Below are 60,948 nucleotides of genomic sequence, written 5' to 3'. Positions count from 1 at the left end.
TAGTGCAACTAATACATTTAGACCAGAGGTATTCAATTAAAGCTTCAAGAGGTCCGGTCACTATATTTCCTTCCCAGGTGAGGTTCGGACAAAACTTTTTTGCAACAGTTCCAAAAGAAAAACACTCAAAATAGCCATCAGAAATGAGAATCTTGAGCCCCAAAAGCCAAAACAGTGATGCCTAAGATTTTTTACCATTATATACCAAATAAAGTAAATATTTCTCCCAACTGGATATGAATATAAAAGGTTAGATCAGATGTTTTATCAGGCTATTTTTTAATATTATATATCTAATAATCAAAACTTTCATCGTGAGCACAGTAATTTCAAAGTTTTTTCCTAACCATCTCAAAATAATTTTCAAAATTATAACATTGTTTATTATGAAATGTTCTTAATACGCTTATTAATTATGCTAAATATATGGAAAAAAGCGAAACGTCTAAAGTTCTCTAACCATCATCTGTATGACTGATGAAAATAATTAATATTTATGGCATTCTCGTTTTCTGCAGTGTTTTAGCAAAAGTATCTATTTTTCTTCTCACGTGTTTCTGCTATTGTTAAAATAACCTCATCGTCTGCAGCTCTTAATGTGTCGCTTTATGTCTTTAGCGGAAGATAGAAGCAACGTGCATGAAGCAGAAATGACTTGAATAAAGCCTGTTTGGCTTTAGATTAAAATATTAGAGGATGTAGCACCGAAAGATCATTATCATAAGCAACACTGTGCAAATATATTTGCGGCATTCTATATATAACATGAATCCAAACAATCACTAATTACTTCTAAAGAATTCAGTAGTACTTGATTAATTACTAATAGGTTACTATGACCCACACTTTAGAATTAATTATACAGTATATAATGCATTATTCACATTTATTATGAATCTGTATATAGTAGTTCTTCGTAGTCCTCTGGCAGGTATGAAAAAATGACTGATTAGCTAATAGTGAACTACCTCTTTCAACAATAAGAGTTTCTTGTTAGTTAATAGTAGTTATTAGAATGTTAAAAGGTTGGTTCACACAGAAATGAAAATTATCTCATGATTTACTCACCCTTAAGTCATAGGTGTATACGGCATTTTTCTTTCAGACGAATAAAATCAGAGTTATATTAAAAATGTCCTGGCTCTTCCAAGCTGTATAATGGCAGTGACTGTTGGGTCTTCGTTTGTTGTCCATGAAAGTGCATATGACCGTAATAATTTACAGTTATGAATTTGGCAGACGCTTTTATCCAAAGCGACTTACATTGCATTCAAGGTACACATTTTTCCATTTTTATCAATTCTTGTTTTCCCTGGGAATCGAACCCATGACCTTCTGATGCTCTACTGTTTGAGCTATAGGAAAGCTATAGCTCAAGCTGTTCCACACGGCTCCGGGGGGTTAATAAATCCCTTGTGAAGCAAAGCGATCCATTTGTGTAAGAAAAATATCCATATTTAAAACTTTATAAAGTAAATGATCTAGCTTCTGGCGAATCACCTTCCGTATTCAACTTACGGAAAAAGTGTAGGGCCCGCGCCTACGTCTGATAAGCATAACTGAAAGAGCTAGATCATTTACTTTATAAAGTTTTGACAAATGCATGGCTTCGCTTCAGAAGGCGTTTATTAACCCCCGGGAGACGTGTGGAGCAGTTTTATGATGATAGATTGCCTTTGATGGACTTCAAAAATGACCCAACAGCCACTGCTATTATAAAGCTTGGAAGAGCCAGGACATTTCTAATATAACTCTGATTGTATTTGTCTGAGGAAGAACGTCACATACACCTAGGATGACTTGAGGGTGAGTAAATCATGGGATAATTTTCATTTTTTGGTGAACTAACCCTATAATACTGCATTACTCAGTTGTTTCTGTGTAGTTATTCATTAATTACATAAGAGTAATATAGTGTTAACAACATTTAACGTTATCAGTTAGGTCTAGTGGAGGTGGTATGTTATTTTCAAAAAGCATTAACCTTTTAAGGCCACTCACCAGACATTTAATTTCTGAACTGCAGCAGTGACAGCAGCAATATGTTGCCACTTTCACATTGTCTGTTTTGGAGAAAGGGTTTTGCAAACCAATATTACCTTTATTTTGGTTTAAGCATATTTTTACAAGACCCAAATAGTGATTAAGAAATGTATTTGTATAGTGTATTTCTGGTAGTAGAATTTCAGGTGCACTAATATGCAACAATTCATGCTTAATTAATGCAAAGACAATGCAAGTTGTCCTTATGTTGTGACTTTACTTGTTGGGGCACATGGCTATTAATGACCCAACAAGTAGTCATAACATAATGATACCTTTATAAATCATTAGCTAATGATAAATTAAAGCAGACAACTGGAAGTTGAAATGCATGGCTTTGACCCGTTGTGGTAATTAACACGTTAATTTAAATTATTAGTTAATATGCTATTAAAGAATTAATACATTATGACATTTAACTAATAACAATTTTATTTCTTAATCCATTAACCATGTCATTAGTTGCTGATTCAGTAATCATTAATAAATGGGTTAGTTCACCATTAGTTATACATTTACTCATGATTATCTGTGCATTAATTAAGCATGAACTAATGCATATTAGTGCACCCATATTGTAAAGTGTTACCTGTAATTTTTTCATATACGCAATGTAAACTTTACTTGAAATTATAATCTACGATTTGTGTTGTTTAAATTCTATCAAAATTATATCGTTAAGATATCAGTGCTAATTTAAATATACATTTTTGACACATGTGACACCAGGAACAAAAACTATACATACTGTACACCATGACAGCACGGCTGTAGCTTGTCTCATGAACTGGCACACTTACACCTGACCTTGGTGTTACAATCTCTAGTCTTTCCTACTGGACCCATTTTGATAAGGATCATCATGAGTTTACCATCATTTATCATCCTGTATATCGTCATTATAGGAATGTTCTTGATTCAATTTCATGACACGAGAAATAACTATTTATTAATAGTTCATTATAAGTAACCCTCAAGGAACATTAAAATAATAAAATAAATCCATGTCATGACCCCATTAAATAAATGAAAAATAAAAATGTATCTTTTCCCCTATATAAATACTTTTTAATGCATTTTTTAAGTGCAACTACTTTTCTTGGTGTATGAATTTATGGGTTTACTAATCCATGCAGTCATTACAGCGTAGTGAAAATAGGTTCATAAGTGACACCAGCCTTAAGTTAACACATATATTAAAGGAACAGAACTTTTTTTGAAAATAGCCTTATAGTCCCTTAGAGTTAAAGATTTGCGCTTTACTGTTTTTCGAATCCATTCAGCCGGTCTCTGTATCTGGAGGGCAGACGTATAGCATAGCTTAGTACATCATTAAATCAGAATAGAACATTAGCATCAGTGCTCAAAAATAACCAAAGACAAAGACTTTCAGTATTTTTCCTATTTAAAACATGACACTTCTATAGTTACACCGTGTTCTAAGATCAACGGAAAATGATACATTTTAATTTTCTAGAACGATATGGCTAGGAACTATACTTTCATTCCTGCGTAATAATCAAGGAACTTTGCTGCCGTACTGTGGGTGCAGCGGCATAAAAGGTATTACTAACTTCCGTCAAAATAACCAACATGACAACCTGTTTGCACAGAGCATGTCTTGTAACCATGGAGACATTTGTGAGAGACGATTCAGAAGATATTTACTTTGGTGCAGCTCCTGAACCATATCCCGATCAACAGTTGCACTGAAGATGCGCTTTTAAAACGTGAAAGGCAAGAACATGTGGCTGATCAGACGTACAATATACAGAATAACAATAGCACTGATAAAAGTTACTTTACTAAGATTAGCTTGCATTCATCTGGGAACCTGATAGCTGATGTTAGCTATGAAATGGTAAAAAAATAATGAAACCGTAAAACTATTATTCATTTTATATAGATGTCATAACCTACCTGTTAACTGAACAATTAAATAACTGCAAATTATAATAGTTTTTTAAAGTAACCTCATCACTTGAAGGAACACTCAGGACGAGGTTAAACTGGAAGCCATGTTAATCTTGGACTAAATCGGCCACCATAGCAGTTAAAACGAAATCGGAATTGAGAGTAACAGGAACTAATATTCAGTGGATGGTCATATACCTTTTCACAGCTAGATGGGGGGAAACATAACACAGTGTAGCTTTAAATAAGCATCTGCATCCGCTCCGAAACATCCAAAACAATAGAAACTGTAGATAAACAATACCGCCAATTCCACAAGTTTATTTTAATCAAACTATACCACCAGACTATACACCAGAACGCTACAACAAAACTACTTATATTTTATAACCTATTAACCAGATGGGTGATTGCACTTCACATGTAACATTGGCTAAAGACAGCAGCAGTGCTTTTTCAATCTGGTTGTTCAAGCTAATTAAAAATAATAATGTTATACTTACAGCCATGGGTGAAGATACACTTCGTCCTGTCTGGCCATATCTTTTAGATGCTGTACCGTGGTACGGGTAACACTGTCCATGTTTTCCAAATAGTCATCTGGTTCAAAATGCTTTGAGCAAAAACGCAATTTCTTGATTGAATCTACCTGTGTTTTTAGATCTATGTTCAGAGCAGCCAACCATTGATTGTTTCGTTCCTTGTTTTTCGTTTTTATTCTGTGAAACATGATGGTAGAGTACACCTTCGACTAATCGGCTAATCGCACAGGTAAATCCACTACCTAATTTGCCGGCTGCAACTCTGCATTGTCTGCAACGACACAAACTTAGTGCCGGTCACGTTGGAAGTTACCTGGGGACTACTTTCAGGTGCTGCGTAATATAATTTCACGGCTGATTCTGCTGTATGGCAGTGAAGTTATGAGATTATTACACAAAAATGAGATAATAGATCCTAGTCATAAAAATTCACAAAAATCACAACTTTTCATTGTACATTGATCTTAGTACACAATGTAACTACAGAAGCATCACGTTTTAAATAGGACAAATATTGAAAGTCTTTAGTCATTTTTTAGCACGATGCTAATGGTCTAATCCGATTCAATGATTTATGCAAAGCTATGCTAAAAGGGCTACCGACAGATACAGAGATCGACTGAATGCATTAAAAAATGGTAAAACGCAACTGTTTAACTCTAAGGGACTTGGAAAATAAGCATATTTTCAAAAAAAGGGGAGTGTTCCTTTAAAGTATAGTGGCTGTTTTTTTTTTTTTTTTTTTTTTTTTTTTTACTGAATTATGTTTACTGCATGGCCCTGTTGTAGCCCTACTGTTGTTGTTTTTATGCTACACAAATGTTATTAACTCTTTCCCCACCATTGACGTACATTTATGGCGTGTTTTCACTGTTATATAGTAAGGGGCGCTTTTACACATCTGAAAGAGTACAGAATCTCCTGATCAAAACACAGCGAAAAAGAAGCAGAAACTAGCAATATCATATGCAAGCAGATGCATATGTAAAATAACACAATCATCAATATTAAACAGCAAATAAATCAAACATGCCTAATGTTACTGAATTAAATGTCTGCCCTGGACGAGCTATAGGACTGTGAGGCTTGATGGACTTTGATGACTCCATCTGTGTTTTGATCATCATTCTGAATCTGATCTGGATGTAGTCTTTGATAAAAACATGATTTTCTCAGCTTTTTGCTCCAAATGTTGTTTTTTTATGAAACTTGCCAACATTCAAAGTGTTAATAAAAAAAAGAATGCATGTAGCTAGAATAAAGAGGATCTGTTCTTTCTTTTGATATATTGCATGCTCAGATATTCATACAACAATATATTTGGAGGGCAATGAAAACCATGGCTAAAACTAGAGGGGAAAGAGTTAACAGACTTGTTTTGAACCAGGAACATTCCTTATGTATAGGCACTTAAATACTCTTTTTTTCATACACTGTTTTCAGTGCGTGCTTGCTTGTCCTTGGATCATTTAGACTATCTGTGTGTGCTGGATGGATGGTCTGTCAGGGGTATGGTGGTCCTCTGGCGTGGGCACAGGATCTTGATGAAGGCCCTACGGAAGCTGCTGTGGCACAGTGGGTAAAGGAACGGGTTGATTGCCGAGTTCAGCCACAGCAGCCAGAACGTCACCTCATACCAGTGGTGTGACACACAGTCTCCTCTACACGCCGCTCGCACAATCATTAACAGAGTGTACGGCGCCCAGCACACAGCGAAAACACACACGATAATCGCCAAAGATTTAGCAATCTTCTTGTCCTGCCTTAGACGCGAGCGCTGAACACACCGCATCGACAGACCGGTGTTCTCCGAGCGCTTCTCGCTGTCTGCAGCGCTTGTCTTTTTGAGTGTCAGTGAGTTCCAGTAAATGCGCACGCTCATGCGCGTCTTTTCCCCGTACAGAGCATCCTGCCTCTTTGGAGAACAGGATTCTTTTTTATTGCCGAGTCTCCTCTGACGGATGCTGAGGTAGATGCTGATGTTGAAGAAAGCCACGGATAAAAAAGGCAAAAAAAACTCAACCACTGAAGCAGAAAGCAGGAAGTACCAGGTGTAGTAGAACTCAGCAAAGCACTCATCGTCCGGCACGCGACTCCAGCCTGTCAGCTGCTCCCAGAATAAGATGGCCGGTCCGTAGAGGAGGAAGGCCAGAATCCAAATCACTGCTATCTTGACCACAGCGAAGTGGGTCATTCCTTGGTTGGCACGATAAGATACCTGAGATCAGGAAAGAAAGCAATGGGAAAATTGCATTTAGTTAAAAAAAATACAGGTAAATGCAATACATTTTTCATTGTACAAATTAAAGTTTGTGCGTAGTTAGTATTTATTTAAGTCATTGTAATAAGGCCTTGAAACACATAATGAACATTTGTTCACAAGCCTCTGTCAGTCTGACTGTCAGTGCCAGTAGCACCACTTTACAATAGCCCCTTTCACACTGCGATTCCGGTAAATACACGGATAATGCAACCAGGCATTCGTTTCCGGGCCGCTAGATTTGGTCCATTCACACTGCCAGCGAAATACCGTAATGTGTGCGCTTTCACACACAACCCGTAACGGTCCCGGGTCGAGTTGACACGTGACATCCGGATGTGATGTATAATGGCGAGCGATCTCAGCTTCAGCGCGGATAGTATGGAGCTCCGTGGTCTCGACTTGTGTTCAGATTGCGCACATTTCTGCTTGTTTAATTTTAGTTTATTTTGTATACGAACACTCTCTGCGTTTAAAACACCGACTAGCTCTTCTGGCACTGCAGGGTTGTATTATTGAAAAAACAAGCTCTAGGAGTCGCACGATAACTACGTATACGTTGCGGCATTAGTTTTGGCTTTTGTTCATACAGCGCTCGTCTGGGGTCCAATGTTACTAGGTTCCAGACCCGGGTTCAATTCGGTAATCAATTCCGGGACGTGGTTGCTTTCACACAGAAGGCGCCCCGGCAATGTTCCGGGAATATTGCGGGTCCGACGTGCAGTGTGAAAGGGGCTAATGTGTTGTCAAGAATTTAAAAAAAAAATGAAATCCCCAAGATCTACACAAGAGTCAGCTTTGCTCAGGTGCAACTACTGTTATTTGGACCTGCGGTGGTGGTAGTAGACAGCCATACATTAGCTTTACAGTGCATTTCCTCACTCCAGATCAGGAATTTAAGTCCATCTGGATATTTTTTCTAAGAACCTTCTGGAAACATGCTACAGAAGTGGAGCATTACAAAGACGAGTTTGTCTAGCATCACAAAAGACAATGCAACCAACATGAAAAAAGCATTTCAAGGGTTATCCCGTGTTTGGCTTTACTGTTTTGGCCATAAAAAAAATGTAGCTCTAGCCAAAGTGCTCAAAATTCAAAGAGTTGACTCAGCTGTACAATCATGCAGGCATCTTGTACAGGGATTCTCTCACAGCTGGAAAAGAAAGAGAAAAGTGAAGAAGAATCAAGCAATCCTGAACATTCCTGAAAAATCACTTATTCATCACATAGTGATGAGATGGGAGGGGGGGGGGGTGTCCACTTTCAAAATGATTGTGAGATTTCTGGAACAGCAGTAGGCTTGTTGTACAGTGCTCGCAGTAGACAGATGCTCCTGGCATCGAATGCCAAAAGACAGTGATGAAGCCTGTTATCATCAAAGAAAAGTGTAATAGTAAGCATATCTCCAAAAACCTTATTGAGCTACAGGTTTAGGCTCACCTAAGTGACTGCATTTTTTATTTAGAGGGTTTGGTTTGGTTTGTTTTTGTTTTGTTTTGTTCTTTTACAAAAAAAATTTTTTAATTGATTTAATAATTTAACCTGACATGTGTTTACGACTGTTCCACATATTCTATATACAGTGTTGCTTAAAATAAAATATAAGTTTTAGTTCGTTCCTAGAAGTTAAAAATAGGAGCTGTAATTGCAATATCAGGGATACAGTGACAATGTGATATTTTTGCTTATGGTTTCATGCGGCCAAAATCTCATACTAGGCCATGCCTATAGTCCTAACTATTAACATGTTATTTTTTGACAGTAAACTGGAAATATATATATTTTAAAACACTGCAAATTTAAACTGCAAACAGCTCTGTGATGCTTAGTATTCAACATATTGCAAAGATTCGGTTTATATAGCGAGTACAGATCAAAAGTTTGGTTTTTGATCATGTTTCTGAAAAAGTCTTGTGCAACAATAATACATTTTGAAATTACAGTCGGGCAGTTCAAAACAGCATTTCATTGAGATAAAGGCAACAAAGGGCATAAATGTTTGGCACAGTTGTCTTTGAACAAAAGTCCTCTGATCCATTTGTTCATGACTGATAAGTGTTTCTCAAACCTGTCCTGGAGGCCCTGCACTTGGGATGTCTCCCTCATCAGCCCCACCATCTTCAGATTTTACAGTCAGTACTAATGAGCTGATGAGTTGAATCAGGTGTGTTTGATGAGGGAGACATGTAAAATGTGCAGTGGTGGGAGGGTCCGCACGCATCCGCTGACCTTTCAAAATCCAGTCCCACGCGGTTTCAAACTTAACACAGCACTTTTTCAAATGCATGACTGAAGTGATGTCTAGTGTACTGGCACCCTTGAGAGATAGACAATACTGCTTTTCGATTCGATACAGATATTTTCAAGGCCAGTATTGTCAATATCAGTAGCAATACTTCTAAACTAAAATGATCTTTTAAATAATTTCTAAAAATGGGCAATTACACCCACTTAACAGTCAGTTTAGTGTCGATTCAGTTCTGTTGCGAAGATCATCAATTATAAAATGAGTTCATTTAATCTATAAAGCAGTTCTGCAAAAATTGATGTCATCATCCAACTCAGTTCAGTTCTCATAAACAACCAATACAATTGTTGGATAATTAAGGGGTGGTTCTGTGTTTTTTTTTCTAGGCTTGGTTGTGTTTGGCGCAGTATAACATCTTAATACTTTTTCTTTTTTTTTACGCCGTATTTTTCTTATATTTTACCTTTATTCCACACCGCTGTCTCCACTGTCCTTTGAATGGCTCATTTGCTTTCTGCTTCTATGAAGCCCATCCCTCCGAAAAACGCAATGGTCTTAGATTGGTTAGATGGCCAAATGTAGTTTCATGTATTTTTATTGGCTGAAGAGCCAAGCACAGGTTGTCCAGAAATGCCACGCTCCTTTCCATTACAAGCAGAAGTCACATCTGCGGTGACTAGCAAGGGTTTATGATGTCACCAACCCGGAAAAGAAGCTTGTTGTGGTCCAAACTGGCCGTTTTTGTAGGCAATATACTGCAGTAACTTTAAGAGACAATATCTCTGTTTGCATTGAACTTTCAGCGCTGTAACTTTGTAGATACTGTTAATGCACAAGTCATCTTTGCTCAATAGTATTTATTTGTGCTGCTGCTTCTATTTAAGTTATCATTTCTTATTTTCTTTATTTTCATTTGACAGTAGTCCTTTTTCCCCTGAGCATAGCAAATACCGAACTGTACTGAAACGTGAACCTAAAACTAAGATACAAAGCGAACTGTGAGCAGTCTGTACTGTTACACCTCTAGCGTAACTTATGTGAGGGGGTGCCACAGAATTTTGAAAAATTTCAAAGGGTAAAAAAATAAGTCGTTAGATTAGTCGACTAATCGAACAAATAATCGGTAGATTAGTCGACAGAAAAAATAATCGTTAGTTGCAGCTCTACTTTAGATAACAAAATGCATGTGTAAAAGCTAGTACACCACATCCAGGAACTTTTTTTTAGAACTAAGTTAGCTTTAGCTACTACTAATCAACAATGCTTTCATCATGGAAACTCTTACATGCAAAACACAGTATATGTTATGAATCTTACACAAAATTCATCTTCATTACAGTATAACTGTCGTGAGAGGTCAACAGACACTCATTTTTTTATACTTTCTTTTTCAGAGTACTTACATTTTAATTATGTATTGATATATAAAGAAAGTTTAAACAAATTTGGAAAAAAAGTTTTTTAACCAATTCCTACCTATCCTACCTTTAACTTAAAAGTCAATTAATTAACCAAGGAATTTATTTTCAAGATGAGATAAAAATATTAAAGAGTTCAGAATGTATTACAAATCAGACATTGAAAGACATTTAAAAAAAAAAAAAAAACATTTTAACATTTAATTTCAAGACAACAAAGTGTGGCGTTGCTCTACTGAACCATGATCACCACACAGAAACAAAAATGTGCTAAAGCACCGTAGCGAATAAGGACAAACACTTTCTTTTGCTGGCATAGACCTACACATATCAGAGTATGTGTGCACCGTCATAGTGCTGCCAATGATAGAATGAATCTTTCTTCACTGGCTTTGATTGAAGCTGAAGCCACAGTCTGTGAGATCAAACATGGCTGTCTTGCAGATTAAAGGCACACGTTACGTTTTGTGATTTATGTTCGTATCATTGCTCTGATGTTAAGAGCTTGCGTGGGGAAACAAAACAAGACTTTTTCAAGGACGCTTTCTGACCCGAGTCTAACCAAACATCAGAGAAACCTTTGAAGTAAATATTCCACACTATCCACTGCTTTATATATCTGTGTTCACAGGCCATCTCAGGATGTTTCTTTAGTTAGTCTGATTTAAACCCACTGTAAAAGTAGTTTAGCTAGATTTGAGATCATCAAATGCCCTCTCCAATCAATAATGCATTCTGCTTAAATTTAAATGAAAATAAAATCCTCTGCAACTGGTTCAAACCTGTTGCTGCCTATTAAAATTAATTTACACCACTGATAATCTAATCACTGTAGGATATTTTTGGATATCAATAAAACAAATTTCACAACCTTTCAAGGACTTTGATAACATTCAAGTCCTACAAATAATATGACACAGAACTATATGCTCAAGCACAATTACCAGGGCTTGACATTCACTTTTTTTTTAAAACCACTGTGGCTTAACAGGCCACTCAGCATTTTCACTGGCCACAATTTTGACATCGACACCATGGGGGGAAACTTCCATACAGAAATGTTTAATATTATCTCATAATTTGGCAGCAGATATATTAGGCTGTCACTTTAATATTCTAGTTACACATGCATTTACCCTCTCGCCAAGACTGGAATTTTGTGTGTATTTGACTGTTTAAAGGGGTACTTCAGCGCTGGGAAGGTGAATCTGTATTTAAACTGGGTCATTAATGTAGTAGAAATGTGAAATTAATTTTGATTTTGGTGCCTTCTAGACTGAGAAAAGACAGCAAATTTATTTTTGTCTCATGGGGACGAAAGACAACAATTCCCAGAATGCTTCGCTGCTTGTGTGAGGCCATTCCCAAAGTCACCGCTACTGGATTACTGTGACTGATTTGGAGAAACGACACTACAAGTAAATACTGAATGTGTCTGTTCAATATAATGATTGAGTCGTCGCGCGAGTGTCACAGCACTAACGCTGCAGGAGTCAGATTACATTTACTGTCATGAATGAGCTCTCGTGATGAGAGCTGAGGTAATCGCAACCACTCTCCACTCTCACAATGCGTGTACAATCTGGCGCATTTTCAATTCATGCCTTTGGAAGCTTAACTATCATAGAAATTAATTTGAGAAGTTAAAACACTTACATTTCTCAGTTATATGAATGCCTGCAACAGCGAGCTAAGCTCTGAGTGTGATCTCCATCCCCCATGCGTGGGTTTAAAACATTCGGAAATGTCTCCCTCTGCTGGCTGTAGTCTTCAGCCTTTGGCCAAAAATTCATCTGATGACGCAATTATTGTTAATTTGCGTCATCTGAGGAATTTTTCCAGAAATAAAATGCATAAATCTCTTGTCTCAGGGGGATATGAGACGGGAAGGACAATCATTTGAATATACTCCAGGGTTTCTACCAGTGGCGATTTCTTTAAGACTGCAAGGGAAGCTCGGCTTCCCTTATAATGTCACAAAATCAATGGTCAAATATGTACTATTATATTAACATTGTATTGACTAAAAATGCGTTAGAAAACGTTCATCTCAAAGACGAGTTCGTTCAGAATCAGTTATAGCAGGTCGGCTGACTCGATTTCCTTCTCATACATTCCTGCAGCGTCACAGTGCATTTCCCTATTGAAGCCCAGCGTCCATTGACTTCAATGGGGCTGCTTTGAACGGTTTTTTTCAGTGCTTCGAAACTAGACGGTCATTGGATAAACGCTGCGATTATGTCCCGCCCACGGACGCTCAGCGTCTCTGGGAGTGAATGGGGAGTGGGCTGGCCCGGACTCCGAGCTTTTGCGTGATGATTGGAGGGTCTGCATCTCCTTTTGACTGACAGCGATTCTGTACCATAAGGAATCACTGAAGCTATTCGCTCTCAGTCCCATCGCGGATTTCTCAAGTTCAGTCGAAATAAAAACTGCTGCAACCTATTTCTTTGATATTTGCTTGGCGAAATTGCTTGATTTTCATCATACATTTCACACAATTATACACCACATTCCTTGTTTCAGTTTTACAGAGTTTAATATTTTTTTAGATCGTTCATTCATTCACAGGGTAAAAGACCATTTTCTTGAAAAGGAACGTAGGGCAGAATTTACTTTTAAATAAATAAGACAATTGGCCGAAAATGAGCATCCCCTCTCTGACAGACCAGTAGCCGCCACTGGTTTCTACTGATACAAAGCCATATGCTAATCACTGAAGTAAACCTTTAAGCACAGTAAGCTGTGAAAACGAACTCAAGATGAATGAGAATGAATAAAAATGATATGCAATATACAATCCCACGTCGAAATTCAAGCCCTGTAAACCACAACAATATTAATCTGGAACAAATCAAACGAGTGGGTGAGGGGAGGCAGGTTTGTGTGTAACTCGCTGTTGGAGAGATGAGAAAGAGAGGAAGCACAGCTGGTATCTTGCGTCTATTCTGTGGGAAATTATTGGAAGTGATTCAGTATCGATATGTATCTTTTTAACAATACTACATTCATGTATTTTTAAAAGATGTATACAGTGCATCCATACAGTATTCACAGCACTTAACTTTTTCCAAAACATTTTATGCCTTATTCCAAAATGGCTTAAATTCATTATTTTTCATTATTCAATTCTACAAACAATACACCCTAATGACAACGTGAAAAATCTTTGCAAATTTATAAAGAAATTATAAATCAAAATCACAAATCAAAATTGAGCTCAGGTGCATCCTGTTTCCACTGATCATCTTGAGATGTTTCTACAACTGGTTTGGAGTCCACCTGTGGTAAATTCAGTTGATTGGACATGATTTGGAAAGGCACACACCTGTCTATATAAGGACTCATAGTTAACAGTGTATTTCAGAGCACAAATCAAGCCATGAAGTCCAAGGAATTGTCTATAGACCTCCGAGACAGGATTATATGGAGGCACAGATCTGGGGAAGGGTACAGAAGTGGCATCTATCATCCGTAAATAGAAGTTGGAAAATGTGCTGCGAAAATGCTGCGAGGTTTCATTATAATGTATTTGCTGATAATTATGTGTGCACACAACATCCCCTGATATCTTACAATAGTGTTGATAATTAATGGAACATTATAATCTCTCCAACCAACCTGTTGTATCTGTTCTTATTTCCTGTTTTTAGTTACTGTTTTGTTTGTTGTCTAGGTTTCCAAATACATCCTCATTTGTTTCTATAGTTACTGATTAAGTTTGTCACATGTGTAGTTTGGTTTATCGTTATCCTTGTGTATTTACACTCCTCAGGTTATTGTCTTTGTGTGTATACACAGCTGTTACGGTTTTGGTTCTGTATGATTTTCTTTAATTATCTTTAATGAAAAATCCCTGGAAACTTCAACTCTCCTTGCATATCTGAATTTTAAAGCCCCACTTTATCTAATATCCAATCCCATAGAACGTCTGTTCATCTTCAAACATAAATGGCGATATAACATTTGAAAAATTAAAATGTTTAAGCTTCATAAAGACATCATACAATACTTGATTAAGTCACTCATTTGTTGCATGTAACCCATATTGATCAAGTATTTTAATCCAAGCCTGCTGAAGAGACACCATTTATTTATATAGAACAGATTTAGTTTAGTTTTTTTTTTTTTTTTTTTTACATAAAAACATTATAAACCACACGTCAAATATGAAAGCTCAACACTTTACTTGGTGAATGCACAAGAACCACTGAGGTTTTTTCTCGCATATCAAGGATAACCAAAGCAGCCAAAATTGCTTTACATCAAGTAGCCTCATATACAAAGAAATCACTGTTAAGAATATTTCATATGAAAGAACCATTTACTGCAGGGGTCCCCAAACTACGGCCAGCAGGCCGAATATGGCCAGCCTCCACATTTGGATCGGCCCTCTAAACAATTCCAGAGACATATTTTGGAAATGTAATTTTAAATATATGTTTTAATCATACCATATCTGTATTTGATAATAAAGGTTGGCTTTCAAACTACACTTTTTCCTTAGTTATTAACTATTACATTTCCCTTAGTTCTTAACTATAATAAGTACTAACATAGCATAATTGTTTGTTAGATTAACCCACCAACAGAATGGTGCATTCATCATAACTTTCCATCGTGATCGACCGGGTGCACCCGAGCAAAAAAAAAAAAAACACTCAGACACCACAAAACGTCCAAACGGTTGGGAAAGATACAAGTTGATTCAGATTGCAGGGTATTTAACCAAAAGTGGACCTTTTTTTTTGTAACCAAACCCAGTTGAACCAGTCATCCATTCAAGCTAGCTTTCAGGTAGCTAAACTGATTGCAACCAGCGATAGGCCATTAGTTAATGCTGAGTTTGTCAAGAAATCTATAAGTGCTGTTGTGCCCTGCTTTCCTGTAGACCTTTACAGGGAGCTTTCGTGTTCAACCAGTAGAGCGTGGCGCTAGCAATGCCAAGGTCATGGGTTCGATTCCCGGGGAAAGCAAGAATTGACAATAATGTAAAATGTATACCTTGAATGCAATGTAAGTCGCTTTGGATAAGAGCGTCTGCCAAATGCATACATGTAAATGTAAAAGAAAGACGTCTTAGATGCGGTGAGTCTGTCCGCATGTACAACCCCCAGACTAAGACATACAGATACACTTAAATACAGGCAGTTCCAAGCCTTTCTCTCCAAGCTAGAGTCTGCCCATGGAGATGTGCTTTACCACAAAGAAGCTTGATGGCTAAGCTGGGGCAGAGTTGAGGTGTTTTTACAAGCTGCAACTAAAACCAACGCCTTTTTGTCTGACAAAGTGTAAAACTGTCCCAGAGCTGATCGACATGGAATGTAATGGAAATGGGACCTCGCCTTTTAAACAGATGTGACAGAAATGTTGAACAGCCTCAACTTGCAGCTCCAAGGCACGGGGAAATGAATATGTGACGTGTATTCCCACATGTGAAACTTGCCCAGCTTGTGGGTGCAAAAGGAAGACTTCACCCATCTCCGTTTTATACAAAGCCTATCAGCTGAAAAGTCTGTGGAAGCGGTGGAAATGCAGAAGGCAGAGTTTGATGCGTGATTCTGTGAGCTGTGTCCACGCTAAAGAAATCCGCCTTTTCCAGAACCCTTTTGCTACTGACATTGATTAAGCCCAGCCTTCTTGTCAGTTTGATGTTCTGAAAGACACATTTAAGCAACAGTCTCATTGAGTAAAGCATCCTGAGACCATCCATGTGTGGGATTTTTGCTAATAAGTCCTTTAAAACTATAGAGACGTGATAAAATGAAAAATAATCTACAAATGCTTAAGGAGCAAACTTTGGGGAAAACACAAAACATCCTCAAGACACACTGTGCAATGCATGATTGTGCCAGCGCCCATTAAAGGCTATTGTTTGCTATATTTGCTTATTTATTCAGGCAATTAGCTGATGAAAAAGTGATTAAAATTAGGATACAATTTATACAAAACCAAATTCACTTTAAATAAATGCTTTCTACAAAACAAAACTTAATGAAGTGGTTAAAATCATGTCTGACCCACTCCATGTCTCCCGATATAAAGCACATCTTATGATGTGTCATTTCTTCCTCATGCTGTGCACTCTTCATAAATCAACATAGATTAAATAAAAATAACATTAGGCTATAATATTTAAACATCAGTATGAAGCAAAATATGTTTTTAATGGCTACACTAAGTATTGTACACAACATGTTTGACTGTTAGGCTACTGTATGCTATTTATAGCATCTAAGCAGAAATTTGCACAAAAAAAAAAGCTTTATTGATGTGATACTATGTGGGATAGCATTAGGTACAGTAAACACTTCATAATCTTTTATGAAGATTATTCCTCACCATTCGATTATTCCTCACCATGTCTCAAAATGATGTGAAGTAAAATGGTAAAAGGACTGCATTTATATAGTGCTTTCAACAGACCCATGGCTCCCAAAGCGCTTTACATATTGTATCACATTCACGCATTCATTTACTCATTCATACACCAATGGCGGTGTCAGCCATGCAAGGCGCCATCCAGCTCATCGGGAGCACCTGGGGTTAGGTGTCTTGTTCATGGACACCTCGACACTTGGTCAGGTGGAACCGGGTATGGAACCAACAACATTCCGGTTTGTAGTCAGCCTACATGAAGCACTGAGCCACTGCTGTCCCATGCTCTAAGTACATGCTCTTAATGTGATGTGTTTTTCAAGATGATGGGGCAGGGATCAATTTAATTTTCATGGATCAATTTTAATCAATTTTCATGGATCAGGCTCTTATAAACTCAGTGTTTGACTTTAAAAAGAACGAACACAATGATAAGAAAAAAACTGAGGTGAAGTTGCCAACGACTTTGCCGACCTCAGAACGTTAAAGACCCAGGAACATCTTTTCTCAAGCAGGTTTTCTCTCACCTGTTTGTTCGTTCTAACTCATTTTAATCTCCCTAGAGGCACCAACAAAATCCGTCCCACAGTCAGAGCGCAGCTGCTTGCCAGGACCTCTAATAGAAAAAAATCTTCTGAGAACATTAATGAGACTTGAGGAAGTCGTTGTTGTGGTTGACTTTTACTAACCCCTTGGGGGAATGTTTGTTGCAATTTGTTTTACTGTCATTCTATCTCTCTGGCCTGATGCTAATCTCTCAAATGCATTAAACAGAGGATGCCTACCATCTAATATAATTTTCATAGCTTTACGGAGACATCTTGTTTGATATATTTATTCTATACCTGTCAGAGGGATGCCAGCAGAGGTGTCAAGTAACGAAGTACAAATACTTTGTTACCTTACTTAAGTAGAAATTTTGGGTATCTATACTTTACTGGAGTAATAATTTTTCAGCCTACTTTTTACTTCTACTCCTTACATTTTCACGCAATCTGTATCTTATACAGATAATCTTATCTTTACTTTCTACTCCTTACATTTAAAAATAGCCTCGTTACTATTTTATTTTGGCTTGTTTTTGTTTGGGTTGTTATCGATCGTTCAAAAAAAAAAAAAAAACCTATCCAGATAAATCGCGTCCAAATAGAATGAAGTTGATTGTGGTTGGATGAGAAGTATAAACATACAACATTCCGACACCCTATTGGTTTGTACGCGATCTATCGCAGCTGCACATGACACATGACATCTCACTCCAGCAAAGACGTGTGTAGCCAAGTATGAAGATGTCTGTGGAAGAGACTCAAGAAGAGAATTTGAGCGAAATGTCCCAACGAAGCACCAGCGATGAGGGTGGTAGACAGGAAGACCAGCCAACCCTTATACATCCCTGGCCATACCTGGAAGAATTTTTCGAAATGGGTGGATGCAAAAACAACTCATTTCGAATGCGCTGCAAGCTCTGCGCACCCAAGTACCACGAGCTAATGGCTTTCAAAAACTTGCCGTCTAATTTGAAAAAGCATATTGAGGTAAGCTGAAAGTTTATTATCAGTCGATTATTGACAACATTATAATAACCTTAACCTATAGGAACATACTAATGTTACATTTTCAATGTTTTCTGGTGCTAGGGCTGCACGATTAATTTAAATTGAATCGCAATGGAGATTTGGGTTATGTGCGATTTTATTTAAATAAATATATGCCCAGCGTGTCAGTAAAGAGCTCGCTCTGTGATCAGTAAATGCTGCTTGGTCTGAAAGAGAGTCGTTCATAACGTGTTTTCAGGAAAAAAAAAAAACATACATTCCAAACGTCTTCACAAACTAGTAACGTTAGGCCTACTAATGTGAAGTGTTCATCAACCTGATGTCCAACAAAATACAACATTTAATAACATGTTTTAAACTCACTTCATATCGTCAGTCGAGTCACTACCTCTGGCTCCAGTAGGCCTATGAATGAAACTTTTGGTTGAAAAATAAGAACTAATATTTCTCTCTATCTAAATTAATAACAATTCATATGTTTTTCTTCAGTGTACATTAGTTTTTTCCTCCCTAAGAGGCTCATATTTTATATTAAAGACATAGACTTTAAGTAATTGACATCACGGATAAAAAGCACAGATATATATATATATATATATATATATATATATATATATATATATATAAATCCTGACCTTTGTAATGAATTTAGTCTGCATGTAACCTAGCTTTTTTTTGTAAAATAAGTTTTCTGTAAAATATTATTGTATTATATTTTTAATTTGTTTTTAATATTGAAAATGTTATTGTCATAGTAGTATTTATTTTGTTAAATATTTTTATATTATTAATTATTATTAATAATAATAAAAGCATTTTAAATTGCAATTTTAACCAGAATAATCACAATAGTTTCCCCAAATCGTGTAGCCCTGCTAGGAAAATGCCAAGACATGCCATGGTTTGCTTGCTAGCAGTAGGCTATGATTCAACGTTGCTAACTCCTTTGGTAGGCTCTGTGTGAGATTTGAAATTCTACTTTAGTCAAATGTTATCTGAGCTCTCATCAATAATGCTACTTTTCAGTCATGCCAGCAGCTACTTGTGGTCCTAAAACAGCTTTAAGCAATATTCTGGTCTACTCACCATAATTGCATAGACCAGTGAAACTGCTCCCTGACTTGTAATCTGACTTTCATTCATTAACTTCAAGCATGACTTTATACAGTGTGGAAGTCCTAGATAGTCTGAGCTTGTGGTTTGAGATAAATAATATGAATCTCAATCTGTGCATGTGCATTCATTTTCTCCACAGAAGAAACACCCCATTAGTCTAGAGAGGTACACACAACTTACTTCAGCAGCCCTCAAAAGGAAGTCATCCACTAAAGGTTCTTTGGCCCCACCCTTCAAACAAACCAAGCTTTGGGAGACTCGACGAGTGTCCCAGGCAAGTGTGGATAAATTTGTCCTCAAATTTGTTGTCCACGGCTTGCACCCACCACACATTGTTCAGCAACAGAGCTTTATTGATCTTGTGAAACATCTTCAGCCAAATACAAATGTCATGACACGCAATACTGTGGTGAACAAAGTCACAAAGGCCTCTGTTGAAATGAAAAGAGAACTGAAAGCTGCCCTTAGTGAAATTGAGTTTATAGCAACAACAACAGACTGCTGGACGGCACATCGTCGTGGTTTTATCTGAGTCACTGCGCACTGGTTTAACCCCCAGACCATGCAGAGATCCTGTGCTGCCCTGGCATGCAAGCAACTTTAAGGGTCCCATACATTTTCTGCCCTGGCTGCTGCCCTAAATGATATTCACACAGAATTTAATATCAGAGAGAAGATTGTTCGTACTACAACCGAAAACGGATCAAACTTCCTAAAAGCCTTCAGAGTTTTTGGGCAGACTGACGAGAACAACAATCCTGAACCTGAAGGAGAGAATGATGGAGAAGAGGATGATGGTCAAAATGATGATTACAATGAGGAAGAGGAAAGCGCTGAAGGTGTTGAATTTGTTGATGCCGGAGCACTGTTGGACGAAGATGACTACTTGGAATACCAGCTACCCAAGCACCATCGCTGTGCCTGCCACCTCCTCAATTTAGTGTCCACAGTTGATGCTACAAAAGCAGAAGCCAACCCACTGTACAAACGTGTGTCAATGTCCACATTTGCCAAATGCTCTAGCCTGTGGAACAAAAGTTCAAGATCAACAACCGCATCTGAAGTAATCGAAGACCACTGCAAACTCCAACTCGTAAGGCCTGTTGCTACCAGGTGGAATTCACTCTTCTCAGCCGTAGAAAGAATAGTGAGGATCACAAGAGAACAAGGTGAAGCAGCCCTTGCAGCTGTCTACAGTGAACTAGATACACCAAAGTAAGTGCTTATTTTTTCTGCATTTCAGTTAAGTGATTAACAATAGATTAAATCATAGTTATATACTTTGAAAAAATTTAGAACACATGTATGCACTATACCAATATGCAGTCCCCATATTTACTATGGATGTGATTTGTAGCAACACAACTACATTTCTAAAAGTATCAGATGACACTATTTTTCCTTTTGAATGATCAGTTCCTCCAGTTGAAGGTGCTACATTAAGTAGGCTAAATATTCCATGTTGTTTTTCTTTTCTTTGTACAGGTTTACTCCAGCAGAACTTGCATTTCTTGCAGAATATGCAAAGACGATGAGCCCAGTTGCAATGGCCCTGTATGTTCTTCAGGGAGAATCCAGTGTGCAGATGGGATGGTTGGTCCCCACCATAACTCTACTAAATACCAAGCTCCAGCACCTTCACGTCACCTCCAAGTTCTGTGACCCTTTGATTGCTGCACTACTTTCAGGCCTTGAAAAACGCTTCGGCGAGATGCTTGCAGATCCAGAGCTGATAGCCGCAGCCATTCTAGTTCCCAAATGTAAGACCTGCTGGACAAGTGACGAAAATATCCTCAAACTTGGCAAGTGTCTCACTTCTCAACTTCCCCTTAATGCATGCAATTTCTATGGAGACAGTGACATGAGTTTAAAATGACATTTAATGACCACACACACACACACACACACACACACACATACTATCCAATACACAATAACAATACTGTCATACGGTCTAAATTGGTCTGATTGTTTTTTTTTTTTTTTACCACAGCCCTTGACTATATCAGAAGTCATTTGGAAGGTCAGGCTGAGAATCACATCAGTGAGGAGGGCTCCCAATCATCTGAGGAAGAGGACTTATTTTCCTCCTTGAAGAAGACTGGCCCTCCTGAAACAACACAGTAGTTGGATGCATACCTGGGATGCCCAGGAGACACAGTAGAGGTACTGAAGTCCTTCCCAGCTGTGTGCAAGCTATCACTTAAGCTTAATACAGCACTCCCTGCCTCAGCAGCCTGTGAAAGACTGTTTAGTGTTGCAGGGATGATCTTTAGGCCAAGAAGAGCATGCATTGGTTCAAAGAATTTTGAGAACCAGCTGCTTTTGCGATTGAAACAAGCCTATTGGTAAATCTTTTTCATGTTCTGTGCTTAACTGATGAAGATCCTGATGTAGATTACCTTTTTGTTGAAATACAGGATCAAGTCCAAAGTGTTTTACATCGTTTAGTTAAATGTAACATTGTTAAATGTGACAAATGACACAGATTTTCTTGTCTGTTGCCTACACAGATTTCTGCAGCTAAGCTGATGTACCTTTTTATATTCCAATAAAGATTATTGATAACAAGCCTCTGAACTTTGACTTTTTGCACCATTACAATACTTAGGCAACTAGTCATCAAATCTTCTGCTCCATGAAACAAATGAATGCTCAGTATCACACAGTGCATCACATTAACATTTTAATATCATTACAGTCATTGTGGCCTTTAGAAACACATTTTGGGGAGGTGGGGTAGCGCACTATAGGCCCCTGTGGCATGGCCTGACCCCTTGTCCTTCATGTAAAAATTTTTTTTTTTTCCTTCATTACTTTTATACTTTTAAGTAGTTTTGAAACCAGTACTTTTACACTTTTACTTAAGTATAAAGCTTTAGTTGATACTTCAACTTCAACTAAGTATTTTTAAACCCTAGTATCTATACTTCTACTTGAGTAATGAATGTGAATTCTTTTGACACCTCTGGATGCCAGTGAACTTACCAGTACTTAAAATTTTTCTAAGTGAATTATTTTGTTCGACTGTGACATTTCCAAACCAACAGGTGATGCAAACAGTCAAAACTCTTTCAATAAAAGAATTACAGAACAATCTTAGTATTGGAATGATTACATTAAATAACACCATCTTCCTAAGGAAGTATAGTCTTTGCTCTCCCTTTTTTGTACACAGCTTCAGTCAATTTATCCCACCTCAACTTGTAAAGAACAACCCCAAGGTATTTATACTCACTCACACTCTGAATTGGCTCTCCTTTAATAGTAGTTACACTCATCAAAGACTCTTTTCTAAAATCTATACACACCTCCTTAGTTTTTTTTAAATATTTTACTTAAGGTATGACGTGTCAAACCAGGAAATAAAACAGGTCCATGATTGTCCTCATCCCCCTGAAAAAAACAAATACATTGACTCAATCGCCTCTATGTGAACTCATATATACACACAGAGAACAACACCGCCCACCTCTTGCTATTTGCTTAGCCGCCCCTACTGCTCAGTGAGATCACCTACCATGGTCCAAACACATCTAAGCCAACAAAAGAAAATCCACTTGGGTGGATCCACTTTCCGCTGGCAGGTCAGCCATCTATTGTTCCTCCATCTTGCCTCTTAGTTTACAGAAAGTAACACACCTCTGGATAGTACTGCTAATGATTTGTTTAGCCCCAATTATCCAAAAGCCATTAGATATTATAGTTCCCACCATAAGATGTCTGCCCTGATTCTGCCCACGGTCATGAAAATGTATGACCAGTACGACTGTGATGTGGTGGTGAGCTGGGATGATTAGGGGATTCATTTCTTTATCTACTAGCTCCTATCTCCTTGCTTGTCTGATGTCCCTCTTAACAAACCGTTGTTGTCGATGATTGGATTCAACTTAAAAAGTGGACTGTGTGAGGGAATATCACCCTTGTAAGTGGTGCTCATCTGCATACACTTTATGTTGTACAGTCTTGATGACGATTTCCTCTGCTTTCAGGAGATTGCTTACAGATCAGTAAGTGATGCAGCCGTGCCATGGCTCTGATGACTGTTCACCAGTCTGAGATTGGTCAAATCTTTTGGAACACCACCGATTCTCTTTGACGTGGGTAGACAAGATTTCAACCTCTGGGCAAATTTATACCCCTTCCTCTGGCTCAATAAGGTTGTATGAGCTTGGGTTATCAGAGAGCTGCTCTGATGGAGTGCAAAAATGAAGGTCCTGTGAGTCAGGTTGTGGCCTTAACCCCTTTGCAGTTAACGATCATAGACGGTATCACACTCTTACTTTATCTAGACAAACTCTGTATCATTAATAATAATAATAATAATAATAATAATAATAATAATAATAATAATAATAATAATAATAATTCATTACATTTATATAGCGCTTTTCTAGGCACTCAAAGCACTTTACATAGAAGGGGAAATCTCCTCAACCTCCACCAATGTGTAGCATCCACCTGGATGATGCAACTGCAGCCATATTGTGCCAGAACGCTCACCACACACCACCTGATTGGTGGAGAGGAGACCGAGTGATGAAGCCAATCAGTATATGGGGTTATTAGGAGGCCATGATGGACAGGGGCCAATGGGGAAATTTGGCCAGGATGCCGGGTTTACACCCCTACTCTTTATCGAAGGCCATCCTGGGATTATTAACGACCACAGAGAGTCAGGACCTCGGTTTAACATCTCATCCGAAGGACGGTGCTCTTTGTCAGTATAGTGTCCCCATCACTATACTGGGGCATTAGGACCACACAGACCACAAGGTGAGCGCCCCCTGCTGGCCTCACTAACACCTCTACCAGCAGCAACCTAGTTTTCCCAGTTGGTCTCCCATCCAGGTACTGACCAGAGGCCTGTTGCATGAAGCTAGTTGAACAAACTCTGAGTTTCAAGTATCTGGACAAATCCAGATAAATCTAACCTGGTTTAGATAAAGTTCAACAGTTTCTCAAAGCTTGGTATAAACTTTCTCTGTCAACTCAGGTTTAATCCAGAGTTAGCAATTAACTCTGAAGTGCATGCACCTAAAAGTGTGACGTGTGTGGCAAACAGCCAATCATAGTGTCTGTTTGATTCACTTCTCTTCTGAAGAATGAGAGATCATTTTGAAAATGATCATGAAATTAAATGCGTTTACAATGCACGAATAAACACTGCTGCTGTAGCGACAGTTTAAGAAGGCAGCTTAAAGAATATCTGACTATAGCAATGGATGATGTGAATCAAAGAAATATGCCTTATAATTATAGGTTTATAAAGAGCTCAAATGAATACGTGTTGTTTAAAAGAATTATCAATGCATGTATTATATATACTATTTGGCTACTTGTCAATCAATATAGTATTTATATGAACATATTATATTAATTCAAAGTGATTATAATTCATACAATATAAATATTATAAATAATTAGCACCAAAAGAGTTTAGAGAATTTAAAGAACTAGCACCACAATTTTATTTCTAAAGTTTTTTTCATTATAAACTGATTAATCTGGATGAAGAGATACAGGGGGTGTGGCTTTATTGCATCTTTACTTGCAGTTGATTGGTCCAGTTCGGGCTTGCGATCTCTAACCCAGAATAAAACCTGCTCCAGAGCAGGTTAGCCGTGTAGTGCAAGTTACCATGGTTATGGACACCGCCAAAAACCAATCTACCTTCTTGAGCCCGAAAAAACAGAGTTTGCTCAAACTAATCTCGAACTTACCTGGGTAACAACTGAAACCAGCTTTGTGCAACAGGTCACAGGCTCAGCCCTGTTTATCTTCAGTGGGAAACCAGTCTTGGGCTACAGGGGGATATGGCTGCTGACCTTAGACAGATTAATTTACCCCACCACAAAAACAACTCAACTCTACAAACAACTCTACATTTAAAACAACCTAACAACCTAAATTAGCATATTGTGATAAAGGTCATTATTTTCCATAATGTAATGATAAAAAATTAACTTTCATATATTTTAGATTCATTGCACACCAACTGAAATATTTCAGGTCTTTTATTGTTTTAATACTGATGATTTTGGCATACAGCTCATGAAAACCCAAAATTCCTGTCTCAAAAAATTAGCATATCATGAAAAGGTTCTCTAACCGAGCTATTAACCTAATCATCTGAATCAACGGTAACACTTTACTTGAAGGGGTGTGCATAAGACTGACATGACACCTTCATAATCATGACATAACACGTGTCATGAATATGAAGGAGTTTTTATGCATGTTTATGACAACTGTCATTAAGTGTCATTCGCTTAATTATATCATTTTTAATGCAGTGATGACATTTCGGAGTTGTCTTTGTTATGACAACTTGACATAAACCAATACATCATAACCTGTCAGTGTCTTTGTCATGACAACTTGACATTACCAAGACAACATAACCTGTCATAAACATGACATAAAATTTAAGAAACTTACTTAGCTTATAGGGTTAACCTTAAACTGTTATGTGGTTGGTTTTGATGTTGACTGAGGCCATTATAATGTCATAAAAAAATTTTCAGTGGCAAAAGTTTAATTTGTCATTAAAATGTAATTAGGTGTTAATACGCTGTCAAATTATTTTTTTAATAACAGCATCATTAATATTTTTCAGTTCACAACGTTTTATTTTATTTTTTTAAGTTTCCTCCACCAGCTTCAACAGAAGGTTAGATAATAGACAATTTCAAATGTCTTAAAAATATGAACAGGAGTTCGAGAAATAAAATCAATCATTTAATTTTTAAGACCTGCCCTCTCACAGAACTGACTCTTAAAAACACAAGGCATGAATTTATACACAGGTGACCAGCACCAATTAACGCAAAAAGGGGAAAACACGTACACAAATAATGGCCATTACACAAAATAAACATATATATATATATATATATATATATATATATATATATATATATATATATATATATATATATATATATATATATATATATATATATATATATATATATATATATATATATATATATATATATATATATATATATATCAACATCATATACACACATAAACAAACACAGAAAAATAACACTTTGTCAAATGACTTCACTTTATAAATTATCTTCCGATGTATAAAAATAAGAGAAATAGTCTTTAGAGCCCCACCCCGGGCTGAACAAGGAATGGTTGCGGCTAGAGCCTAGGCCGGAACATTATATATAGGGCCAACGTTTCCGCCCGAACCCCTTTTGACGGTGCACCAGCACACGGGACTCCGCCATAACAAACAGACAAACAAAGAAATGGTAAGAATAAACTCAAACTATTCGTTAAAGAGTGAGCGAAAGTTTAAATAAAGTATATTAAACCCAAAATTACGTTGTTGTGAATTGTTTTTACTTAAACTAAATTGACATTAAACACCTAAACAAACTAACCTGACTGAGGCTCTGTCAACAACTGTTACAGCATACACATAACCAGTGGTCCCACCATAGACATCATAGGTGTATATGTCTATGCCACTCTATCATTTTGAGTTATATTAATAGTTTTTAATGACTCTGTACGATTTCCTCTATGATGCCATATTTCAGGTCAAGCTAAATATTCATGACACTGTTATAAAATAATTTGACAGAGTATTGACACTTAATGACATGTTAATGACAAATTCAACTTGTACCACTGTAGTTTAGGTCAAGAAATATATTCATGACAAAGTTATGAAATAATTTGACACAGTATTGACACTTAATGACATGTTAATGACAAATTCAACTTGTACCACTGTAGTTTAGGTCAAGAAATATATTCATGACAATGTTATAAAATATTTTGACAGAGTATTGACACTTAATGACATGTAAATGACAAATTAAATTTATAAAAAAATCATGACATTATAATAGCCTAATGACAGCCAACGTCAAAACCAACCACATGACAGTTTAATAATAATAATAATAATAATAATAATAATAATAATAATAATAATAGATTTTATTTATAACGCACTTTTCATTCTGAAGAATCTCAAAGTGCAACAAAGGGAAAAATAACAATACATGAATAACAAGTAAAAATTACATCTCAACATCATGCCGGACGCTGATGACGCTAGCCTGGAGCAAACTTCAGCCACCATGCAGTTCAAGCCCGAGGGAGACCACCAGTGAGCAGCCGACACCCAGAAGAGAGAGCAGCCGCAGTGAGCAACATCAAATGTCCTTCAAACCAAAACCAACCACAAATTCAAACAAAAACAGAAGAGAAGCTGTGAAACAACGGCAAACAACGTCCTCTCAGTGGCTGCCAGCAATCAGCAACAGTCCCAATAGTAGCTCTGTTAGACTAGTCACAAACATAAGAAAATAAAATAAAATCTAAATTTGATAGTAAAGTTAACATGATTTGTGGGTGGAGAAGCGGCGAACAGACAACGCCAGCATCCTCTCCCCCACGTTGCCTAGCAACTAATGTAATGTAAACCCAAAAAGCTAAGTAGTTTCTTAATTTTGATAATTAATCTGCTATGTCATTTCATGTCTGTTTATGACAGGTTATGTTGTCTTGGTAATGTCAAGTTGTCATGACAAAGACATTGACAGGTTATGATGTATTGGTTTATGTCAAGTTGTCATAACAAAGACAACTCCGAAATGTCATCATTGCATTAAAAATGACATAATTAAGCGAATGACACTTAATGACAGTTGTCATAAACATGTATAAAACTCCTTCATATTCATGACACGTGTTATGTCATAATTATGAAGGTGTCATGTCAGTCTTATGCACACCCCTTCAAGTAAAGTGTTACCGAATCAACTAATTAACTCTAAACACCTGCAAAAGATTCCTGAGGCTTTTAAAAACTCCTAGCCTGGTTCATTACTCAAAACCGCAATCATGGGTAAGACTGCCGACCTGACTGCTGTCCAGAAGGCCATCATTGACACCCTCAAGCGAGAGGGTAAGACACAGAAAGAAATTTATGAACGAATAGGCTGCTGTATCAAGGCACCTCAGTGGGAAGTCTGTGGGAAAGAAAAAGTGTGGCAAAAAACTCTGCACAACGAGAAGAAGTGACCGGACCCGGAGGAAGATTGTGGAGAAGGACCGATTCCAGACCTTGGGGGACCTGCGGAAGCAGTGGACTGAGTCTGGAGTAAAAACATCCAGAGTCACCGTGCACAGGCATGTGCAGGAAATGGGCTACAGGTGCTGCATTCCCCAGGTCAAGCCACTTTTGGGCTACAGAGAAGCAGCACTGGACTGTTGCTCAGTGGTCTAAAGTACTTTTTTTGGATGAAAGCAAATTTTGCATGTCATTCGGAAATCAAGGTGCCAGAGTCTGGAGGAAGACTGGGGAGAAGGAAATGCCAAAATGCCTGAAGTCCAGTGTCAAGTACCCACAGTCAGTGATGGTCTGGGGTGCCATGTCAGCTGCTGGTGTTGGTCCACTGTGTTTTATCAAGGGCAGGGTCAATGCAGCCAGCTATCAGGAGATTTTGGAGCACTTCATGCTTCCATCTGCTGAAAAGCTTTATGGAGATGAAGATTTAGTTTTTCAGCACGACCTGGCACCTGCTCACAGTGCCAAAACCACTGGTAAATGGTTTACTGACCATGGTATTACTGTGCTCAATTGGCCTGCCAACTCTCCTGACCTGACCTGAACCCCATAGAGAATCTGTGGGATATTGTGAAGAGAAAGTTGAGAGACGCAAGACCCAAAAACCGCTATCGAAGCATCCTGGGCCTCCATAACACTTCAGCAGTGCCACAGGCTGATTGCCTCCATGCCACGCCGCATTGAAGCAGTCATTTCTGCAAAAGGATTCCCGACCAAGTATTGAGTGCATAACTGAACATTATCATTTGAAGGTTGACTTTTTTTGTATTAAAAACACTTTTATTGGTCGGATGAAATATGCTAATTTTTTTAGATTTTTCATGAGCTGAGTGCCAAAATCATCAGTATTAAAACAATAAAAGACCTGAAATATTTCAGTTGGTGTGCAATGAATCTAAAATATATGAAAGTTTAATTTGTATCATTACATTATATAGAATAATGAACTTTTTCATTATTCATTATTATTTGAATTATTATTTTTAATAATTATTATCATTATTATTTTAATAATTATTAATTATTTAAAATTAATTAATTATTTTAATAATTATTATCATTATTATTTTTCATTATTGCTAATTTTTTTGAGAAGGACCTGTATATACATATAGAATGCTGCATTAAGCAATTTCATAAAAGGAATAAATAAAATAAATAAATAAACAAAGGTTCTATTAGTAGTGGGCACTCATGCAACGTAAGCAATGAACCACACCCGAGTGAACAAGATGGAGTGAAGTTAGTGAGTGAAGGGCATTATAAAAACAAACTGGAACACAGCAATGTACATAGCTCTCTCCGTCTCTCCTCTTCCTGATTTGCGTCAGATGAGTCATCATGTGCTCATTTGTCCACTAGAGCTGTCAATCATCTTATGTGCCCCAATACTGCCCATCTGCATGACGATGTTCTCTGTTGACTTCCTCATTCTGTGTCTGTGAATAACGAACAAATTCTACATTTCTACACATGAACTAAGAAGCTAATAAACACACAATAGCTATGGCCTAAGGATTTTGTGTGATTTTTTCATGTGATTTCGGCTATTTTATATCAATAATGGATGTTTACATTGTAACTGCTTGATGGTGTAGCGATTAGCTCCATATGAAATACTCAATATAACACTTTTTAACGTCACTATATGAATAAGATCCCCATTATATTTCGACAGGAAACTAATACAAACACTCGATAGTGGTCTTAGAAAATATGTTCTTAGAAAATGTTTTATAAAATTCATAGTTTTGGACATAGCCTCAGATTTAAAATAAAGAATGACACCACTTCTGGCTTCACTTTAGTTGTGGTTATAAATTGTTATACTACATTCACATAATATTTTAGTATATTTAAAAATATATTCTTAATGTTTTTAATTATTTAATATTATATTTTTAATTAGTTAAATTATTATATGTTTGAGCCTATATATCTCCATATCACTAAATCTCTGAGTAATTCAGCAGTAAACTCTCAAGTTTTGACTTTCTAAATATATATTGTGATATGTATATTTAAAATAACTTGTAAGCAGCAGCCTTTTTACCATGGGTATGTAAAAAAAGCCCCACTTGCCAAAATGAGAGGGTGACAGGCAAGGGGTTAAGCTTGGCAGATGAAACAGAACGAGAGCCATGGTCGGCAGGAATTTGCTCAGAGGAAACGTACCAGACTGCGTAGTCACGTACTAGTCAGTTCGACAGCACAGACAGATCAGGCTTTGGAGCCAAGAATAAAGCCAACCTCTGTACTGCCATTCTAATCTAAGGCGCTCAACTATGCAACAGCTGAGATAGCCTTCATGGAGGCATTCGAGAAGACACATATTTCAGTGTATTCAGCTTCAGAAAGAGAAATGGATATAGTCAGTCCAGCATCATAGGCACAAGTCTGCAGTCCGCCTCTCTCTCCCTTGCTTCTAATTTTCGCTGGTGGCTTTTTTCCGGTCTCTCCATACCAATTACTGAAACATGACACAGGTGTTTGTCATTTGCACTTTTGCACTTGACCCACTTTCTCACTGCTCATCTCCTGGCTCTCTCTTCTGTTGCAGACCTCGCTAAACCACACCCCCTCGCCACAGTTGTATCTTGTCTATTATCACATTTAGGTGGCTATAGTGAAGTGCAGCAACAGTGGTTGGTATTTCATCTGTTATCTGGCATACGGTTGCACTCAATGGCCCTCATTTATCAATCTTGCGTAGAAACTGGTGTATATGTTGGCGTAAGATTATGCTTACACTCCTATCACCGCCTGATTTATGAAGCTGTGGACACCTCTGCAATCTAGGTGTACGCAATACTTGCCCTTGATAAATGCGTCGGCTGAAAACGACCGTCATTAGAATAACACGCCCCTATATATTCAAGTCTCCGCCTCCCCCACGCCCTCATTTTACGCCATGGACACACGGAAGACGGCAAAGAAGCGAAACTTCTCTGACGTGGAGATCGGGCGCGCTCAATCATCTCACTAGTCCACTAGTCAGGGCACTGATTAGGGCATAAGTCAATGGGCTGACTCCCTGATCAGTGCTCTGACTACTGAACTAGCGAGATGATTGAGACGCGCCCATCGAGATCACCAGGGAAGTGGGAAAAAAACGAAATTGTTTTATTTGGGAGTTTAAAGAGTGGGATTAAAGGCACCTACAAAAACAAAATATGGACACAAATAACGAGTAGCCTATTGTTAATAGTGTGGAGGTTGAGAAGCGCACTCCAGCAGTTTAAATAGCTGTTTGGATGATAAATTACCATCACAATGCATTATTTTACAGCACATTTTGAAAAAATTAGCATTTAATTTCGTATCACGGGACATTTATTGGGGTACAATAGTGATGCTGATGTGATGTGGAGTAAGATTCATTCACATTAATAATTACATGACAATTTGTAAGAGTCTTCTTATTATTATTATGATTATTATTCTTAATGACGCTTGTTATTCAGAAGAAGAGTGTCGTTTTTATTGATTTTATTATTATTTAAAAGAAGAAGGTCATTTTTATTATTTTGTCAGTCTGAATTATTTTAGTCCCAGTCCGTGCGCAGCTGCCGGGCCAGACGGGCCTGAAACGTCAGATAAAGCGCACAGGCTCGCGACTGGAGGAATACATATGCCTAAAAATCAAACGCTTTGGTAAAGTCACAAAAATTAAACATTGACGTTCATGTTGCACAAAAATAAACACTGAATGTTGTTGTTGTGGTTTTTAACAGTGGATCATATAGCATATCTTGCCAGTGCGTTTTGTGGTGTTAGGAATTGTTTTTCTGCGCATTTTCCCACTAACTCAAACGTGCGTACACCACCTCCTGAGCTGGCGTAGGATTGGAGCGTGCCGTACGCCAACGTCCATATTGATAAATCTCAAAGTCACCGTGGGTTTGGGTGTACGCAAGGTGTACGCTGGAAATTTGGTGTACGCACTTTTGATAAATGAGGGCCAATGAGAGTAAGAAGTGGAACATTTATCTCACCATCTGCAGACTCAATGATGAACCCATGAGTTTTTCTTCCAGTTGCTTGAAATACTGCAGCACGTGAAGTTAATAAACGTAATGTCGGGAGGAGTATGCCCAACTAATCTTTCAATTAATACCAAGGTATAAAACCAGCAGCTTACCTCTTCCCCTTTTTAGTTCCTGAAGCATTTGGCCTGCCCAACTCTGCTTGGCTGGCTTCGCTGCTCTTTTCACCTGTTGATCGCCAGATCGCCGGTCTCTCCGCTTCACATAACACCTCGCTCAAGAAAACCTCTCTCTTCTTCCATTTAGAATCATCACAGGGCTCGTTCAATCCTCATCATGATACATCGAGACCTTCATCATCATCAACATCATCCTCTTCAGCAGTAACGTTAAGCCTTGTACCTCCTGCTGAGAAATGGTCCGTCAACGCGCTCAGGCAAGCGTTATCCAGCGCGGGTTTTCCATTTCACCCAGAAGAATTCAAAAGCGCAACTTCACGATCTGCTCGTATGTTTTCACCAAAAACTCACACTCTCACGCCGCATTTAGCGTTCTTGCAGCAACACGCAAACATCCAGCAATCCAGCAATATCAATATCTTTCCTTCTCCCTTGCCACAGGGAGGTGCAGGGCTCCTCACTTCTCGACCCGCTGTTTGCTGATGAGAACAACCTTCCTGTCACCAGGCAGTGAAGTTCATTAAAAAGCTTCAGCAAATCCCCACCCACTCTGGTATTTAGGCTTACTTGTATTCACCTCACTTCTTCCGCAATGGAGCAGACACCACTGCAGGCCAAAAAAGGACTGCCAGACCATCAATTAAACTACTGGGTTGGTGGTCCTCAGAAGCCTTTCGATTTTACTTTTGTTCAGACCTCAGCCTCATCAAAGAAGCCATCTTCGCTTGATGCTGCAGTGCTCTGCCAATTTGATACTGCTGCTGCAGTATTTGGCTTTACTAGATATCACCGTTGTAGTCCTTCACTTGATGCCACAGTCCCTCGCTTTATGCTCTAGGGCTTCGCTTGCAACTACAGTGCTCCTCCAGTTTAATGCTGCCACTGCAGTGCCCCTACTATTTAATGCTGCCACTACAGTGCTCCGTCATTTTGACGCTGCCCCTACAGTGCTCCTCCTATTTGATGCTGCTACTGCAGTGCTCCTCCGTTAGATGCTCCGACTGCAGTGCCCCTACTATTTAATGCTGCCACTGCAGTGCTCCGTCATTTTGACGCTGCAGTGCTCCTCCTATTTTGATACTGCCGCTGCGTTGCTCCTCCAGTTTGATGCTGCCGCTGCAGTGCTCCTCCTATTTGATACTGCCACCGCAGTTCTCCTATTTGATGCAGCCGCTGCAGTGCTCCGCAATTTGATGCTGCATTGCTCCACAATTTGATGCTGCCACTGCAGTGCTCCTCCTTTTTCGATGCTGCAGTGAGCCACAATTTGATACCGCCACTGCAATGCTCTTCCAATTTTATGCTGCCACTGCAGTGCTCCACCATTTGATGCAGCCGCTGCAGTGCTCCACCATTTGATGCAGTCGCTGCAGTGCTCCGCAATTTGATGCTGCAGTGCTCCACAATTTGATGCTGCCGCTGCAGTGCTCCGACAATTTTATGCGCCGTGCTTCTCATTTTTAATGCTTTTACCGCAGTACTCCGCCAATTTGATGCTGCAGTGCTTCTCCTATTTGATGCTGCCACTGCAGTGCTTCCTGCCGCTGCAGTGTCCATTGCTCCACAATTTAATACTGCTGCTGTTGTGGTCCTCCAATTTGATGCAGCCGCTGCAGTCCTTCTCAATTTGATACTGCCACTGCAGTGCTTCGCTATTTTGTGACTGCCGCTGCCATGCTTTGCTTGACACTGCCGCTGCGGTGCCACGCCATTTTGAGACTGCCGCTGCAGTGCCCGCCCTTTTGAGACTGCCGCTGCAGTGCCCCGCCATCCTGAGACTGCAGCTGCAGTGCCCCGCCATCTTGAGGCTGCCACTGCAGTGCCGCACCATTTTGAGACTGCCACTGAAGTGCCCCTCCATTTTGAGACGGCCGCTGCAGTGCCCCGCCAATTCGAGACTGCTGCTGCATTACACCGCCATCTTGAGACTGTCGCTGCAGTGCCCCGCCATTTTGAGACTGCCGCTGCATTACCCCGCCATCTTGAGACTGCCGCTGCAGTGCCCCGCCATCTTGAGACTGCCGCTGCAGTGTTTTGCTCAATGCTGCTGCATTACCCCGCCATTTTGAGACTGCCACTGCAGAGACACACCATTTTGAGACTGCTGCTGCAGTGCCCCGCCAATTTGAGAATGCTGGAGGCTGCTGCAGTGCCTTGCCAGTTTGAGAATGCTGCTGCAGTGCTTTGTTCGATGCTGCTGCAGTGCCCCACTATTTTGAGACTGCTGCTGCAGTGCCCCGCCAGTTTGAGAATGCTGCTGCAGTGCTTTGCTTGATGATGCTGCAGTGCCCCGCCATTTTGCGAATGCTGCTGCAGTGCTCCGCCAATTCGAGAATGCTGGAGGCTGCTGCAGTGCCCTGCCAGTTTGAGAATGCTGCTGCAGTGCTTTGCTCGATGCTGCTGCAGTGTCCCGCTATTTTGAGACTGCTGCTGCAGTGCCCCGCCAGTTTGAGAATGCTGCTGCAGTGCTTTGCTTTATCCTGCTGCAGTGCACCGCCAATTTGCAAACACTGCTGCAGTGCCCCGCTCAATGCCTGACTGCTGCTGCAGACTGTGAGTGCCCATGATCGCCACCAGAGGGCACTCCACCCCGGACTGTCACTCCATCACAAACTACATTAGCCATAATCCTTTGGCTAGGACTTATTAGCACTCACTGTTTACACCTGTGTCTCATCACCTCCTTACCTCTGCCTGTATATACCTTGTTCACTCAGTCATTCAGTGTGAAGTCTTGTTTAGGGTCCCAACTGCATTTCTGAGTGTTTCCCTAGTTTCATGTATCTTGGTCTTTGATTTCTTGCCTTTTCCATGGATTACCCTTTTACCTGTCCCTTTTGTTTTGTTTGCCTTTTCGGACTGATTTCCTTTTATGACCTTTTGCCTGTTCTATGGACTACGACTTTTGATTACTCTTCAATAAATACTGCGTTTGGATCTTCAACCCTTCAGTCTCAGAGCAGTTTGTTACACATTCATTATTTTATTCATTCAATTTGCCTGTTATAGCGGGTCAATTGAAGCTCGGGTAGAATATCCTCTCCGAGCCCCTCTATAGCAGATAGCAAACCATATCTGTTTACCACTTTCACGAAGATTATATGGGCACACAAACTTGTGAAATGTCTTTAATGTGTATGATGAAGAGGTTCCTTAAACATTGAAAAATTCTCCCAGAGGAAAGGAAAATCAAACATGAGATCTTCTCAACTCACATCTTTCTCCTAGCCAGAAATAAGATGAAGTGAACATCAAATTGATACATTAAGTCTCCTGCTTCTCACAAGTTTCTCCTGAGACAAAAAATGACATTCTCTCTTGTTTGTGTCCTCTAAAGTTTCATAAGAGATCTCGGTGACATTCTGCACTGTGCTCAGAGAGCTTACACTCTCACAGAGTGTTGTAGTCGAGTCACCAACTGTCGAGTCCGAGTCGAGTCTTGAGTCCCAGTGTTCCAAATCCGAGTCCAAGTCCGAGTCACTAAAAAAAGAGTACGAGTCGAGTCCAAGTCGAGTCACCATTACCTGAGTTCAAGTTCGAGTCCGAGTCGAGGCTCGAGTCCAATTAATTATACTTTAAATTATCATTTATTTCTGTGATGCAAAGCTGAATTTTCAGTATCATTCCTCCAGTCTTCAGTGTCACATGATCCTTAAGAAATTATTATAATATGATGATTCATTAATAAAGTTGGAAACAGTTCTGCTGCTTAATATTTTTTCATAACCTGTGATACTTTTTTTAGGATACATAATAAATAAATCCTCATATTAGAATGGTTTCTGAAGGAAATGTGGAGGGGGCTAACCCAGCGGAGAATCTGTCCTGCAGATAGAATGATCTCAACAACTTGTTGGCCGAGAGACCAGACCTTATGAGCTGGGCCCCCTCAGAGGCCAAGCCCACAGTTTCCACAACTCCAGGCGAGGGTACACGAAGACCCCGCCCGCTTGAGAGAGATGGTCCCTCCTGATCGGAATCTTCAGGGGAGAGCCATCGAGAAGAGACACAATGTCCGAGAACCATACTCGGCCCGGCCAAAACGGGGCTACTAGCAGAAGACGGGCCCCGTCCCGGCGCACTCTCTCTAGAACTCCCGGAAGCAGAGCAATCGGGGGGAAAGCATGCAGGGGGAGCCTCGGCCACTCCTGTACCATGGCATCCAGTCCCAGAGGAGCTGGCAGCGACAGGGAGAGCCATAGCGGACAATGAGAGTTCTTGTGCGTGGCAAACAGGTCTACGTGAGCCCTGCCATATTTCTCCCAAAGGAGATCCACCACCTCGGTGTGGAGTCTCCACTCCCCGGGCCTTTGCCCCTGCCTCGACAGGATGTCTGCTTCCACATTCTGGCTCCCTGGGATATACATTGCCCTGACCGAAAGCAACTTTCCCTGAGCCCACAGGAGGATAAGGCGCGCCAACTTGTATAAGCGACGAGATCTTAGACCCCCCTGTTGATTTATATAGGAGACCACTGATGTAGTGTATGTGCGAACAAGCACATGCCGGCCCCTGAGATATAGCAGGAAGTGCTTCAGAGCCTGAAACACTGCCATCATTTCCAGGCAATTTATGTGCCATGAATGCTGGTGTTCCTGCCACAGGCCCTGGGCTGAACGACCACTCATGGTCGCCCCCAGCCCGTCAGGGAGACATCCGTGGTCAGAGACGCACGCTGACACGGTGCCCCCAGCAACGGACCTTGGGGCGGAAACCAAGGGTCCTTCCACATGACCAAGGTGCGGAGACACCGCCGCGTTGCCTTGATCATGCGAAAAGGGTTCCCCTTCGGGGAAAAGCCCTTGGTTTTGAGCCACCACTGCAAAGGTCTCATGTATAGCAGACCCGAAGGAATTATGTTGGACGCTGCTGCCATGAGACCTAACAGCCTCTGAAACTGTTTTACAGTGAGTGGCTGGTCTAGTTTCACCCCTTTCATGGCTGAGAGGATCGACCCTATGCGAGGCTGAGACAGACGAGCCTGCATAGAGACCGAATCCCAGTTCACTCCTAGATGCGTTATTTTCTGTACCGGAGAAAGAACGCTCTTCTTGGAATTGAGCCTCAGCCCCAACTTCCTTATGTGCGCGAGAACAACATCTCGACGTTGAGCCGAGAGACGAGCTGACTGTGCTAGGATCAGCCAGTCATCGATGTAGTTGAGTACGCGGATCCCCTGCAAACGCAAGGGGACCAGCGCAGCGTCCACACACTTCGTGAACGTGCGGGGTGAAAGGGCTAGACTGAAGGGAAGCACCAATTTCTTAAAGTCTGTCTTTAATATGAAATATGAACCTCATGTGCATCCACTGTGGGGGAAAAACTCCTGTACATTGAATAAAAACATGTTTATTAAGTTTTAAAATGTATTAAGTATTATTTTTTTTATTATTATTGATTACCCAAAAGTTTAATTCATACTGAAAGCCAGAGGGCGCCCTCGAGTGGAAAATGCCACATTTGCCTCAGAGAAGTAATTGACGTTAGTTTTCAGGAAATCCATGATGTGAAGCTAACAAGGTGTAAACAGAAGATAGAGACGCTTTGGTGAAACATGACGACAATAAACACGACTGCAGCAAAATATGGTGCATTTGAGTTTTCCAAGATTCTCTCACCACAATCTTAGTTTTGACTCTCTAAGACATCTCTCATTTGTGTCTGTGTTTGTTTCTCCTAAAGAATTTTAGGAGAAACATCTGATAAACAGCTGACACTTAATCAAGAAACATAGGAGAATCACAACTATGTCTCCTGATCTTAGAATAAGCAACCAATGAACAAATAGTTTTTCCTCTGACCTGATCTTGCCAGACACCTAGTGCTCTTCTCATCTATTGTGACATAGATCTGCCTGCCTTGGTTGGAATCGCTAAACATTCACAAAGCATATTTTGGAGCATTACTTTTCACTAAACCCTTTGCCACAAATGCACCAAGCATTTTGATGACATCACCACAAGACTTCGCTTCCTCCCTGCCATGCAGTGTGGGAGATGTAGAACTAGAACGCCACGACACTGGGCCAAGGTAAAGAGCAGCTACGCGTTTGTCACTCTGACATTCAGAGCATTTGATTGACACAACACAATTCTTAGCCATGTGTTTGTTTGATAAACAACATCTAAAACAGATTGACAGCTACTTTAAAATCCTTTCCATTCCTCTAATGGCTTTTCTCTGAAGCCTCTGCATTTCTTGATGAGAATGAGGTTGGACATTGGACATTGCTTATTAATCTTATAATGATAATAATAATTTGTTACATATATATAGCGCTTTTTCTGGGTCCTCAAAGCGCTTTACATGTAAGGGGGGAATCTCCTCATCCATCAATAAAGTGTAGCATCCGACGGCAGCCATAATGCCCACCACACATGTATCATGCGCCAGAACGCCTACCACAGACCAGCTGATTGGTCGATAATAGACTAGAATAGAGTGATTAAGCCAATCAGGAGAGAGGAATGATTTGGAGGTCATGATGGACAGGGGCCAATGGGCAAATTTGGCCAGGATGCCAGGGTTACACCCCAACTCTTTTTCCGAAGGACATCCTGGGATTTTTAATGACCACAGAAAGTCAGGACCTCGGTTTAATGTCTCATTCGAAGGACACAGTATAGTGTCCCCGTCACTATACTGGTGTGTTAGGACCCACACAGACCACAGGGTAAGCACCCCCCATTGGTCTTACTAACATCTCTACCAGCAGCAACCTGGTTTCCCCAGGAGATCTCCCATCCAGTTACTGACCATGCTCAGCCCTACTTATCTTCAGTGGGAAACTAGTCTTGGGCTACAGGGTATTATGGCTGCTGGCTGAGTATCACCATGGTAAAATCTTTATCTTATTGGTTGCTCTCTCAAGATTCTAGGCATGAGAAAGGAGGACATCACATCCGTTTTATGGTTTACGAACATTGGTGTGGCTTTCATTATACCTGTTGCTTTCATCAGGGTTTATGGAGAAAAAGGGAAAAAAAAAAGCTTGGCTCATTAAGTGCTCTTGCTTCTGCACATACAAACTCGAACAAAGAAGTAGAATGGTGAGAAAGAAACTCCATAAGTGTACTTGTAGTGTGAGCCATGCATCATCCATGTTTCTTGTGGTCCAAAGGGCAGCTTTTGCACAATTGGATTAACAACTCTGGCTATCATGATAAGTGAGCCCAGATAGATCACCCCCACTCTTAGTAGCTTCTATCTCTAAAAGAAAGTCTTCTAGTTCACAAAGCTTATGATGATCTTTAGCTGATATCTTTGGAAAAGTCTATCATTTTATGAAGAGAGCCTTTTCAATAGTTTCTGGAGACTCGTAGGTCATATCTAGGTTCTCCCAGTTCTGTTCAAGACCCACAGTACATTTCTTACATTCACAGACTTAATGCGAGGAGCATAATCTGCTGAAACTCTCCCCAGCCACCAAATCAATAATTCAAATGACTGGGGACTGGTTCACAATTTGAGCTTGATAGATTTTTCCATGGTGATACTCTGCAGTTGTCGTGTTAGGCTTTAAGCCTTATATGACAATCCAGCTTCCACGATAAAGCATGCTCTTGAAGGAGGTATTTTTACTGTACTGGCTTTGTGCTAACCATCATTAAGATTTACTGAATAAATGTTTGAATCTGTAAAACAACATACAACAAAAATGATATATAAATAAACTGGCCAACATTAAATAAAAGTCCAACAATATTCATCAGGAGCCAATCATACAAAATGTTTACACAATACAAATGAAGAACTATGAATTTCCCAGTGCCGAATTATGAAGAAAAAAAAATGTATATGCACTCCCTCATAGACTTACAAAATAACATAATCAAGATTAATCAAACTCCACTTACAGACAGTGCCTCATAATGTTGTTAATCAGATGGACTGATGGAAAATTCAACATGCGCAATCATGTGGTTTTTGCATCCTTTTGAACCCAAACCCGGAAACTGAATAAAATGAATTCAAGCTGCAGAATATAAATTAACCAGCAGTAGGATCAAAAAAGCTACAATAGGCAAAGCCAGGATACATACAGAGAACATAAACCCAGAGTAAAATGAAAAGTCTGCAGATGTTCAAGCAGATGATTATTCTCTATCATAAGGCTGGGTTGAATAAGATGGGAGAGTGTAGACACTGGAGGGGGACTGATGTTGGGCTGCTTCTACCCTTTCCAAGCCGCGTGATTGCCATGGTCACTGTTTAATCCTTTTGAGCAAGGCGCGCACTGACGAGAGGGGCTCGAGCTGTGCGTCTAGAGCCCTGTGCACATCCCGATGTCCATCCAGTCCTGTTCATATTATGTTTGTTTGTTTCTTTGGTAATTTTCCTGAACTTTAATTTTTCTCAGTTTAGTTGAACTGATTTGTTTCGCTGTTGCCTCGTGCAGTCATACTAATAAACAGGTTAACTGCCTTTTTGTCTCACGTGTCCTTGTAATGTTGCTTACCCCCTTGTCTAACAAGCACTTTAAAATTGGTGTTCATAACAAATGCCAAGAAAGGGGTCAAACCATTTGTGTAAATTATTTTATATTATAACTATCTAAATTTAAAAGCCCAGAAATTCAGCAACACAAAAGCACAAAATTCCAAATGCTTGGTACACATTGAACAATGTTGATGGGCTGTCCCAGATGAAAGATGACCAATCGTGGTGATTTATGTGGAGGTGGCTCCTTAATGGTGGTCCTACTTCGTACAGTGAGAAAGGTTCAAAGACGGCCGTTGACATGGTCTTACGACAAAAGATAGCCTGTGATAATTTTCTGACAGTGTCATAACTTTTGCATGATACCTGATAGCCTATGATTCAACAGGTACATGATGTACAATGGGATTTATAATGATCTGATAGGATTGCCGAAATTGTAAAGTCTGGGATAACCCTGATCCCTACACAGGGGAGAGGAGGTAACCTCTCTAGATTTCCAATAGATGAGTCGATAGTCTACTATCACTTGACTGTTCATGCAACCCGAATTCCGGAAATGTTGGGACGTTATGTTAAACTTAAACAAAGACTTTTAAACAAAAAGACTTTCAAATCACATGAGCCAATATTTTATTCACAATAGATCATAGATAACATAACAAATGTTTAAACGGAGAAAGTTTACACTTTTATCCACTAATTGAGCTCATTCCAAAGTTGATGCCCAAAGGTCTCAAAATAGGTGGGACGGAGGCGTGTTTACCATGGTGTCTTCTTTTCAAAACAGTTTGAAGACGTCTGGGCATCGAAGTTTATGAGTTTTTGGAGTTTTGGTGTTGGAATTTTGTCAAATTCTTGGCTGATATATAGGTTTCCTGCTGCTGAAGGGTTTGTGGTCGTCTTTGACTAACTTTTCGTTCAAAGGGGTGGTTGCATGTGATTTCACTTTTTTAACTTTAGTTAGAGTGTAATGATGCTGCTTGAGCATAAACAGTATCTGCAAAGTTACAGCGCTGCAAGTTCAATGCAAATGGAGATATTGTCTCTTAAAGTTATGGCAGTTTATTGCCTAAAACCTTTATATACCTTTCAGCATTCATAGTACCTTCTAAAACATGCAAGCTTGCCATACCATATGCACTTATGCACCACCATACCATCAGAGATGCTGGCTTTTGAACTGAACCTCGTCCACTTTTCTACTTTGAAATAGTCCATTTGAAATAAGCCTTGGCCCACAGGACACGACGGCGCTTCTGGACTATGGTCACATAGGGCTTCCTTTTTGCATGATAGCGCTTTAGTTGGCATCTGCAGATGTTACAGCGGATTGTGTTTACCGACAGTGGTTTCTGGAAGTATTCCTGAGCCCATTTAGTATGTCAATGACCCAATCATGCCGATGAGTGGTGCAGAGCCGTCTGAGGGCCCAAAGACCACGGGCATCCAATAAAGGTCTTCGGCCTTGTCCTTTATGCACAGAGATTTCTCCAGTTTCTCTGAATATTTGATGATGTTATGCACTGTAGATGATGAGATTATTCAAATCCTTTGCAATATGACATTGAGGAACATTGTTTTTAAAATATTTCACAATCTTTTTACACACTCTTTCACAGATTGGAGAGTGCGCCCATCTTTACTTCTCTAAGACATCCCTTTTAGCTAATCATGTCACAGATCTGATATCAATTCACTTAATTAGTTGCTAGATGTTCTCTCAGCTGTATCTTTTCAAAATGTCTTGCTTCTTTTCAATCATTTGTTGCCTTTGTGCCAACCTGTAGCAGGCATCAAATTTGAAATAAGCTGATTAAAGGTGAACTATGTAGTATTTTTGCAGTAAAATATCCAAAAACCACTAGGCCGGTGTTATATATTTTGTTCAGTTGAGTACCTACAATATCCCAGCAGTTTCCAACTATTTGTAAATTGTGAGAAAATTGCTATTTTAACTAAGGACAGGGACGTTTCAGCATTGCATTTGAGGGAGTCGCCTGTCAATTGCGTCATATCTGCGCTACCCTCGGTTTCGGCTTTTATTTCGCAGGAGCGCTTTACTCTTAGCAGTGTGAACAAGTGAACGCACGGAGTAAAGTCATAACATCGTTTCAAACACACTTAAGTGTATCTAATATGATAAACAGAGCTACATTACCTCAAAATCATAACCGGAAGAGCGGATCTGTGCAGGCGCCCGGCGAATGTGTCCCGTCCCGTCATAATAAAAGTCCCGGTGTTCGCAAGGCGGGTATTTGTTTAACAATCACTCCAGCAGCTGTTTTCAGGTCCAGAACACTCGGTCCTGCTCTGCTTTAGACTACAGTAACGTTAATAACCGCATGCATGAACGTGATTTCTGCCCGAGTCCTATTTTCCACCAGCTGTGATGAGAGACCAAATCTCCCAAGATGCTGCGCTCACACTTTGCGTCATCAAACTACGCATTTGTTTTGAATAGGCGCCCTCCAGTGGACGGAAAGCTGCATAGTGCACCTTTAAGTGGATAAAAGTGTAACATATGGTCTATTGTGAATAAATGATTGTCTCGTGTGATTTGAAAGTCTTTTAGTTGTAATTTTATTCAAATTTAAAAACGTCCCAACTTTAACATTTCTGAAATCCGGGTTGTAGTAATTCTGAGGAATTGTTAAATGTTGTGGTGGCTGATAGTGTGTTCTCAGTGTGTTCTTATAAATACAAGTAGTATGGACACTTCCAAGATAATAATAGATATTAATAATGCAGAATAATCTACACTGTAAAAAAATGATTTTATGGCAAAGTACATAAAACAGGAAAAATTATGCATATTTTGCTAAGAATAATCTTGTAAAAGTGAAAACTCTAGAGTTTTAAGTAAAATCTAAACATGTACTCAATTTTTACTTGTAAATATTAGACATCCAACAGACAAGTCAATTTCACTTGTGACTTTCTGGCATATTTACACAAATAATAAAGTACATGAAGCTATTTAAAAAAAAAAAAAAGTAAAATTTACGTTGTCTTGGAGCAAGGAATCTGCGCATCCGCGGAAAGAACCGTGACCGCTGAGGGATTTTCCAATCTGCACTGCATGCAAGTCTCGTCCATGGTCTCGACAGGTAAGCTATAAACAGCATTATATAGTCATTTTTAATTTTATTTTTTATTCAGTAAATGTAATTTCATGCAATGGTTGTGCTGTCATCACCTAATTCTGTATATTTCAACAGTTTGGGTGTTTTAATGATGATCTAACTTCCTAGAATGTTGGCAGTTTAACGTTAGCTTTTGTTAAGTTGAACAAATTAAATTAGTAGTTACAATGTAGACACGACTGAGTAAACCGAGAGAACAAATCCTTTATTCATGGTCAGGGTATATTTCTCATGTTGTGCATCGCATGCTAGCATTATTGTGAGGAAATGGCGACGAGAGCCTCGTATTACATTAATGCAAGAAGTTGTAATGTTTCTTATCTGATTTGGTACGCTAGATAGTTATGATGACGTTTCGTTGAGTTCTTTTGATAATTTTTTTTTAAACACGCTTTGCTTTATGACATTCTGGTCGACAGACTAAACAGCAAACAAATGTAAAACTCACAGACGCTCTGCATGGGCTTGTTTTTATGTTAGAAATGTTTCAGCAGTTTCAAAATTATTTTTCATCATCAAATTTGTGAAAATAATGATTAATATTAAAATATTTGCTGTTTACTGATTATTGTTTTTTTTTGTCATTTTTTTAAATTTCAGAATATTTAGCATGTGCATTCAGTCCTTTATGCATTTGATGTAAACCGGTTGCAAGGGACAGAAGTGAGAGACCAACTTATGGTTGTCCTGAAGTCTACTCCGTGGTACAGTTGATTTGGTGGCTTGGTTAAAGGTATAGTTCACCCAAAAATGAAAATGTGATGTTTTTCTGCTTACCCCTAGGGCATCAAAGATATAGGTGACTTCGTTTCTTCAGTTGAAGACAAAATAATATGTTTAGCTCCAACCGTTGCAGTCTGTCAGTCATATAATGCATGTGAATGGAAACAAAATCCATTAGAGTTAATAAAATATGCACAGAGAAATCCATATCAAACCGGCTTGTGACGACACATTGATGTTCTAAGACACAAAACAGGTTTGTGCGAGAAACCCAACAATATTTATATAATTTATTACGTTGAATGTGACGTCCAATAGCCTTCAGCGCACGATCACTTGAGGTCAATGTACATGATCTAGCGTAGAGATATGCGTGAGAGATCACTTCCGGTGCTCCGTGTCTTAGGACATCTTAGTGTCGTCATGAGCCGCAGGGTTTAATATGGATTTGTCTGTGCATGTTTTTTTGCTCTCATCGATATTGTTTCCATTCACACATATTATACGACTGACAAACTGCAGCAGTTGGAGTTAAAGATCTTAATTTGTGTTCTGCTGAAGAAACAAAGTCACCTATATCTTGGATCCCCTGGGGGAAAGCAGATAAACATCAAATTTATATTTTTGGGTGAACTCTCCCTTTATTGGCTTTAATTGTAACAGTAGTCTGTTAATGTTTTGATACTAATAAATAACTTGACTGACTTTACATGTTTCCATCCAAAAGCAATTATCTGTCTTTTTTTTTGTTTGTTTTTTTTTTTTTTTTTTTGGAGAACTGTACCCTTGAGAAAACCTGTACCCTGTGACATCTATAATGTTGTGTGTAACCTTTACATTTACACTTGTATTAGTTGCATGCAAATTTGCAAATGCTTGATAATGAGGGTTTAAATCTAAAATTGTTAAAAAATGTTTTGAAAAAAATGTTTTTACATTTATACATGTCTGAATTTATATTTCTTGTTTTGTTTGAGTGTTTAGTTTTAAATCCTTTCAAAATGTTTTGAAAAAATGTTTTTACATTTATACATGTCTGCATTTGTATTTCATGTTTTGTTTCAGTGTTTAGTTTGAAATGCTTTCAAAATGTTTTGATAGAGATTAAGATGCTATCTTAAACATTTAAACCTGAGTGAAGCATTAGCTACATGTTTCTGTATGTGCTTATTTTTTTATTTCTTGTCAATAAATTACCCTTAACTGCACATTGTCACAGTATTATTTTGTCACATTATAAAAGCAACATTGAATTTAATTTAAAATAACCAGCACTGCATAAAACAAGTAAACTGTATTATAAGGATCAGTGATTTAAATTAATTTAAAATATGGTAATAACCAGCATTGTATAAAACAAGTAAAATGTATTAAAATGAGTCAATAGATTAACTTAATTATATTGACTACATCCAATTTATAAGTAAAAATTACTCAATAAAATTTAACAGGCCAAGTTATATGTACTTGTGCACTTTGTAAATTTTACTCAGCTTAGTTAAGTAAATGTACTTAATTTCCTTAGGTGTTAAATTTACTTGAAAACATTTTGTGCGAAAACTTGCAAAATAAAAATTGAGTAAATTCTACTTATTGTTTTTTTTTCAGTGTATGTTTGCTAGTTCTATTGTACTTTATTACACATCAGCCTTTTTTTTACGTCATCACATATGTTCTGCAGTGTAACATAAACCAAGAAAAAAAAACTAACACAGAGCAAAAGTAATACACAGATGCCAAGATGACTGACACATGGTATTTAGCAGTGAATTATTGCCAGATATGATGAAGCACAATCAGCATCAGCTTTGACTTATCGCATGCTGCCACTGGGGCTCCATTGTCCTGCCACCCATTCCTATCATGAGACCGCTGGGACTGGACTGAGTGACAGTGATTTGAAGGGAAGCATCCCCACAAAAATCAACTAACAGGCTTACTTTACCATTTGGAAAGGCTGAGGGAGTACAGGTGCACTGCTGCCATTAGTGACAGTGGATTTCTTTAAACTGAGGATAACATCAAGGACTTTATACACACAGTAGAGATCAAAATTAGAGAACAACATACAATTTCCTAAATTGCCTAAAATTGACTAAGGTCACTGCTTAGTCCTTTTTGAAATGATCCTAATTGGAGCAGAAGGGCAGTTTTTTTAAGCATATTTCACAGGTTAAATATATTCTGAAGTATAGTTTATACTAGTGTTGTCACGATACCAAAATTATGACTTCGATACGATATCAGACTAAAATATCGATATATCGATACTAAATCGATACCACAGTAAAAAAATAAATAAATAAGATAAGATGCTTAATATGACAACAGAACTTATTATTCATTGTTATTTATTACTAAAAATTCATGTGGCCAGCATGTTCCTTAGGGTTGGGCATCGTTTTGATTTAAACAATTATTGATCAATTGATCAATTACTATTAAAATTATCTCACAAATTTTTGCTATCTCAATGTATTATTTACAATGGGGTAATTGTGTTGCAATAGCTTACACACAGCAGAAGAAAGCTTGATTTCTAATGGTAAATTGAATTTAAAAAGACGAGTAAACAGTAATAAAATAAGAACAAATAAACAGATTACAAACAATAGCACAAATAAATGCAATAGAATAGAAGATACAAATTAAATAGACTGCTTTATTTTTTTAGGTAAGTCTAACATTCAGATAAGAAACTGAATTAAAAAAATGCATAGTAATTACATTTAAAACAACATTGGATAATGTTCTTTGTAAAAAAATTCAATAGCGTACAGATGAAACTATTAAAGTTACACAAGTTGATCAGTCAAGAGCAGTTGATCGTGTCTTTTTGTAGTTTGAATAACAAATGACTGCGGTCCCTTTAAGACTTAACAGACGCATGGATCCACACTGTTCCTGTTACTCGTTCTTCCTGAACTGTTTGCGACTGTGGTTACGTTAATACTCTTCCAGATGTGCACTGATAATTCTTTGAGTGTATTTGACCAATAATAAACTGGAAAAGGAAGCAAATGTTTGCACTTGTATGTCAGAGGCGGCTTTATTACGGTAGGCTATGTGTGTGTGCGCTTCAGATGTGGAGCACGAAATCTGCGGGGATTAGTAGAATTAATTTATGTGCAATCCCGCGCGAAATTCAGACCGATCACACACTAATACTAACACTAACACACTGTCATGAGGAAAAAGTCCAGCAGAACGCGCGTTCGCCGTGCTCAGAGGTTAACCGGGCTGAGTGAGAATATGCCGGTGTGTGTGTCAACTCGCTGACGGTCAGAGAGGAGAGCGCAGCTGATATCGATACTGTAAAAACTGAGAATCGTATCGTTTCAGATATTCCAGTATCGATATATATCGAAATATCGATATTTTTGACAACACTAGTTTATACTACTTAAATAAGATAATTGAGAAATAACACTGGTCAAAATTAGAGAACACTTTCAGATACCTTCAAACTTTGGCTGTTAATATGGCACTTGGTGCTAATTTACATAATAATCTGGCAAACCCTATTTAACTTGAAGCAAACTTTCCAATTTTCACTGACTATGCAAGATGGCAAGCCACTCTAAGGTTACTGAAACCCTATGACACGAGGTTGTCCAGATGAAGGTCAAAGGGATGACCCTTTCAGCTATTGCAAAAGAAGTTGGTCATTCCAAAGCTGTAATTTCTAGAATAGTGAAGCTTTACAAAGACAATAATTCATTCAAGTACCCCAAAAGGTACGCAAGACCAATGCATGAGAGGACAGGACAATGCAGAGACTTTCAATGAGGAATTGTTCAACACTGAAGCTGGAATTACTCGCCAGTTCAGAGCTGAACACAGTAAGGATCTGTCTCGCCATACAGTGTCTTGTCATTAAAGAGAATTCAGACTGAATGCTCACTCTGGAGTGACCAAGCCTCTCATCAGCAGAAAGAATCAAAAGGCTACTAACCTTTGCTGAGGAGCATGTTGTGTGAACAGAGGAGAACTGGTCCAAAGTTCATTTTAGTGATGAATGCAAGTTTAATTTATTTGTGTCTGATGGGAAACATTATGTCCGCCATCAAACTGGGGAAAACTTGAACCCAAAGTGCACAAACAAGTCAGTGAAAGATGGAGGAGGAAGTGGCAGGGTTTTGGGGATGTTTCTGCAGCAGGAGTTGGGCCTATTATACAGCTACATGGCAGAACCTCAGAACCTGTTTATCAGAACATCCTTCTGCAACATGTGGTTCCTTCACTGCGAGCATCTCCCAATCAGCCCGCAATTTTTATGCAAGACAATGCCCCATATCACACTGCAAAACGGGTAAAGCAGTTCCTTGAAAGTGAGAACATTGAAATAATGAAATGGCCAGCCCAGAGTCTGATTTAACCCCATTGGAAATCTATGTAAAATCACTGGCGACAAAGTTATGGCTTAGAAACCCACTACAGTTACTGAACTATGGAAGAGACTGGATGAAGAGTGGACCAAGATCACACCAGAGCAGTGTGAGTATCTAGTGATGTCCTGTGGCCGCAGATGTGCTGAGCTCATTCAAAGCAAGGGCCTCTATACTTCCTACTAATGTTTTACTGCTGAAAGCATCACATTTTAGTTGTAATGTTTTTTTTGTGCTGCATTGGTTATTGTTCGCTAATGTTGATCACTGTGTTTTTGACAAAATAAAGGTTTTTGTTGAAGTACCTTGGTATTTTGTAAAACATGCTAGCAGAACAATGGTATAATAACCTTACCTACACCTAATTAGGGTTGGGCACCGAGAACCGGTTCCAACTTGGAACCGTTTAAAAAATAACGATTCCATTGGAATCGTTTAGAAAATGTATTTTCGGTTCCGATCTTCGGTTCCAAGCGCGCAAGTTTTGGTTTCCATGGCCACCTGATTTCCGGTGCTTGCGCGCACGCTTGTTCTTTTAGTCATGGAAGCCCGGTAAGCGGCTCTAAAGTGTGGATTTATTTCACTTTTAAAAGCCTGTGTCGGCACAGTGCAGCTAGTGTTGTCAAAAATATCGATACTGAAATATCTAAAAAGATACGATAGCCTGCTCAGCCTACACAATCGATCCCAGCTGCTCTCCTCTCCTCTCCTCTCCGACCGACAGCCAGTTGACACGCAGCCGCATATTCTCATTCAGCCGGTTAACCTCTGAACACGACGGACGTGCGTTCTGCTGGACTTTTCCTTACGACAGCGTGTTAGTGTTAGTGTGTGTGATTGGTCTGAATTTCGCACGGGATTGCACATAATTCTACGAATCCCCGCAGATTTCAAGCTTATATCTGAAGCGCACACACACATAGCCTACCGTAATAAAGCCTCCCCTGTCATACAATGCTTCTTTTTCCAGCTTATTATTGGTCAAATACAATCAACCAAATTCTCAGTGCACATTTTGAACAGTATGTAAACACAGTCTTAAACAATTCAGGAAGAAATGAAGAATGAGTAACAGGAACAGTTCAGGATCAATGAGTGCGGCAGCTCTTAAAGGGACCACAGTCATTTGTTATTCAAAGTCAAACTACAAAAAGACAAACGATCACACTGCTCTTGACTGATCAACTTGTCTAACTTTAATGGTTTTATATGAAAATATTTATTTTTTTGCAAAAAACATTATCCAATGTTATTTTAAATGTATTTCTGACCTGAATGTTAGACCTACCTGAAAAAATAAAGCAGTCTATTTATTTTATATATTTTATTCTATTGTATTTATTTGTGCTGTTTTTTGTAATATGTAACTTTGTTTATTCAATTTACCATTCAAAATCAAGCTTACTTGTGCTGTGTGTAAACTATTGCAACACAATTACCCCGTTGTAAAAAATACATTGAGTTAACAAATATTTGTGAGATAATTTTAATAGTAATCGATCAATGTTTATATATGAGAAAAAGCTTAAAAGCTTTATCATATAAAGGGATCTCTTCAGAAGAAATGTTTGATTGCCTAGACTTTCAAAAGACAGACAAAAAAATATATATATATATATAAAAAATATCTAATTGACAATATATGCAGCGTTTTTCACCCGTTGTACTGAAAATAGCATTGAATATCGATGTGACATGTTTTGACTCCACCCCTCAAAGAATCGGAATCGAGAATCGAAAAGAACCGGAATCGAAAGTAAGAATCGGAATCGGAATCAGAATCGTTCAAATCAAAACGATGCCCAACCCTACACCTAATCGTCCTTCAAACTTTAAGCAATGAATATCAACAATATTTCTGGAAAAAAATCTAATGTTTATAAATAGTTTTCAAATTTTGATCTCCACTGTATTTACGAAGCCGGTGCATTGCAATTACATTTGAAGCTCCAGTTGCTATAGACGCGTGTTTATCTCTGTACAGCCTGAATTATTATTATTTTTTAATCATGATTTAAGCATTTCGAAACAGCTAGGTGTTGTTAGATTTGATTGGTGATTTCAAATCTGAAATTTAATCGTAAGCTTGGCGAACATTTTTGGATAATTTTATGTTTCCCCATTCAAAGAGATAGGAGCTGCACTCTGAAAAGCGTTTCAAAGATGGCCGCAGAATGACATGACTTGTCTTAAAGGGACTTATATTACCGCAAGAGTGTAATAAAACCGGGTTCAAAGCCTCTCAATTGCTCTTTAACATGCTAAAATATATGCAATGACATTGCATGGCAGTATATGTCATTTGATGAATTACAGCTGTCATGATCTCTTGAAAAAGTTCTCAAACATTCTTTTTAAATAACAAGCTAAATGTAATAAAACATTTAGGTTATTGCACGTGAGAATAAATCCCTTCAATACATCAGTATTGAAGTAGCTTCTTAAAAACCAACCCTAATATGAAGCAACATACAATAATACAGCTTACTACTCACCTGTTGACATCTTCATATTCCACACGCAGGCACACAGACAACACAGTAAATCTAACCAAATCCAGTTGATTTAATTAGTTATTTACACTTCGGGGTTCCACATAGATTAACACATGTGGTTTTGTGTTAATAAGATTTAATAATGATCAAGTTTTCCATAATTCTGAGACTTTTGATAAGTACTGTATCATTTTGTTGGTTAATACAGAAGCATGAGCCTCATAATCTTATTAATTTCTAATATGTGCTACTCCATAATATTCTGCATCCAAGATCGACTTTCATAAGGCTAATAAACAAAACAAATAAGTCACTGTGTCTGTGCATGTTTCTAAATTAATGCGTTTCATGAATAGTGCTTGTTGCTTTTGTTTGTTCTGCTGGTCGCCGTGAGCTAAGAATGCTGAGTCACACTGCTATCACTCCATATTAAAAAATATTGTGCATAAAATTAGACCTCACCGCTTTTGTAACAGAGAGATAACGGTCATAGCTGATGAGTACGATGTTGAAGACCGAAGCGGTGCAGAGAAGGTAGTCTACGACAAGCCACAGCTTGCAAAGTCCTTTACCCAGCATCCATTTCCCTGTCAAGATGTAGGGCATATACACGGGTATGCAGAAAGCACCTGTGGGACACACCAACCAGAAGCCAAAATTATAGTCATTCTTCATAAAAAGCGAAATAATTTGTGTTGTTACAGCATTTTATTTTTTTGTCCAATCAGGGAGGAGGAAAGAAAGAATTTTGTTATGGTTGCACATTCAATGCAATTTCAAGAGTAAAGACGAGGTTACATTAGCTAAATTATTTGTTTAAAAAAAGCCTATTGCCTATTGTTAGCATGGCTCACACAGAAGTCACTTTTAAAACAAGCAGCTTTCTGTTTATCAAATTGAGCCCATTTCAAAATCGATGTGGGTAACACTTTCACTCTCAGGCAGATTGCATACAGATTGTGTGGGTTCCTATTGAAATTTTTGCTACGGAAATTTGTTTAACTAAAAATTGACCACACATCTTCCTTAATTATCCCAGATGATAACATTCTCAGGTGCTCATGAAATATAGATGCCTGAGGTCAAATGTACAATAATACAAAAAAATTGTGAACCACAATAACACACTATGTCAAAATGCATGTTGTAATACATTACAAAGTGTGTTTAGACATAGACATTCATGAATTCACATTGCATTTGAATAGGCAACAATTATTTGAGAGCAAAACAAACAAACAAAAAAACATGCTTAGACAACATGCACAAAAACCCCGCTGCTCGCGACGACACATTAATGTCTTAAGACACGAACCGATCGGTTTCTGTGAGAACACTGAACAGTATTTGTTATTTTTTAACTCATATCCTGACGACCAGGGGCATAGTTTATGGGGGGGATGGGGGGAGGTAACCCCCCCAATATTCAAGTGCATCAGTTACAACCCCCCCCCCCCCCCCCCAATATTTCAACATGAAAATCACAGTGGATCAAATGAAAAATATGTAGAATTAATTTATTTTGTAACAATAGTTTTGTTTTGTTAGATAGATAGATAGATAGATAGATAGATAGATAGATAGATAGATAGATAGATAGATAGATAGATAGATAGATAGATAGATAGATAGATAGATAGATAGATATCCAATAACAATACACATAAAACTATCTATCTATCTATCTATATAAAATATGACGCAGCACACCAACGTTCAACCCCCCAATGTTCGAACCAAATCTACGCCCTTGCCGACGACTCTCATCTAGTGTTCCCATCTGCTATTATTTTCGTCTGATAAGGTCAAACTGGTGCGATCATAGATATATACCATGTAGATTTCTCATTCGACCGATCCGCGCAGGCACTAATGAGGATTATATATATATATATATATATATATATATATATATATATATATATATATATATATATATATATATATATATATATATATATAAAACAGTTTGACCTTATCGGACGGAAGTAATATCGGATAGGAACACTAGATGAGAATCGTCGGGATATGAGGTAAAACAAATAACATGAATAGCCTACTGTTCGGTTTCTCAAAGAAACCGATCGGTTCGTGCATGGGCGTAGATTACGCGGGGGACGTGTCCCCCTCACTTTTAATAAAATGTATTTTTGTCCCCCGCACTTTTACTGGGTCTCACCGATCCTTGTCGACCCGCTCCGAGCGGGATCCGAACCGGCGTTACCTGCGCGGGGGCGGGCAAGTTAACAGGGACGCTAAAAACAGCTTTCTTTAATCTCTGTTGATAGCGCGCTTCTTGAGATCACGGGCAAGTGTATTTACATAGAAACCAATGTGAATACATCAAGATTTAAATTCAGAGACAAAAAATAATCTATGCATGACCTGTCATTTTATTCGCATCTAAATATGAGGAGGGCGCTCTCTCACAGAATGTCAAACGTGGATTCGTAGAGGTAATATATAGTCACGCTGTAGCTGAGCTGAAGGAAAACAATCGTTATGAGTGATGAAACGTGACGACGACAATCAGACGATTGCGACCATATATGCTTTATGTGTGTTTTTCAAGTCATCTCAATGTAGGCTATTTATTGACAATAAAGTATAGGCCATCATATGAATAGGCTAATTCAGTTTTTAATGTTAAGTATATTCTGCTCACCAAGGCTGCATTTATGTAATCAAAAATAGTTCAAACAGTAATATTTTGAAATATTATTACAAATTAAAACAGCTTTTTTCCTATGTGAATATATAGTAATTTATTCCTGTGATCAAAGCTGAATTTATCATCATTACTCCAGTCTTCAGTGTCCTATGATCCTTCACTGATCATTCTCATATGATGATTTTATAATCAAGAAACATTTATGATTATTATCTGTGTTGAAAACAGTTGTGCTGCTTAAAAATGTTGTGGAAACCATGATAGCCATGTAATACATGTTATTTTTCAGGATTCTTTAATGAATAGAAAGTTCAATGGATAGCATTTATTTGCATTCATTAAATAAATTATTATCTTTTGTAATATTAAAAATATCACTTGTGATCAATTTAATGCATGTCTGATCAACAAAAGTATTAATTTCTCTCTTTTTTAATTTTACCACAAATGTTTAGATGGTTTCCACAAAAATTAAGCATCACCATGAGCAGCACAACTGATAATAATCATAAATGTGTGTTGATCATCAAATCCTCATATGAGAATGATTAGTGAAGGATCATGTGACACTGAAGACTGGAGTAATGATGATAAATTCAGCTTTGATCCCAGGAATAAATCACACTTTACTATATCGTCACATAGAGAACAGCATGGTTTACATTAGAATATATATTTTTTTACATTGCATAAAATCTATGGAGTCTTAATCCACAAGTGTTTGTATGGCTAGTATATAAACCAATCGTAAAATTGGCACAAAAAATAGGAGAATAATATTATAAATATTAATTAGTGGTTATTGTTCAGCAGTGTATTTGATATCTTGCCCAATTAAAAGCAAGAGATACGATAAATTATATTGGTCCAAAAAAATACAAATAATTTCTGTCCCCCTCACTTCTGAAAAGATGGCTACGCCCCTGGGTTCGTGTCTTAAAGAGGTGATGAAATGAGAAATCAACTTTCCCTTGAGCTTTGACATATACAAGGTCATGGTAATATAAGAATATCCTCTACGTTTCAGAGCTAAAAACTTCCTTGTTAGTCAAAGAAAAGCTTTTATAGACACCAGGCCCAGCAAACGGTCTTGTGCTTCATTCTTACGTCATTGCGCTACAAAACACACCTCTACAGCGCGTCTAATCCAGTAGCCTCGCCCACCGACTCATGGAGGGCTCGTGCTAGCTGGTTAACAACAATAAACATGCAGAGGAAGATAGCAAGATATTGCGCTATTCCTGGTTGTGGAAGAACACGGTCGCTGCATAAGCTTCCTTCGGATCCTAATATTAGTAATGTGTGATTGAACTTTATTTTTAATGAAGTTCCAGCTAACGTGGGAAAGACATGTTCACTTCAGTTCAATGCGGGATCGTTTGTAAACAAATCTCCGGTCGATGTTGGATTTGGATCCGACAGGAGGAATGATGCAACACACACGTGAGTAAAACGTGTTTTTACTTTTTTACAGTTTTCATTTCAAATCTTAGGATGTTATCTCTAAAACTTTATCAATTTTATGAGATTGTGTTCTGAGTTTTTAGAGAAGGCGGATAAGATGCTAATAAAATATGTTATTGCCCTGTAAACACCCATTTGCAGTCTACTGTCTAATGTCTGGTGAGGAGAACTGTCCCATTCATGTTGTTCTCACTCAACGAATCTTTCACACCTCTGCTTGTATAAGATCTAATCTTCAATATTCTTTTATCATTTTTAAAAATATGACAGAATAGCGTCAGGTGCAGCAGGGGTATTAGTGCTACAGTTAGCATCAAGCTACCTTACACAATTTAAAAGATTAATATTACACTTTAACTCAAAACTCACTGTCACTGCCATCTAGTTGTATCATAAACAGTGGTCAGATATTGAAGCTGTCTTTAATCTGTCCAATGATACTTAGTTGGTCCGGTACACAAAAGTACACAAGTGTAACTATATCTTGAGAGCACTGCAATTTTAACTGCACATGAATATATTCAATGTGAAGGGTAAATGTTATTCTGCATCAAATTAAATGCCATATATTCTCCAGCAGGCAGGAATTTTTAATGACTTGTATGTAAGAATAGATATGTGGAGATTTATTATAGCAATATAATAATTAGAATATAATAGAGTTCATTAGAGTATAAAAAGCACTAATCTAATCACATACAATTAGTCAAGGTTTCCAATGAGAAATAAGAGAGTAAAAGAGATCAATAGAGGCATGACAATAAAGATGAGAAGCCTCAGAATTCAAGTAAGCGCCCAAGCGATACTTTGCATAGAGACCGTCATGTGCCAGCCAACCAGCAGTCATTGAAATGACTGAGAATGTTAATGATAGCTTTCTCCAGATATTACAGACTCGTGGTTAGCACTTCTTTGAGGATAAGAAATGAATGAAAACATGTTAATATTGCGGAATGGATAACAATGATTTATCTGTAGCAGCATAACCGTGTTTACGGTGAAACATGAACCCACCATAGAAGATAATGTCCAACACTTGCAAAAAAAACTGCCCCTATTGCTGATACAGGTACGTCCACTAAAGTACAGTTGCAATTAGCTGTACGAGACTGTTATGCCTTAAAGGAATTTCATTCAGTTACGTTTAAGCTTCACATCTCAACAGTTTCATGCTTTCCTCAACAGTTGTTAGAATTTTTTTTTTCTTTTTTTTTTTTTTTTTTACTGTGGTAGCAATCTAGTAATCATCAAGAATCATTTGTCATCACTAGAACATACAAGGGTGGACACATATAATGCATCACATACAGTGATTAATGAGTTTAAAAAGCAGTATTTTTATTATAATTTTAGATATGACAAGGCGAGATTGTGACAATACAGAGAGAAAAAATTAAAAATGCTTGTAAGTCATGTTATTTCTGTGCCAAAGCAAAATGTATTTAATACAGAAAATGCACAATTATGTGATAAATAAGGGCAACAGAACACCCTGTCCACACTTTTCACTTTAATGCAGTGCTACACCTACATCAGAACTCTATTGACTGTATAGCTTTAATTAGTTTTTATTTTATTTATTTTTTACTGAGATAAATACAAGTACGGTATTATGTGTATGCACACATTATTAAACTTATGTTTCACATAAATAATTAATGTTCGTTTAATTATTATTTATTTAATTATTTATTTATTTAAGCACCCCAGCAACATGCAGTCTGAGGCTAGTGTATATTTAGATGATAATCTTACTATTTAAAAACTACATTAATTCTTAAAATTAACATTTTATTAAGAGTTTATTAAGTTTTATATTATGATAGCAATATTTCAGACAAACCAGTCCTCCACATTGTTAAAATGTAGCATATTCAACCTAGAATCTTGTCGAACACGGAAACATTTCAGATGTTTGGTTAAAACAGACCAGAAGCTTAAAAAGGCAATTTATAAAACTTCTCTGTGAACTTTAAAGTAATTACTTACCAACGAGAAAGTCTGAGATGGCCAGGTTTAGTAGGAAATAATTGCTCTGTTTGCGCAAACTCTTGTCCATCTTGAAGGCGACGATGACCAGTGCGTTTCCACACACAATCACAGCAATCAATATGACCATCATGACCGTGAGCAGCGCGAGCACCGGACCCGCGAACCCCGCGTCTCTCCTCACGGCGGTCCAGTTACTGACCGTGTGTTCACGGCTCATATTGGGGTCACCGTGATGGTTACCCATCGAGAGCTTCACGGTCTTCAGATCAGTCTTGTTCATGTGTCTCATGAAGGATGAATTGGTCCGGTAAATGTCTCGTGTGCGCGCAGTTGACGCCCCTCTCCCGTTCCCACGTGGCGCGTCAATAGCAATTTACTATTCGGTGATCCGATTTACTGAGAATCCGCGTCACGTAAAATTAACAGAACATATAAGCATTTAAGGAGGTAAAAAGCTTATCTTTATCGTACCTGTAGATTAACACCTGAATATCATTATCTTACCTGTATATCTCATTACACTTAAAGTGTAATAGGCTAAAACAGCTAGATTTCTTGACTGAAATTGCAGTGACTTCAAAGACAGAGCTATGGTGACCAAGTTAACAAAATAGCTGTCCAAAGGCCATTGACATTTTTTTAACTGCATTTATTACTGTAATTTGACTGCAAGACAGACATTGAAAGTTACAGCACATGTCTCATTAAAGGAGTTGACTTCAGAATTCAAATTTCCTGGTATTTTGCTCACCCCCATGTGATCTAACATGTCTTTCTTTCTTCAGTCCAAAAGTTATGCTATAGTGGACTTAAATGGGGTAAAACGGGTTAAAGATCCAAACTGCAGTTTCAATGCAGCTTCAAAAAGCTCTACATGATTCAAGCCAGGAATAAGGCTCTTATCTAACGAAACAATGTCATTTTCAAAAAAAAAAAAAAAAAAAAAAAAACAAGCACAAGGCTTCTCTTGCACTGATCTGTGCCAGATATTACGTCATCACATTGGAAAGGTCACACGTGTCGTACTGTAAGTGGAAGTATACCGACCCAGGGCCGCAAAACTCGCCATAATTTTCTTCAAAATCGTCCGAAATTGTTGTTTTACCTTTTTGTTTGATTTAGTGGCACATTCATTGTGTAAACACTGGGTCGGTACTACCACCTGTGTCATGCGTGACCTTTCCAAAGTGATTACATTATGTGGCGCATTTGTTTTTTAAATGGCAGAGGTTTTGGATAGATAAGACTTTTATTCCTTTGCTGGGATTGTGACAAGCAATTTTAAACTGCAATTTAAACCTTCAACCGATTGCCCCCCCCCCCCCCCCCCATTGAATTATTGTTACATTTTAATTTGTTACATTTATATTGCGCTTTTCTGGGTACTCAGAGTGCTTTACATACAATTTGGACATTGAAGGTCCAAATTGCAGTTTAAATGCAGCTTCAAAGAGCTTGACACAATCCCAGCCAAGGAATAAGGGTCTTATCTATCCAAACCATCGGCCATTGCCAACAAAAAAAACAAACAAATACTTTTTAAACACAAATGCTTGTCTTGCTCTGCAATGTGCCACGTATTATGTAATCACATTGGAAAGGTAATAAAAGTACATGTGATTTTTTTGTATTTTATTTTTAATACATTTGCAAATATTTCAAACAAACTTCTTTCACATTGTCATTACACGGTATTGTTTGTAGAATTGAGGCATTTTTTTTGGAATAAGACTGTAACATAACAGCATGTGGAAAAAGATAAGCGCTGTGAATACTAAAGCCTAGTTCAGACTGCACGATTTTCAAACTCGTCGGGTCACTGCTCTATTCACACTTCATGACTATCTGGGGTATCATTCAGTCACTGCTGTGTTCACACTGCACGATGGTTTGACGACAGAGGAGTTCACACTGCATGACTGAACAAGAGGAAGAATCGCCGACAACTCTCTCTCTCTCCCGTGCGCAAACTACGTTTTCCAAACACACGTGCGATGTGACGAGTAAACAACGCGAGATCACACGTGCGTCAGACCGGAGTTCTCGCGCAAGACTTTGAATTGTTATTTAAAATGATAAACTGCACAAAGTTTGCTTCAAATTGTATGTGCGCTGATTTTTTGAGAAAAAGAAAAAATATTATGGCGGAGGAAATTGTTGGAGAGACAGAGGGAGCCAGGATTGTGTTCTGCAATGAGAGTTTGAGGTAAATTAACAATTTTGTAATGTGCTGCTGCTGTGGCTGGATGTGCAAATGTTTGGGCTTTGTTTCTGTTTGATGGAATTGTAAATAGATCTATTAAAATACTGATATTCTGCTCTATAACTCCTCCCTGAACCTCCCGCTGCCCTGTATCTCACTCTTTTATTGGCTGTCGGTCATCGCCGATGTAATTTTCAGTCAGAACGCAGTTCACACAGTAGGAGTTTGAATCGCCGACAGGTCCAGATATTTAGCATGCCAAATATCTCACAGGCGTCGGCGACTCGTCGGCGATTCTCTCTGATCGTGTCTTTGATTATTCACACTGCGTGATTGTCACTCGCGTGCACGAGCACCGATTTGCCTATGATCTCGGGCATTTGTCGGCGATTTCACAAAACCTGTCGGCGACTCAAAATCGGGGCAAAAATCGGGCAGTGTGAACTAGGCTTAAGGGGGGAATCTCCTCAACCACCGCTAATGTGCAGCATCCACCTGGATGATGCGATGGCAGCCATTTTGCGTCAGAAAGCCCACCAGACACCAGCTGATTAGTGGAGAGGAGACAGGGTGATGAAGCCAATTAGTATATCGGGGTGATTAGTCAATGATGGACAGGTGCCATTACGGAGCTAATCTACTACTCTTTTTCTGTAGGACATCCTGGGATTTTTAAGTACCACA

The 60,948-nt window shown here is 38.5% G+C and overlaps 1 protein-coding gene and 1 pseudogene across 1 annotated transcript; one reads left to right on the top strand and one right to left on the bottom strand.

The window, feature by feature from the left end:
- Window positions 1-5,708: 5,708 nt before the first annotated feature.
- Window positions 5,709-58,352, bottom strand: LOC137089647 (histamine H3 receptor). The gene is made up of 3 exons (XM_067453213.1): window positions 58,059-58,352; window positions 52,397-52,563; window positions 5,709-6,717 (listed from the first exon to the last, which is right to left on the bottom strand). Exons 1-3 carry the CDS (start codon window positions 58,348-58,350, stop codon window positions 5,974-5,976), a joined length of 1,203 nt encoding a protein of 400 aa, XP_067309314.1. The 5' UTR covers window positions 58,351-58,352; the 3' UTR covers window positions 5,709-5,973.
- Window positions 18,093-33,257, top strand: LOC137089368 (uncharacterized; annotated as a pseudogene).
- Window positions 58,353-60,948: the final 2,596 nt, after the last annotated feature.

The sequence above is a fragment of the Pseudorasbora parva genome, chromosome 9, assembly GCF_024679245.1.
Source record: "Pseudorasbora parva isolate DD20220531a chromosome 9, ASM2467924v1, whole genome shotgun sequence".
Classification (NCBI taxonomy): domain Eukaryota; kingdom Metazoa; phylum Chordata; class Actinopteri; order Cypriniformes; family Gobionidae; genus Pseudorasbora; species Pseudorasbora parva.
Note: the sequence above shows the minus strand (reverse complement) of the source record. Positions and strands in the feature narration are given on the sequence as shown.

Excerpts from the sequence above, each read along its gene's own strand:
- LOC137089647 (XM_067453213.1), bottom strand. The coding sequence starts at position 58,350 with ATGAGACACATGAACAAGACTGATCTGAAGACCGTGAAGCTCTCGATG. Across the intron at positions 52,564-58,058 it reads CATCTCAGACTTTCTCGTTG|GTGCTTTCTGCATACCCGTG; the intron begins GTAAGTAATTAC and ends TGTGTCCCACAG. Across the intron at positions 6,718-52,396 it reads ATCTCTCTGTTACAAAAGCG|GTATCTTATCGTGCCAACCA; the intron begins GTGAGGTCTAAT and ends TCCTGATCTCAG.